The sequence below is a fragment of the Daphnia pulicaria genome, chromosome 4 (genome assembly GCF_021234035.1).
Source record: "Daphnia pulicaria isolate SC F1-1A chromosome 4, SC_F0-13Bv2, whole genome shotgun sequence".
In the NCBI taxonomy this organism is placed as follows: domain Eukaryota; kingdom Metazoa; phylum Arthropoda; class Branchiopoda; order Diplostraca; family Daphniidae; genus Daphnia; species Daphnia pulicaria.
In genome coordinates this window covers 21,830,819-21,898,078 of record NC_060916.1, presented here as the reverse complement: position 1 = coordinate 21,898,078, position 67,260 = coordinate 21,830,819, and the positions used below count along the sequence as shown (strand labels likewise).

At 39.3% G+C, this 67,260-nt stretch overlaps 2 protein-coding genes across 2 annotated transcripts; one reads left to right on the top strand and one right to left on the bottom strand.

The window, feature by feature from the left end:
- The first annotated feature begins 34,089 nt into the window (after nt 1-34,089).
- Nucleotides 34,090-49,690, top strand: LOC124336723 (alpha-1B adrenergic receptor-like). The gene is made up of 3 exons (XM_046790503.1): nt 34,090-35,245; nt 36,948-38,112; nt 45,597-49,690. Exons 1-3 carry the CDS (start codon nt 34,712-34,714, stop codon nt 45,986-45,988), a joined length of 2,091 nt encoding a protein of 696 aa, XP_046646459.1. The 5' UTR covers nt 34,090-34,711; the 3' UTR covers nt 45,989-49,690.
- A 481-nt stretch (nt 49,691-50,171) lies between these two features.
- On the bottom strand, nt 50,172-60,677 carry LOC124335892 (U-scoloptoxin(11)-Sm5a-like). Its single transcript, XM_046789386.1, has 5 exons — nt 60,314-60,677; nt 57,684-57,932; nt 57,417-57,587; nt 55,023-55,244; nt 50,172-51,795 (listed from the first exon to the last, which is right to left on the bottom strand). The coding sequence occupies exons 2-5, from the start codon at nt 57,816-57,818 to the stop codon at nt 51,595-51,597; spliced, it is 729 nt and encodes a 242-aa protein (XP_046645342.1). The 5' UTR covers nt 57,819-57,932; nt 60,314-60,677; the 3' UTR covers nt 50,172-51,594.
- Between the last annotated feature and the right edge of the window lie 6,583 nt (nt 60,678-67,260).

Genomic DNA, 67,260 nt, shown 5'->3' with positions numbered 1-67,260 from the left:
AAATCAACTCAATTGAATCAATAAATTCATAAATCAATTCATGAAGAAATAGTTTTAGAAAAATGGTTCATAGAAAATTTCCCAGGAATTTTGAAGTTGCTAAAATGATTATTTCTCTTGTTAAAACAAATTTTTTTATTGCAGAATGTGTAAATCGATGTCCAATACAGCAAATCATGTCAATTAAATCAATAAATTCGTAAATCAATTCATGAAGAAATAATTTTAGAAAAATGGTTCATAGAAAATTTCCCAGGAAGTTTGAATTTGCTAAAATGATTATTTCTCTTGTTAAAACAAATTTTTTTATTGCAGAATGTGTAAATCGATGTCCAATACAGCAAATCATGTCAATTAAATCAATAAATTCGTAAATCAATTCATGAAGAAATAATTTTAGAAAAATGGTTCATAGAAAATTTCCCAGGAAGTTTGAATTTGCTATAATGATTATTTCTCTTGTTAAAACCAATTTTTTTATTGCAGAATGTATAAATCGATGTCTAATGCACCAAATCAACTCAATTGAATCAATAAATTCATAAATCAATTCATGAAGAAATAGTTTTAGAAAAATGGTTCATAGAAAATTTCCCAGGAATTTTGAAGTTGCTAAAATGATTATTTCTCTTGTTAAAACAAATTTTTTTATTGCAGAATGTGTAAATCGATGTCCAATACAGCAAATCATGTCAATTAAATCAATAAATTCGTAAATAAATTCATGAAGAAATAATTTTAGAAAAATGGTTCATAGAAAATTTCCCAGGAAGTTTGAATTTGCTATAATGTATATGTATGTATGTATGTATATTAACATTTATATACCGCACTTTCTCATATAATAACAATACGTTCAAATGACGGTTTAAAAGTGAGCTGTGCTTTAGTGACGGGCAGTTAAAAAGGGGTATGACGAGGTAAAAAAGTGTGTCTTAAGGAGTTTCTTGAAATCTTGGCGACTAGAAGTTGACCGGATAGCTGGTGGAAGTTCGTTCCAGTAGTGCGGTGCATAAGAGATAAACGACCGCTTTTGGTAGGCTGGCTTTGGTGGAGCGTTCTTCTTCCCCCGAGTTCTAGTGGAGGCCACCACACGAAGACTCCTCGCCTCCGCGCGTAAACCTGCACGGCCGGGTACGTGGAGAGCAACGCATTCTTGTAGGTAGACTGGTGCAGTTCCTTGCAGACAGTCGAAGACAAGAAGTAGGACCTTAAAGAGAATCCTGTAGTGGATAGGGAGCCAGTGCAGTCGAAATCTTGACTCTTCGGTGGAAAAAACGCCTCGGTGAATTAGGCGGGCGGCTGAGTCCTGCACCGATTGAAGAGGTCTTAATTTCTCCTTTGAAAGTCCAGCCAGTAAGGAGTTGGCGTAGTCAAGATGTGATATGACAAGCGAGTGCACAAGAATCTTCGTGGCTTCCGTTGTCAGATGACTTCTTATTTTGCCGAGCCGATATAAATTAAAATTTGCGGCTCTTGATATGGCCGAAATTTGACGGTCCATCGTCAGATCAGAGCTTAGGTGAACACCGAGAACTTTCGCTGATGTAGTAGGTGTGACAAGGTTGTCACCAACACGAAATGGCAGTGGAGCTAATTTTCCAGCCAGCTCGGAGGGGGCAAAGTAAAGAACCTCACTTTTTGAGGGATTCAACTTGACCCAGTTGAATGAGAACCAGTCGATTAAGTCGCCGGCGCACTCGGACAAGATCCTAAGGGCGTCGAATTGGTCGAGACAGTCACGTGAGAAACCGAACTCGAGGTAGATGGCTGTATCGTCGGAGTACTGCTCGATGCTGATGCCGTACCGCTCAGCCACCAGCCGTAAACAGTTCACATAAATGGTATAGAGTTTAGGACCAAGGACAGATCCTTGGGGGACTCCATACTTTACTTGAACCGGGTCCGATTCAACACCATCCACGATCACCGATTGAGTCCGGTTTCTTAGATATGAAGCGATCCAGGCAAGAGGCTTTCCACCAATGCCACAGTGGGAAGAGATTCGATCCAGAAGAATTTCATGATCGATCGTGTCAAAAGCGGCGGTCAGATCGAGAAGAAGAACGACACAGCCATGTCCCTGACTAGCAGCTTGAAGTAAGTCATTCTGAAGTGCCAGTAGCGCGGTCTCGGTCGAGTGATTAGGGCGATAGGCATACTGAGTCGGTGAAAGGATCTCATGGCTGGCCAGATGAGCATCAAGCTGGTGGGCTGCTAGTCGCTCAAGAACTTTAGACAAGAACGAGAGATTAGTTACTGGTCGATAATTGGAGAAAACTTCTTTATCGAGTGCTGGCTTCTTAAGAAGAGGCGTAATGAGACCGTGCTTGAAGTTCTGAGGGAAAACGCCGGTCTGGAAAGATAGGTTGACTATGGACGTGATCGCTGGAACGAGCAGTGGGGCCACCTTCTTAAGGATACCAGTGGGAATAGGATCCAATCCGCAGGATTTTGTGGGGGAGGCAACGATCACACGATGGACTTCCTCGATACTGACGATGGAGAACTCAGTGAGCAGATCAGAGTCTGTTCGAGTGTCCAAAAAGTGGACCGAGCCAATGACACTGGTTGGATCAATCCTAGCTCTAGAACCAATAAGTTCATCCTTAATTGCGTTAACCTTGTCGCTGTAAAAGGAAGAAAAGGCGTTGGCCAAATTAGCTGAAGACTGATGAGTCGGGAGTGATCGCTCTTTAGAACGACCAAGCCATGAGTCAACAATCTTGTATAGTTTCTTCTGGTCGCCAGAGCAGTCGGCAATAGTAGAACAGAGATAGTCGGCCTTCACCTTAAATAAAAGTCTTCGATACTCAGAGCGAAGGCACTTGTATGATTCAAAATGGCCTTGAAGGTATCCACCACCACGCCAGATTCTCTCAGCTCTTCGAAGTTTGTGCCGAAACACAAGAATGTCGGAGTTTATCCACGGGGCAGGGTCACGAAGCACCGCGACACTAGTCTTCAGCGGGGCGTGCGACTCCACGACGCCACGAATCTCCTGAAACAGGTAGACAAGCGAATCCAGAGTCGCTACTTGGTCTTTATGAACGAACGCCGGAGCAGTAATTAATGGTAGTTGGGACAGGTCAGCTCGCAGAGAATCCAAGTCGATGGAATTGTAGGTACGGAAAGAAAATGACTTTCTCTCCGTCACCGGACGGCGAAGCCCGACGGAACAGATCACGAGGTGGTGGTCGCTGACGAGGCCAGCTACCTGGACGTCGGAGACGAATTTGCTTCCACTGCGAGTGAGAATGAGATCGAGTGTATGAGCCGCACTATGAGTACGACCCAAGACAAGCTGATTCCAGCCCAACTCTTCGACTAGCTGGTTAAAGGATCGAGCCTTGTTGCAGTTAGAGTCGTCAACATGAATGTTGAAATCGCCGACGATAACTGGCTCCTCGTTGTTGTCGACCGCAAACTCAAGTAGAGTACGAAACTCTGATAGAAAAGTCGAAAATGTTGGAAAACCAGGGCGCTCTGGCGGACGGTAGATGACGTAGAGTCGGATAGTTTTGGTAGATGAACTGATCTGGACGCAGAGGAGCTCAAAACTAGTCAGGGAGATGTCAAGGTGGACTGCCCTCACATTAAAAGACGCCCTGAAGACTAGACCGACACCACCACCCCTCTTCTTCTTCGCGACCAGACGAGGAACGTGTAATGACATGTAGCCAGGAGGACATGCCGATTTCAAAATGTGATCACCATGGGTGACATTGAGCCACGTCTCGGTAATCGCAAGGAAGTCGAGCCCTGAGGAGATGATTAGATCGGCTATGTCGTGTTTTCTCTTGCAAACCGAGCGGGCATTAAGTAAGCCGAGCCTGGGAACAGAGACGCGAGGAGGGATCTTCTTCTCTTTAGAGGTAGCGGGCCGAGCAAACTGGTAAGGATTCACGGAGTAGAGAGCACATCTAGCCTCGAATCTGACGACAGCAGCTCTTCCCCCCCGGTAGCTTCTTCTTGTTCGTGGAAAAGACGATCTGAGAAGGTTGTGCTGCCATAACGAGTGATGATTTTTGCAAGGGGTCCAGCTAAGAAGTTCCAGCTGCTCACCAACTGATTTGAGAGCAAGTAATAAATCGCGGTCGATAGGAGGACACATTTGGTGATTGATGTAAACAGTGTGTTCAAGTGGCTCCACTGGCGGTGGAAAAAAGAACCAGAGTGACAGATTCAGGGAGGATTTGAGAACGTAATTTCAGTTGCACTTAGATGGACAGGAATCCAATTAATTGGACCAAGAAGTGTACGAGATGAAACTGTACAGTAAACCTTGTAAAACACACACGGTAAATATAGGTTAAAAAAGCTAAATCACAAAAACAGGGAGCTACTGGATTGTGCAGCCTTCTCATGGCGCGACTAGCAGACGATTATAATGATTATTTCTCTTGTTAAAACCAATTTTTTTATTGCAGAATGTATAAATCGATGTCTAATGCACCAAATCAACTCAATTGAATCAATAAATTCATTAATCAATTCATGAAGAAATAGTTTTAGAAAAATGGTTCATAGAAAATTTCCGAGGAATTTTGAAGTTGCTAAAATGATTATTTCTCTTGTTAAAACAAATTTTTGTATTCCAGAATGTGTAAATCGATTTCCAATACAACAAATCAACTCAATTAAATCAATAAATTCGTAAATCAATTCATGCAGAAATAATTTTAGAAAAATGGTTCATAGAAAATTTCCCAGGAAGTTTGAATTTGCTATAATGATTATTTCTCTTGTTAAAACCAATTTTTTTATTGCAGAATGTATAAATCGATGTCTAATGCACCAAATCAACTCAATTGAATCAATAAATTCATAAATCAATTCATGAAGAAATAGTTTTAGAAAAATGGTTCATAGAAAATTTCCCAGGAATTTTGAAGTTGCTAAAATGATTATTTCTCTTGTTAAAACAAATTTTTTTATTGCAGAATGTGTAAATCGATGTCCAATACAGCAAATCATGTCAATTAAATCAATAAATTCGTAAATCAATTCATGAAGAAATAATTTTAGAAAAATGGTTCATAGAAAATTTCCCAGGAAGTTTGAATTTGCTATAATGATTATTTCTCTTGTTAAAACCAATTTTTTTATTGCAGAATGTATAAATCGATGTCTAATGCACCAAATCAACTCAATTGAATCAATAAATTCATAAATCAATTCATGAAGAAATAGTTTTAGAAAAATGGTTCATAGAAAATTTCCCAGGAATTTTGAAGTTGCTAAAATGATTATTTCTCTTGTTAAAACAAATTTTTTTATTGCAGAATGTGTAAATCGATGTCCAATACAGCAAATCATGTCAATTAAATCAATAAATTCGTAAATCAATTCATGCAGAAATAATTTTAGAAAAATGGTTCATAGAAAATTTCCCAGGAAGTTTGAATTTGCTATAATGATTATTTCTCTTGTTAAAACCAATTTTTTTATTGCAGAATGTATAAATCGATGTCTAATGCACCAAATCAACTCAATTGAATCAATAAATTCATAAATCAATTCATGAAGAATTAGTTTTAGAAAAATGGTTCATAGAAAATTTCCCAGGAATTTTGAAGTTGCTAAAATGATTATTTCTCTTGTTAAAACAAATTTTTTTATTGCAGAATGTGTAAATCGATGTCCAATACAGCAAATCATGTCAATTAAATCAATAAATTCGTAAATCAATTCATGAAGAAATAATTTTAGAAAAATGGTTCATAGAAAATTTCCCATGAAGTTTGAATTTGCTATAATGATTATTTCTCTTGTTAAAACCAATTTTTTTATTGCAGAATGTATAAATCGATGTCTAATGCACCAAATCAACTCAATTGAATCAATAAATTCATAAATCAATTCATGAAGAAATAGTTTTAGAAAAATGGTTCATAGAAAATTTCCCAGGAATTTTGAAGTTGCTAAAATGATTATTTCTCTTGTTAAAACAAATTTTTTTATTGCAGAATGTGTAAATCGATGTCCAATACAGCAAATCATGTCAATTAAATCAATAAATTCGTAAATCAATTCATGAAGAAATAATTTTAGAAAAATGGTTCATAGAAAATTTCCCAGGAAGTTTGAATTTGCTATAATGATTATTTCTCTTGTTAAAACCAATTTTTTTATTGCAGAATGTATAAATCGATGTCTAATGCACCAAATCAACTCAATTGAATCAATAAATTCATTAATCAATTCATGAAGAATTAGTTTTAGAAAAATGGTTCATAGAAAATTTCCCAGGAATTTTGAAGTTGCTAAAATGATTATTTCTCTTGTTAAAACAAATTTTTTTATTGCAGAATGTGTAAATCGATGTCCAATACAGCAAATCATGTCAATTAAATCAATAAATTCGTAAATCAATTCATGCAGAAATAATTTTAGAAAAATGGTTCATAGAAAATTTCCCAGGAAGTTTGAATTTGCTATAATGATTATTTCTCTTGTTAAAACCAATTTTTTTATTGCAGAATGTATAAATCGATGTCTAATGCACCAAATCAACTCAATTGAATCAATAAATTCATAAATCAATTCATGAAGAAATAGTTTTAGAAAAATGGTTCATAGAAAATTTCCCAGGAATTTTGAAGTTGCTAAAATGATTATTTCTCTTGTTAAAACAAATTTTTTTATTGCAGAATGTGTAAATCGATGTCCAATACAGCAAATCATGTCAATTAAATCAATAAATTCGTAAATCAATTCATGAAGAAATAATTTTAGAAAAATGGTTCATAGAAAATTTCCCAGGAAGTTTGAATTTGCTATAATGATTATTTCTGTTGTTAAAACCAATTTTTTTATTGCAGAATGTATAAATCGATGTCTAATGCACCAAATCAACTCAATTGAATCAATAAATTCATAAATCAATTCATGAAGAAATAGTTTTAGAAAAATGGTTCATAGAAAATTTCCCAGGAATTTTGAAGTTGCTAAAATGATTATTTCTCTTGTTAAAACAAATTTTTTTATTGCAGAATGTGTAAATCGATGTCCAATACAGCAAATCATGTCAATTAAATCAATAAATTCGTAAATCAATTCATGAAGAAACAATTTTAGAAAAATGGTTCATAGAAAATTTCCCAGGAAGTTTGAATTTGCTTTAATGATTATTTCTCTTGTTAAAACCAATTTTTTTATTGCAGAATATATAAATCGATGTCTAATGCACCAAATCAACTCAATTGAATCAATAAATTCATAAATCAATTCATGAAGAAATAGTTTTAGAAAAATGGTTCATAGAAAATTTCCCAGAATTTTGAAGTTGCTAAAATGATTATTTCTCTTGTTAAAACAAATTTTTTTATTGCAGAATGTGTAAATCGATGTCCAATACAGCAAATCATGTCAATTAAATCAATAAATTCGTAAATCAATTCATGAAGAAATAATTTTAGAAAAATGGTTCATAGAAAATTTCCCAGGAAGTTTGCTTGCTATAATGATTATTTCTCTTGTTAAAACCAATTTTTTTATTGCAGAATGTATAAATCGATGTCTAATGCACCAAATCAACTCAATTGAATCAATAAATTCATTAATCAATTCATGAAGAAATAGTTTTAGAAAAATGGTTCACAGAAAATTTCCCAGGAATTTTGAAGTTGCTATAATGATTATTTCTCTTGTTAAAACAAATTTTTTTATTGCAGAATGTGTAAATCGATGTCCAATACAGCAAATCATGTCAATTAAATCAATAAATTCGTAAATCAATTCATGAAGAAATAATTTTAGAAAAATGGTTCATAGAAAATTTCCCAGGAAGTTTGAATTTGCTTTAATGATTATTTCTCTTGTTAAAACCAATTTTTTTATTGCAGAATATATAAATCGATGTCTAATGCACCAAATCAACTCAATTGAATCAATAAATTCATAAATCAATTCATGAGAAATAGTTTTAGAAAAATGGTTCATAGAAAATTTCCCAGGAATTTTGAAGTTGCTAAAATGATTATTTCTCTTGTTAAAACAAATTTTTTTATTGCAGAATAAGTAAATCGATGTCCAATACAGCAAATCATGTCAATTAAATCAATAAATTCGTAAATCAATTCATGAAGAAATAATTTTAGAAAAATGGTTCATAGAAAATTTCCCAGGAAGTTTGAATTTGCTATAATGATTATTTCTCTTGTTAAAACCAATTTTTTTATTGCAGAATGTATAAATCGATGTCTAATGCACCAAATCAACTCAATTGAATCAATAAATTCATAAATCAATTCATGAAGAAATAGTTTTAGAAAAATGGTTCATAGAAAATTTCCCAGGAATTTTGAAGTTGCTAAAATGATTATTTCTCTTGTTAAAACAAATTTTTTTATTGCAGAATGTGTAAATCGATGTCCAATACAGCAAATCATGTCAATTAAATCAATAAATTCGTAAATCAATTCATGAAGAAATAATTTTAGAAAAATGGTTCATAGAAAATTTCCCAGGAAGTTTGAATTTGCTATAATGATTATTTCTCTTGTTAAAACCAATTTTTTTATTGCAGAATGTATAAATCGATGTCTAATGCACCAAATCAACTCAATTGAATCAATAAATTCATTAATCAATTCATGAAGAATTAGTTTTAGAAAAATGGTTCATAGAAAATTTCCCAGGAATTTTGAAGTTGCTAAAATGATTATTTCTCTTGTTAAAACAAATTTTTTTATTGCAGAATGTGTAAATCGATGTCCAATACAGCAAATCATGTCAATTAAATCAATAAATTCGTAAATCAATTCATGAAGAAATAATTTTAGAAAAATGGTTCATAGAAAATTTCCCATGAAGTTTGAATTTGCTATAATGATTATTTCTCTTGTTAAAACCAATTTTTTTATTGCAGAATGTATAAATCGATGTCTAATGCACCAAATCAACTCAATTGAATCAATAAATTCATAAATCAATTCCTGAAGAAATAGTTTTAGAAAAATGGTTCATAGAAAATTTCACAGGAATTTTGAAGTTGCTAAAATGATTATTTCTCTTGTTAAAACAAATTTTTTTATTGCAGAATGTGTAAATCGATGTCCAATACAGCAAATCATGTCAATTAAATCAATAAATTCGTAAATCAATTCATGAAGAAACAATTTTAGAAAAATGGTTCATAGAAAATTTCCCAGGAAGTTTGAATTTGCTTTAATGATTATTTCTCTTGTTAAAACCAATTTTTTTATTGCAGAATATATAAATCGATGTCTAATGCACCAAATCAACTCAATTGAATCAATAAATTCATAAATCAATTCATGAAGAAATAGTTTTAGAAAAATGGTTCATAGAAAATTTCCCAGGAATTTTGAAGTTGCTAAAATGATTATTTCTCTTGTTGAAACAAATTTTTTTATTGCAGAATGTGTAAATCGATGTCCAATACAGCAAATCATGTCAATTAAATCAATAAATTCGTAAATCAATTCATGAAGAAATAATTTTAGAAAAATGGTTCATAGAAAATTTCCCAGGAAGTTTGAATTTGCTATAATGATTATTTCTCTTGTTAAAACCAATTTTTTTATTGCAGAATGTATAAATCGATGTCTAATGCACCAAATCAACTCAATTGAATCAATAAATTCATAAATCAATTCATGAAGAAATAGTTTTAGAAAAATGGTTCATAGAAAATTTCCCAGGAATTTTGAAGTTGCTAAAATGATTATTTCTCTTGTTAAAACAAATTTTTTTATTGCAGAATGTGTAAATCGATGTCCAATACAGCAAATCATGTCAATTAAATCAATAAATTCGTAAATCAATTCATGAAGAAATAATTTTAGAAAAATGGTTCATAGAAAATTTCCTAGGAACTTTGAAGTTGCTATAATGATTTTTTCTCTTGTTAAAACCAATGTTTTTATTGCAGAATGTGTAAATCGATGTCTAATACACAAAATCAACTCAATTGAATCAATAAATTCATAAATCAATTCAAGAAAAAATAGTTTTAGAAAAATGGTTTATAGAAAATTTCCCAGGAATTTTGAACTTGCTATAATGATTATTTCTCTTGTTAAAACCAATTTTTTTATTGCAGAATGTATAAATCGATGTCTAATGCACCAAATCAACTCAATTGAATCAATAAATTCATAAATCAGTTCATGAAGAAATAGTTTTAGAAAAATGGTTCATAGAAAATTTCCCAGGAATTTTGAAGTTGCTATAATGATTATTTCTCTTGTTAAAACCAATTTTTTTATTGCAGAATGTATAAATCGATGTCCAATACAGCAAATCAACTCAATTTAATCAATAAATTCGTAAATCAATTCATGAAGAAATAATTTTAGAAAAATGGTTCATAGAAAATTTCCCAGGAAGTTTGAAGTTGCTATAATGATTTTTTCTCTTGTTAAAACCAATTTTTTTATTACAGAATTTGTAAATAGATGTCTATAATACACCAAATCAAGTCAATTGAATCAAAAAATTCATCAATCAATTCATGAAGAAATAGTTTTAGAAAAATGGTTCATAGAAAATTTCCCAGGAACTTTGAAGTTGCTTTAATGATTTTTTCTCTTGTTAAAACCAATTTTTTTATTGCAGAATGTGTAAATGGATGTCTAATACACCAAATCAAGTCAATTGAATCAATAAATTCATCAATAAATTCATGAAGAAATAGTTTTAGAAAAATGGTTCATAGAAAATTTCCCAGGAAGTTTGAATTTGCTATAATGATTTTTTCTCTTGTTAAAACCATTTTTTTATTGCAGAATGTGTAAATGGATGTCTAATACACCAAATCAAGTCAATTGAATCAATAAATTCATCAATAAATTCATGAAGAAATAGTTTTAGAAAAATGGTTCATAGAAAATTTCCCAGGAAGTTTGAATTTGCTATAATGATTTTTTCTCTTGTTAAAACCATTTTTTTATTGCAGAATGTGTAAATCGATGTCTAATACACAAAATCAACTCAATTGAATCAATAAATTCATAAATCAATTCATGAAGAAATAGTTTTAGAAAAATGGTTTATAGAAAATTTCCCAGGAATTTTGAAGTTGCTATAATGATTATTTCTCTTGTTAAAACCAATTTTTTTATTGCAGAATGTATAAATCGATGTCTAATGCATCAAATCAACTCAATTGAATCAATAAATTCATAAATCAATTCATGAAGAAATAGTTTTAGAAAAATGGTTCATAGAAAATTTCCCAGGAATTTTGAAGTTGCTATAATGATTATTTCTCTTGTTAAAACCAATTTTTTTATTGCAGAATGTATAAATCGATGTCCAATACAGCAAATCAACTCAATTAAATCAATAAATTCGTAAATCAATTCATGAAGAAATAATTTTAGAAAAATGGTTCATAGAAAATTTCCCAGGAAGTTTGAAGTTGCTTTAATGATTTTTTCTCTTGTTAAAACCAATTTTTTTATTGCAGAATGTGTAAATGGATGTCTAATACACCAAATCAAGTCAATTGAATCAATAAATTCATAAATCAATTCATGAAGAAATAGTTTTAGAAAAATGGTTTATAGAAAATTTCCCAGGAATTTTGAAGTTGCTATAATGATTATTTCTCTTGTTAAAACCAATTTTTTTATTGCAGAATGTATAAATCGATGTCTAATGCACCAAATCAACTCAATTGAATCAATAAATTCATAAATCAATTCATGAAGAAATAGTTTTAGAAAAATGGTTCATAGAAAATTTCCCAGGAATTTTGAAGTTGCTATAATGATTATTTCTCTTGTTAAAACCAATTTTTTTATTGCAGAATGTATAAATCGATGTCCAATACAGCAAATCAACTCAATTTAATCAATAAATTCGTAAATCAATTCATGAAGAAATAATTTTAGAAAAATGGTTCATAGAAAATTTCCCAGGAAGTTTGAAGTTGCTATAATGATTTTTTCTCTTGTTAAAACCAATTTTTTTATTACAGAATTTGTAAATAGATGTCTATAATACACCAAATCAAGTCAATTGAATCAAAAAATTCATCAATCAATTCATGAAGAAATAGTTTTAGAAAAATGGTTCATAGAAAATTTCCCAGGAACTTTGAAGTTGCTTTAATGATTTTTTCTCTTGTTAAAACCAATTTTTTTATTGCAGAATGTGTAAATGGATGTCTAATACACCAAATCAAGTCAATTGAATCAATAAATTCATAAATCAATTCATGAAGAAATAGTTTTAGAAAAATGGTTTATAGAAAATTTCCCAGGAATTTTGAAGTTGCTATAATGATTATTTCTCTTGTTAAAACCAATTTTTTTATTGCAGAATGTATAAATCGATGTCTAATGCACCAAATCAACTCAATTGAATCAATAAATTCATAAATCAATTCATGAAGAAATAGTTTTAGAAAAATGGTTCATAGAAAATTTCCCAGGAACTTTGAAGTTGCTTTAATGATTTTTTCTCTTGTTAAAACCAATTTTTTTATTGCAGAATGTGTAAATGGATGTCTAATACACCAAATCAAGTCAATTGAATCAATAAATTCATCAATAAATTCATGAAGAAATAGTTTTAGAAAAATGGTTCATAGAAAATTTCCCAGGAAGTTTGAATTTGCTATAATGATTTTTTCTCTTGTTAAAACCATTTTTTTATTGCAGAATGTGTAAATCGATGTCTAATACACAAAATCAACTCAATTGAATCAATAAATTCATAAATCAATTCATGAAGAAATAGTTTTAGAAAAATGGTTTATAGAAAATTTCCCAGGAATTTTGAAGTTGCTATAATGATTATTTCTCTTGTTAAAACCAATTTTTTTATTGCAGAATGTATAAATCGATGTCTAATGCACCAAATCAACTCAATTGAATCAATAAATTCATAAATCAATTCATGAAGAAATAGTTTTAGAAAAATGGTTCATAGAAAATTTCCCAGGAATTTTGAAGTTGCTATAATGATTATTTCTCTTGTTAAAACCAATTTTTTTATTGCAGAATGTATAAATCGATGTCCAATACAGCAAATCAACTCAATTTAATCAATAAATTCGTAAATCAATTCATGAAGAAATAATTTTAGAAAAATGGTTCATAGAAAATTTCCCAGGAAGTTTGAAGTTGCTATAATGATTTTTTCTCTTGTTAAAACCAATTTTTTTATTACAGAATTTGTAAATAGATGTCTATAATACACCAAATCAAGTCAATTGAATCAAAAAATTCATCAATCAATTCATGAAGAAATAGTTTTAGAAAAATGGTTCATAGAAAATTTCCCAGGAACTTTGAAGTTGCTTTAATGATTTTTTCTCTTGTTAAAACCAATTTTTTTATTGCAGAATGTGTAAATGGATGTCTAATACACCAAATCAAGTCAATTGAATCAATAAATTCATAAATCAATTCATGAAGAAATAGTTTTAGAAAAATGGTTTATAGAAAATTTCCCAGGAATTTTGAAGTTGCTATAATGATTATTTCTCTTGTTAAAACCAATTTTTTTATTGCAGAATGTATAAATCGATGTCTAATGCACCAAATCAACTCAATTGAATCAATAAATTCATAAATCAATTCATGAAGAAATAGTTTTAGAAAAATGGTTCATAGAAAATTTCCCAGGAATTTTGAAGTTGCTATAATGATTATTTCTCTTGTTAAAACCAATTTTTTTATTGCAGAATGTATAAATCGATGTCCAATACAGCAAATCAACTCAATTTAATCAATAAATTCGTAAATCAATTCATGAAGAAATAATTTTAGAAAAATGGTTCATAGAAAATTTCCCAGGAAGTTTGAAGTTGCTATAATGATTTTTTCTCTTGTTAAAACCAATTTTTTTATTACAGAATTTGTAAATAGATGTCTATAATACACCAAATCAAGTCAATTGAATCAAAAAATTCATCAATCAATTCATGAAGAAATAGTTTTAGAAAAATGGTTCATAGAAAATTTCCCAGGAACTTTGAAGTTGCTTTAATGATTTTTTCTCTTGTTAAAACCAATTTTTTTATTGCAGAATGTGTAAATGGATGTCTAATACACCAAATCAAGTCAATTGAATCAATAAATTCATAAATCAATTCATGAAGAAATAGTTTTAGAAAAATGGTTTATAGAAAATTTCCCAGGAATTTTGAAGTTGCTTTAATGATTTTTTCTCTTGTTAAAACCAATTTTTTTATTGCAGAATGTGTAAATGGATGTCCAATACACCAAATCAAGTCAATTGAATCAATAAATTCATAAATCAATTCATGAAGAAATAGTTTTAGAAAAATGGTTTATAGAAAATTTCCCAGGAATTTTGAAGTTGCTATAATGATTATTTCTCTTGTTAAAACCAATTTTTTTATTGCAGAATGTATAAATCGATGTCTAATGCACCAAATCAACTCAATTGAATCAATAAATTCATAAATCAATTCATGAAGAAATAGTTTTAGAAAAATGGTTCATAGAAAATTTCCCAGGAATTTTGAAGTTGCTATAATGATTATTTCTCTTGTTAAAACCAATTTTTTTATTGCAGAATGTATAAATCGATGTCCAATACAGCAAATCAACTCAATTTAATCAATAAATTCGTAAATCAATTCATGAAGAAATAATTTTAGAAAAATGGTTCATAGAAAATTTCCCAGGAAGTTTGAAGTTGCTATAATGATTTTTTCTCTTGTTAAAACCAATTTTTTTATTACAGAATTTGTAAATAGATGTCTATAATACACCAAATCAAGTCAATTGAATCAAAAAATTCATCAATCAATTCATGAAGAAATAGTTTTAGAAAAATGGTTCATAGAAAATTTCCCAGGAACTTTGAAGTTGCTTTAATGATTTTTTCTCTTGTTAAAACCAATTTTTTTATTGCAGAATGTGTAAATGGATGTCTAATACACCAAATCAAGTCAATTGAATCAATAAATTCATAAATCAATTCATGAAGAAATAGTTTTAGAAAAATGGTTTATAGAAAATTTCCCAGGAATTTTGAAGTTGCTATAATGATTATTTCTCTTGTTAAAACCAATTTTTTTATTGCAGAATGTATAAATCGATGTCTAATGCACCAAATCAACTCAATTGAATCAATAAATTCATAAATCAATTCATGAAGAAATAGTTTTAGAAAAATGGTTCATAGAAAATTTCCCAGGAACTTTGAAGTTGCTTTAATGATTTTTTCTCTTGTTAAAACCAATTTTTTTATTGCAGAATGTGTAAATGGATGTCTAATACACCAAATCAAGTCAATTGAATCAATAAATTCATCAATAAATTCATGAAGAAATAGTTTTAGAAAAATGGTTCATAGAAAATTTCCCAGGAAGTTTGAATTTGCTATAATGATTTTTTCTCTTGTTAAAACCATTTTTTTATTGCAGAATGTGTAAATCGATGTCTAATACACAAAATCAACTCAATTGAATCAATAAATTCATAAATCAATTCATGAAGAAATAGTTTTAGAAAAATGGTTTATAGAAAATTTCCCAGGAATTTTGAAGTTGCTATAATGATTATTTCTCTTGTTAAAACCAATTTTTTTATTGCAGAATGTATAAATCGATGTCTAATGCACCAAATCAACTCAATTGAATCAATAAATTCATAAATCAATTCATGAAGAAATAGTTTTAGAAAAATGGTTCATAGAAAATTTCCCTGGAAATTTGAAGTTGCTATAATGATTTTTTCTCTTGTTAAAACCAATTTTTTTATTGCAGAATGTTTAAATCCATGTCTAATACACAAAATCAACTCAATTGAATCAATCAATTCATCAATCAATTCATGAAGAAATAGTTTTAGAAAAATGGTTCATAGAAAATTTCCCAGGAACTTTGAATTATCTATAATGATTATTTCTCTTGTTAAAACCAATTTTTTCATTACAGGATGTGTAAATCGATGTCTAATACATCATGTCAATTTAATTGAATCAATAAATTTATAAATCAATTCATGAAGAAATAGTTTTAGAAAAATGGTTCATAGAAAATTTCCTAGGAAATTTGAAGTTGCTAAAATAATTTTTTCTCTTGTTAAAACCAATTTTTTTATTGCAGAATGTGTAAATCGATGTCTAATACACAAAATCAACTCAATTGAATCAATAAATTCAAAAATCAATTCATGAAGAAATAGTTTTAGAAAAATGGTTCATAGAAAATTTTCCAGGAACTTTGAATTATCTATAATGATTATTTCTCTTGTTAAAACCAATTTTTTCATTACAGGATGTGTAAATCGATGTCTAATACATCATGTCAAGTCAATTGAATCAATAAATTCATAATACAAATGATGAAGGAATAGTTTTAGAAAAGAGGGTTCATGGAAACTCTTCCAGGAACTGAGAAAACCCTACTTTAATGAGGTTGAAGATGCTATATTGATTGTTTCACGAATACAAAACATTTCTTTCTTACAGGATATATTAACCGATGTCTTATACACCATTTCAACTCAATTGAATCAATGAAATCATAATACAAATGATGAAGGAATAGTTTTAGAAAAATGTGTTCATGGAATTCTTCCAGGAACTGAGAAAACCCTACTTCAATGAGTTTGAAGATGCTATATTGATTGTTTCACGAATACAAAACATTTTTTTCTTACAGTATAGTTTAATCGATGTCTAATACACCATTTCAAGTCCATTGAATCAATGAATTCATAATACAAATGATGAAGGAATAGTTTTAGAAAAAAATAATCATGGAAACTCTTCCAGGAACTGTGAAATACTACTTCAATGAGTTTGAAGATGCTATATTGATTATTTCACGAATACAAAACATTTCTTTCTTACAGGATATGTTATTCGATGTCTAAAACACCATTTCAAAGTCATTGAATCAATGAATTCATAATACAAATGATGAATTAATAGTTATAGAAAAAAGTGTTTATAGAATTCTTCCAGGAACTGAGAAAACCCTACTTCAATGGGTTTGAAGATGCTATATTGATTGTTTCACGAATACACATCATTTCTTTCTTACAGGATATGTTAACCGATGTCTAATACACCATTTCAAGTCCATTGAATCAATGAATTCATAATACAAATGATGAAGAAATAGTTTTAGAAAAAAGTGTTCATGGAAACTTTTCCAGGAACTGAGAAAACCCTACTTCAATGAGCTTAAAGATGCTATATTGATTGTTTCACGAATACAAAACATTTCTTTCTTACAGGATATGTTAACCGATGTCTAATACACCATTTTAAGTCAATTGAATCAATGAATTCATAATACAAATGATGAAGAAATAGTTTTAGAAACAAGTGTTCATGGAAACTCTTCCAGGAACTGTGAAACATTACTTCATTGAGTTTGAAGATGCTATATTGATGGTTTCACGAATACAAAACATTTCTTTCTTACAGGATATTTTAATCGATGTCTAAAACACCATTTCAAGTCCATTGAATCAATGAATTCATAATACAAATGATGAAGGAATAGTTTAAGAAAAGGGGTTTATGGAAACTCTTCCAGGAACTGAGAACACCCTACTTTAATGAGTTTGAAGATGCTATATTGATTGTTTCACGAATACAAAACATTTCTTTCTTACAGGATATGTTAATCGATGTCTAACAAAATTTCAAGTCGATTGAAACAATGAATTCATAATACAAATGATGAAGGAATAGTTTTAGAAAAGAAGGTTCATGGAAACTCTTCCAGGAACTGTGAAACCCTACTTCAATGATTTTTAAGTAACGCGGATTTCGACCGTGGCACACTGTGAAAATCTTGAAATTGTAATACAAAAATAGCAATGAAAATTGATGAAAGTAGATTTTCCAATATGAATAACTTTTGAAATCCTATTGGGTAATTAAATATTTACCTATCTAAGTATTATGGACCATCCCTTGAGGGTATTAACGTTGAATTTTCGTTTGGGTAACGCGGATTTCGGCCTTGGCACACTCCAAAATATTGAAATCCTAACACTAAAATGTCATAAAAAAATGATGAAAGTAGATTTTCAAACATGAATAACTTTTTAAATCCTGTTGGGTAATTAAATAGTTCCCATCTACGTATTATGGACACTCCATTGAAGGTTTTAACGTTGAATTTTCGTTTAAGTAACGCGGATTTCGACCATGGCACTCCGTGAAAATCTTGAAATTGTAAAACGAAAATATCAACAAAAAATGATGAAATTAAATTTTCAAACATGAATAACCTTTGAAATCCTATTGGGTAATTGAATATTTGCTTATCTACGTATTATGAACATTCGTCTGAGGGTTTTAACGTTGAATTTTTGTTTGGGTAACGCGGTTTTCTACCTTGGCACACTCCGAAAGTATTGAAATCGTAACACGAAAATGTCAACAAAAAATGATGAATGCAGATTTTCAAACATGAATAACTTTTGAAATCTTATTGGGTAATTGAGTATTTGCCTATCAACGTATTATGGATACTCCCCTGAGGGTTTTAACGTTGAATTTTCGTTTGGGTAACGCGGATTACGACCGTGGCACACTGTGAAAATCTTGAAATTTTAATACGAAAATATCAACAAAAAATGATGAAAGTAGATTTTCAAACATGAATAACTTTTGAAATCCTATTGGGTAATAAAATATTTTCCTATCTACGTATTCTGAACCATCCCCTGAGGGTTTTAACGTTGAAATTTTTGATTGGGTAACGCGGATTTCGACCGTGGCACACTGTGAAAATCTTGAAATCGTAACACGAAAATGTTAACAAAAAATGATGAAAAAAGATTTTCAAACATGAATAACTTTTGAAATCCTATTGGATAATTGAAAATTTGCCCCTCTATGTATTATGGAAACTCCCTTGAAGGTTTTAACGTTTAAATATTTGAAATTCTAAATATTACGTCCCAAACATCTAGCTCGAAATATTTCCAAATCGTGGTGGAGACCTTTCCTATCTCATATAATGATATTTTTCGTTTTTAATAAGCGTAGAATATTCAATTTTACAATAATTATACCAGAAAACTCATTATATGTGATAGGTTGCTATGGCTTTGAAGAAAAACCAAAAATACGTCCCAAACATCTAGCTCGAAATATTTTCAAATCGTGGTGGAGACCTTTCCTATCACATATAATGGTATTTTTCGTGTTGAATCAGTTTAACGCTAAACTGATCATTTCCTGAATGACCGTCAGCAGGAGCCACGCATCCGGCATTCCGGAACTGCTGTGAATGGCCGCTAGATCCGTACCAAAGTCCATCAGCTTCAAGCAAATTGGCAACTTCCTATAATTTTTTTTTCACATTACATCTTATTGTTGTTTCCTAAATCGTCGTCGGGGTGGGTCGCAAGAATGTTAGGTAGTAATACTTATATGTTGTTATTATAACCGTAAAAAAGTTAGTTGCAGTTAAAGTTAAAGTGTAACTCTTATATTCTCGCCAACATTTCTTCGATTGTTTTAAAACCATTGTGCTTTCCATTGATCGACGCGACCGCCTTAAACACAGTTAGCGGGAATTCTGTTGTGCGTCAATATGGGACGAGGACATCAGTGGCCATGCGAACGTGAATAGAATGACAAAGGGGTCTCTGTGCACACACGAAAATAAATGTATAAAAAGTCAAGTTTGTGTTGTTACTCACTTTAATGTTGCCGGCAACGGGAGGATTTACGAGCGCAGTTGTCGTTGGCAACGAAATTAGTAACAGGGAAAGCGAGAAAGAGTATTAACAATTCTTATTTGTACGTCTGACGTCAAAACACGATCAAGTTCAAGTGGCAGATACTAACGCATTTGTAGAATATATAACTTTTGAAACGGGTTAAGAAGCCCATTTTTTTATTTAGCCTACCATTAGACTGATGACTATACAGGCCAGTTTTCCTCCGGAAAACGAAACTAAGGCTCTTTGTTTGCATCCGGTTTATATACGTAGTATATATAGGCCTACAGCATAGGGTCGTTCATCAGGAACATCACCCAAGCGAACACAACAACAATAAAATCATTTTTCTTTTCCTTTTAATTCATCTTGCAAGAAAAAAGAAAAGAAATAATCGTCTTAGGATACAATACTATATTATAACCTATAAGAACCGGAAATAGTCTTATACCCCTATAGGTCCTATGTATTTATATTTACCACAGCCCATAAACTTATTTTTACACTCAAACGAATATATATATAGCCTACGCTATAACTATATATATATATAGTTGGTGGTGCTTGGATTACATTCCACATCTTATGGGAGAGGATTCATATCTTCAGATAGAGTGCACAGACCGCCGAGATGTCTAAGAGTCTTGGTTGTTCAGCCGAAAAGTATATAGGCAGCGTTCTATTGTCACAAGTCCAAAAATGTGTATAAGAATGTGAATTACAGCCAGACGCAAAAACAATAAACACGCAAAACACAATGTGTATAAACCGCAGCACCGCACCATCTTATGTTGCGTTCGGAATTACAGGGAAAGATACGAAAAATATCAGAAAAAAGGGGCATTGCAGACAGAAGAGATCCCCCACGGGGTCCTCAATTATGCATGTATAAAACATTACGCAGCTGTGCGGTTGCGTAAACTAAGTAAGTACCTAACTTATTTATATTGCTGAGTGGGAAGAAAGGGAAATGTTTAGTTCCAATTTTATTGTGTCGCTGATGCGCTGTCACAATAATATTTAATGGTGTCCATATCTGTTTTCTGTTATTGTCTAGTGAATTTCGTCAGCCCGACGCCCACCCCACCACTCTCCTATATATATATACTTTCTATTATAGCCGCCCAAGAAAGAATATAATAAATAACTCGCGATGCTGCCGCTCAACTTTAAATAATGCCGCGATGCATCCAAGTAGGCTATATTAGCTATTGTTTTAAAAGCTGTCGGCGGACGGGCGGAAAGTAATTAGAAGGCAATGTGCGCGGTAATTCGCTGAACTGATGTTGACAAAGAGCTCAAGTCTTCTCCCATTTGATTTCCTTAGACATTTCAGCTCGATTTTCCCAGTGCAAATCGAATGAAATCAAATGCGTTTAGCCCGCGGCGAGCAGCGAAAGACGCATTATAAACGCATAATTGCATATTATCCTAAGTGCATTTACTGGTGCTTAAACTCATGGATGTAGTTTACCAGCAGTCTGGATGAAGAGATGTAACAGAGGATATAACAGGGGCAGACATAGGAGTGCAACAGCATGCAGACGTCTGGCATTTCTGAGTGTGTAACTGTACATGTCGTATGTAGTTGTGCTGCTCCATATATAGACTGGCAGTCGCTTGCAGTGCGTGTTTTAGTGAATAACAGCGAGAGTTGTGCTCTATATCGACGCGAATAAAACAAAACCCCGGCGCTGCTGGTTTATAATAGGGTATAGACACCAGCAGTTGACTTGCTGGGTTCAATTCCTCTCCCTTCTCTCTCTCTCCTGATGCTGTCGGCTGCTGCAGAATAATTTTGGTTCACACAAACGCCGATTTTTGATAAACGCCTTGAGGGACAGAAAAAGAGCAGCGCCGGAATTTCAGCCTCGCCCGTTCAAGTAGATCAAAGCGCACAGCGATTCTTGAGCACAGCATCCAACTCGACTGTAAAGAGCTGCACGAAAGTATATTGGAATTCACGGCAACGCAGCAGGAAAGCGGCTCCGTCAATTCACGATATTACGCGCAACTGAAGTTGCAATTTAAACAGTTTCCATCTCTCTCTCTCTCTCTCTCTAGCTTTATAGCTATATACGTATGTATAGTGCAGAGCCTTTGATCTCATTACAGTAACGGCGCTCTGCAACAGCAAAAAGCGTCAAAAAGAAAAGAAAAACGCAATAGGCCTAGCGTATATAGCTCTTATTCTTTCGCATCGCACTGGCTATATGTATACATATAGACTCTGCTGTCTATAGATATTCCACGAATGTGACCAGGAAGCGAAATCGAGTAATTGTTTTGTTTTCTTTCTTTTTTTCGTCTTCACTGACACAAAGTTTCATTCATCATAAAGCTCAGCAGGAGAGATCCTATTACAGATATATGTAGGCTATACAGGCACGCTATAATTGCTCCATACTTATAATATATGAGTCCACGGCGCAGAAACACTCGCTCGATGCCCACGGAATTTTTATTCCAAAAAAGTGGATAAATATAGTTCATCGAAGAAGTAGGCCTACTTGCGTATACTTTATTGTTTCAATGAATGCTATATGATCTTTGCGTAATTCAAGAGAAAGGAGCTCCCCAAAGACGAAAAGATATTGCAGTAGCGACGGAGAGATCCAGCACAGCAGCAAATGATGATGAAGAAAGCATATTAATTCACTTTTTTATATATATATTACAGTCCCCATCTTTCTTTATAGCGGCACAGTGCAATAGCAGAAGCCAATACAATCACTGGTCCACAGAATATCAAATCATATCTTGGGGAGTAAAAAATAGTATGATGCCATAATGTCCATTTTCGTCCCTCGGTGCTGGATTCGTGATTTTTTTTCCCTCCAAGCCTCGTGCCGGGGATCATTTGAGGACGTCATTTGCTACGCCATGAAACAGCAAAACTGCTTATTGGTCTGCTCTTTTCGCCCTGCCGCGACCCTCAGACGTTGCTGACTAAATCAAAGTATTTAGAGATAACAATGTCGCGTCGGTGACGTTTTTGTTTTCATGCAAGGCTTCACGAAGATTCCCCTTAATTGGTAAAGCTCATTCGGATTACAGACGGAATTCAACAAGGATACTAGGCCTACATACTACTGCCTATGTGCGCATGTAATTACTAAAGGCTCAGCAATTATCTGGAAAAATAAATATAAGCAAAGAACAAGGAAAGAGATTAACAAAGAGAAAGTGAGCGGCAGAGGGGAAAATGCAATCAATGTTTTTTTTTTCGGGTTAAGTAAATTTGATATTATTACAGATGGTTGGGTGAATTTTCGGTGAGTTGCTAATTTGCTATGACAGCCGACCCACTCAGTCAATTCGGAATAAAATAGGCCTACACCAAGGCCTACACGGTGTGTTGAAAGATATAACCTGTGGATTTACAATTAGTCGGATCGTTTTAATTTTTAGGGCTATTATTCTATTGGTATATATATACCGCAAAAAGAAAGCCAAAATAAAAGGCTTCTGAAGACGACTTTAGAGTCTACACCCAATGACCCTTCTCTCATGATCAAAACTCGTTGCTTGATCTGCTCATACATTTTCCGCTTGCCAAATATTTAGCTTTTTTCACAAAGCTATACCTTTCATTAGGAGGACTTTGCTTCGTATATGCATATTTCAACTGACTCCCCCTCTCAAGCAACACAAAATATGGAATATTATTCATTCACGCGAAAAAAAAAGCATTTCCATCTGGGCTGGATCGATAATTGGTCGCTGGTGTAAAGATTAGATGAGGTTGTTGGTTATTTATAAAAAAATTTAGTACAGGCTTTGTAAATATATAGGCCTACGCCGGCAACATGTTGATATTTGAGGCTATATAGTTGCGTAACAGTTGATGGCGACGACCTCGTTATTCTCGAAAACCGTAAAAGGGCATCAGCATTTGCTTTTTGACTAATTATTAATCAAACGAAAAGCAGAAGAAGAAAGGGAATAAGGAAAAGAGCGCATGAAAACGCCGGACGTAATACGCTATAGAACATAGGGATCGTCGACGAGCAGAGATCTCAATTAAGACACTGATGCGCTCAAAGTAAATACATTATGCACGGAACATGCTGCACACGCAGCAATTCCGCGATATTAGTATTGGCGTTTATTTTTTCCCCCTTCCCAGCACAGCATAGTATATCAAGGTTCTCCTCGCATCTGTCTCTTTGTTCATTGATTGTATTTTGTATGGAGCATTCGCATATTAGTTAATGCTGGGCTGTTGCTGGCATCAATATTCATAAACGACGAGTCTGAAAGAAGAAGAAGAAGAAGAAGAAGAAGAAGAAGAAGAAGAAGAAGAAGAAGAAGAAGAAGAAGAAGAGTATATAAGTTGTACGTACACAGCAAAAAGAGATGGGGGGGGGGAGGAATACATACATACAACAAATAAGAACCCGCCTTCATGGGGTCGTTCGGTCTGATGCTAATAATAATGCACGATTGCCATCACGTTCTGGTAAATTTTCGGGAAATCAAGGGAAATTAACGAGCAATGGATATGACCCGGCCGTTCGGCCTCATTCGTGACGTCAACACAGAATTATTGCTACATATAAGTAGGAGAATGGAACGATAATGAGCTATAGGCCTACAGAATCGAAAAGTTGCCAAGCAACGATATGAATCTACTATAACAACGAAACGGGTAAAAATTTATCCTATATAGCTCGTCATATGGTAGAGCCAATCATACATGATTCTATTGCCTTAATTGTCCTCATTTTGCCAGGAATTATTCATGCTAGATTTATTTTTTTATTTTATTTTTTTTTGTTGTGAAGAGTTATTTTTTCTCAAAAAGAAGAAAAAAAAGTTCTCTTTTGAAATAGTTCCCTCATTTTAACGCCGTAAGGGTGGGTTGTATCTAATAATAACGAAATTGAGATAGTCGTCTATATTTCCTTAATCATCCGCAATGAAACGGGATATTTTCAATAAAAAGGTCTGAAAATCTATCCCTCTTGACACCTTATTAGCTGCACCAGGATAAAGCAGCATATTTGATATTTCACATCGTTATTCTTTTTCGTTTTATATTCTATAAGGAAAGAGAGATAGTTGGGACGAGACTAGTTGAACGACTTTATCTAGTGCCTCGGAAAATTGCCTCTTGCCACATATTGAATCCCCTGGAAATCTTATTTGATTGATACAATCGCGATTATACTATTTGCGTTGCATTTATTCTTTCCTCAGACTCCAACACAAGGGCAATAGCTGTGGGAAAATCTACAGAAGTCGGAAGAATCTCAGGATCCAATCTTGCATTCGAACAGGACAAATTTGCATACGATAAAGAAAAAAAGAATATTACAAACTGATGTCTGCTGGAGACAATAATCATCTTGAATTTGAAACACATTTAAGTAGACTATCCATAATATAATATACATTCTTGTTCATTTTCCGCATCTGATTCAATAAACTAATTATTAAATTTAAATATTTGGAAATCAATTACTGATTTAAATGACCATTCGATTTTTTTTGGGGAGGGTTGTTATACCATAGACTCGACAAAAATTTTTTTGTTATTAAACTTTTTTTGTTTGTTTGGAAAAAAGTGTTTTATTTTTCAAAGCCAAAGTGCAAAAAGGCACCAAACAGATACTGCTGTGCATATTGGTTCTGTGTGAATCCTGGCGCCAATAATATTCGAATAAAGGAAGTAGTAAGTTGCTATTTCCACTCGGGTATAGTATTAAATACATACATATACTGCTGCTCTGTTGGTGTTGGCAAAACGGAGCAAACAGCAACAAATTGAGTATATAGACTCAGCGACATGCATATAAACTAGATTGAATCCTTTTTTAGGATCACGCTGTGCCTTCAGATGTGTCTAGCTTTTATTTATTTAATATCGGGTGTGTTGAATGTAGATTGCTCAAAGGCTGCTTACGTAAATATATATAAACACAGCAGCAGGAGGAGAGAGCCTTGACAGAGCCCAGCCAGTCTGTATTTCCTTTTGATTCAGACCTCGACGCGCGGCGCCGCAATCCAACGAATAAACTTGCGCACCCCAAAAACGCAGCAAGTGATGCGGTGGTAGATATACCACTATATAGACGATAGTACAATGCGATTTTAATGGGCCAGTCTGGCTGACTCTCTTATTGCCCTCCAGTCTGGATGCCGACGTACTGCTGTAACAATATATAAAAGAGTCGGCTTCCCCAGTGGGGAGAGATGACAAAGCACCTCGGCACGCGTGCTGCACTATACATACGCAGCGCTCCATTATTCAATATCCCATATAAGAAAACACACGTAGGAGTCTAAAGTCGGACGATAAACTTGTGCGATCCTCTACGTGTATCCCTTATCTCTGGGCAATATACACCAACATATACTGTTAATATTGTATGCTGCTGGCTCTGATGGTGCTGATGTATAAGCTGATGAACCGCAAGGTTAAATTTTTAACAGCTTTGAACCCTATAAATATAACTGAGCACATTGCCGCTGTAGATCACTATATATGATCTTGTTCAAGGCTGATGTGGCGGCCACACAATTTTTTAATGATACAACAGCATTTATTACATAACATGCGATGACATGGTAAATGATAAATGTGAAATTCCCATCAAATTGCCAGCATGCAGTTACCCGGTCGTCGCTGGTAAAAGGAGGGATCGATAATTCAATAAGCGAATAACGCCTTACTATTTTGAGATTTCCCGAAACCCAACAATTTATCGTTAGTTCGTTGCGTATAAACTGGCTCCAACATTCAGTTGATTTTGCAATGATTCATTCGCCACTGATGACTTATGGCTAAATGAATTACCTCATCATTGAATTAGCCTTCATCATTAAGACGAATTAGTAGTTTTCTCGTTTGGGGGCTCGCAAAGTGTTTGTATATTCACTTAGTTGATGAAATAATGAAATTACTCTTATACCAAATAAGGATAGATCAAGTACAGGGCATTGTCTCACATGTGTGGATCTCTTATAGTGCTGGGCTGTGTATACACATACAAATCCATTATCGTTTCTTTTTGTCCTAAAGAAGTTTCTCTTGTCCCCTCGCCTCTTTCTTCTTTTTCTTCTTCTTCTTCTTCTTCTTCTTCTTCTTCTTCTTCTTCTTCTTCTTCTTCTTCTTCCACTTTATTTTTCGTCATTCCGTCCCTTTTTTTTTGCCTCTCTCAGTTTCAACATTCATCCTTAAGGCCTCTTAAGTCCCACGCGGTCGGTTTATTCGTCAAGACCATCCGCAGCAGCAGCCGAGCCTCCATCCATCCGGATGAGGGAACACAATCTACACGCAGGGCACTCATCCCGTCTCTTCGATCTCCATTATGTGCTGTATAGACCACGTCATTTGGAAGAAGAAGAAGAAAGAAAGAAAGAAAGAAAAAACAATAAAAATCAAGGATTCGACAAAAGGATGATTTTTGAAATTGGAGTCGGCGGCCAAAAGACTTTGAGCTATAGGAGACACACAAGAAAAGATGAAACAATTGCTGAGAATGGGCCAGCGACGACTGCGAAATAATCTTTCGATTGAATCTTATTATTATTAGATAGTTCCTTGATGCTGTCTAGGAGAATAAGGCGGAATAAGGAGCCAGCTGATTCCATTTCTTCGACTCTATTATAAAACGACAAAAGACCTGTTTCAGAACTCGTTTAGGCTGGGATGCTGGTCGTTACCGGTATATATAGGGTTACATACATGTACGGTTGCTCGACTTTTATGTTCTGCTGGCCCTATATTATTGTATTTTAGGTTGGCCAAATTGTCTACAATTGTTGACTGGCCCTAGGTCTGTGACATTCTAAATCATATGTATTAGCTTATTAGAGATGGGCGGATAGCAGTGCTGGGCGGGAAACAAGAAAATGAAAATCTATATAGCCTACCGACAAAGGAAAATTGGGCCAATAACAGACGATATATATATAGTTTCCTAATACAGTCGTCCCATCTCAAATAATGTTTGCAGTACATGTATAGAATTTTCGCATAGAAATGGTATCGATTCTATTATTTGTGATTATTTGTCTTATAGCTATATAGTTGCTAGTTATATCTGTAAAGGATGGCAACAGCGTCTTGAATTTCCGTGGTGCATTTTCGTCTCTCCGACATCCATCGTACTGGATTCGATTCCCCGTTTCGTTGTGTTTTCAACATCAGACAATGACTGCTGCTGCCTATGTAGTGCAGTGGGGAGCGAAAGATATATAATAGGAACGAATGTAGCTACAACACACTACAAAGTGCTATCAGGTCGTCGTGGCAGCACTTTCGATGGTATTATGGGAATGATACAGCAGCGAGCGGAGCCAGAATAGAGACGAGCATAGTTGAAGTTTACTAAGGAATCGGCCAAAACTTTGAGCATTGAATTTGTATGTATAGGTAAAATAATATACGTATTAAATGCCCGTCCGGAGACTGCTGTTGGACCCCGAGTGACCATGTCATCCACTACACGTGCAGAGTGCAGGGGATGCAAAGATATATGTAGGAAAAGCACGTATAAATGCGTGTCACGCTCCAAGTGAATAATGCTGCCGGTATGTATAGTATATATACATAGTATATCTATAGTCAAGTTCGTCAAACTCTTGACTCAAACACGACGGAATGTCATTCTTGTCGACTAACTAGACGCGGAGACAGTACATCTCATCAGTCGAAGGACACAGCATGACGTTATATAGACGGAACTGGGCACGTTTCACATAATCGAAGACGTGCCGTCCATTCGGTATCTTAGGCGACATGTCGTATATACGTTCGCATAGAGGGAGAAAGAGATCCGGCCGGATCCGAGGCGGCCAGCAGGAGCAGCGACGACGTTATATATGAGATGATGATCCCGCTCGGCTGCGCTCAGCACGACGTCTATATATAGGGACTATATCTACCATTTCGTTTTCAATCTATCACATATTGCTGGATCATCAGCAGCTGCCGGCCCGGAAGCTTGGGTCTATCCATGCAGTGTCCATTTGAAGATTCAATAAGACGCGCAGCTCATGAAACTATATATACAGCAAACTTTTCCATTTCACCCGGAATTGACGCGAATCAAGCGCATCGTCAATTTGTTCCTTCTACTGTGTATATAGTTCTTTTTATAAGATTGACACAAGAAGGAATATTCCTGGCGAGTATGTGTTATATTATACTCATTATTATTTGGGTTTTGCCTTTGATGCCCTTGACGGAGTTATTGGACGATGCGCAATCAGTTGAGGAGTCAACGGAGACGCGGACTCTCGGACTCACGGACCCATATTTGTTCATCACGTACCCTCATGCAACAATCAAATGATTCATTCATTTATTATTATGATTCGACATTTATTTATTTATTTCGTTCCCTTTGACGGACCTAATATCAGCATATATGCACTATTATGCAGCCCCCGCCGGTGCTGCTGCTCTCCTATTATATGATGCAGGACATATTTGATTAATTTCTTTTTGTCGTTCTCAAAATCTCTTCTCCTTTGCAAAGTCCCACTTACTTAACATATTTCTCAAAATCGAACGAGGAAAAAAAAGTCTTCGGTATTTCAGTCCGTTTCTTTTCCAACTTAATTGCGCGTTTGTCGAGCACCAAAGGCATTCACCATGTGAGCCTTGGAACGTAAGCTTTTTTACTTCCCTCTTTCTTCATAGAAAAAGATAAGATCGGGAACTAATTAGGGTACCTACAGGCACAACGCCGATGAAAAGATGATTTTCTTTTATTCATCAGAGTGGGAAAATCGATATAGTTAGCCTATAGGCCTACTATATATTTCTACAGCACGCAGGGTATTTAATGTTGACACGCATGATCTCTTTGATCGTTTATTAGATTCAAATACGCATCAGAGTATATACGCGTTTCTTCAAGGAAAAGATTTGCGTTTCATATATGCGATGATTACGTAGGCAGCTATATAGTCAATGTGCTCGTATTGGTGCGCGTCATACAGAAGCAAACAACATCCAGCAGCTGCAGCCGTAAGTAATTCTCACCTTCTTATACGCTCCAGGCATTCAAAGGATTCTTTTTGGGTTTGTTTACAGTGCAGGTTACAGATGACGTGGAGTATGGGTCTCTATAGGCTAATATATAGCGTAGACATCATCACCAGTCTGTCAGAAGATTAGGCTATAGATGGTGATATCGATATACAGGATTGGGAGACTCTTATATAGTTGTCCGTCTACATGAATGACAGCCACCGACCTGCCGCTGAGAAAAAACGGTCGATTTTTTAGGGCCGTTCCATCGTCATATAGTCCTAGACAGCTGCCACTTAGCTATTCACGGCCCAAACGTGTTTTTTTTTCCTTTTTCCCCTTGTTATTCTCTATAAACTTCAACAAACTCTAAGCTTAATAATGGACATAATTAAAAATGAAAAAGCTGAAAAAAGGACCGGGTGATGTCTAGTGCTTTTCCCGGTTCCACTTCTATCGTGACGTTAATGCAATACGAAACGTAAAAAGAAAATTCTGAGATATCTAATTTGTGCTCCGTCAAGTGAATCAATTTTTCTTGCCAAAAATAAGAAAAAAAAAATGGCACACGCTCTCACAATAGATACCGTATAATAGGTATCATAGCAATATTCAAATCTATCAAAGGTATAGGCCTACATGTGTTATCCAATTTAGATGCTAATGGCTTATTATAGAAGTGCGGATAATATATTATCCGCACTCTATAGAGTGGGTATATAAGTATTATGAGCATCACAGCATCCGCATTTTTTAAAATTATTTCCGGGCTTGGTTGCCATTGCTATATAATATGCTGCAGGTCTCATCAGTATAGACACGTGGGTAAATAACGTTTCAACGGCTTTAGTGTCAGAGCTGTTTTGGCGTCCCACATAGAATGACGTGAAGCCGTTGACGACCGCAAATCCCAAATAAACTGCCGCCGGGTGGTTGGTTGTCCCATGTCCCCATTGTTGATTAATTACGGCATATTACATTACGTCACGACGGCCACGACTTATTGTGTCTGGGATATTGTAACCTTCACGGACATGCAGCAGTCAACTGCCGTATAGCACATACAACATTTCGTCTCTTATTTAGTCCTTATTTTGTTGCGCGACCCGCTGTCTCGGTGTCCCGGTGATTGTTTGTCTTCCGTTCGTCTCCCCGGCCGTTGGCGCCTCTTGTTACATTTTTCCAGAAAATTCTCCTCGACAATGTAATAATATAATGAGCAACTTTGTTCACGAAGGAATAAAGAGAATCGATTCAAGAGCTTCTTTTTATTTTGTGCTTGAAGCTCATCAGTCCATGGGCTTCTGGATATTGTTGCCCGTTGTTGCCAAACGCAATCAATTACAAACCAAATGTTAATCAACGCCATTTGTTGTGACAGTTGAAAAGATTCGGACACAACGATATAACAAGCGGAGACTCAAAAGAAAATGATAAAAAAAAAAAACCCAAAAACTAACAAAATAGAAAGAGAAAACATAAGCCCCCCGAGCATGCCGGGTACATAATACAGTGCAAGTGCCGCCGTAGCTGCGTGAAGAGGCTATTGCATAACAGAAGAATAACACACAGCTAGGCTATATTGTGGAGGTTAACTGATTTTTTTTCGAGCGCGACATGTCTGCTGCTTCCCCAAAGCCTTTATAAACCTCGCGCTTTTCTCGTCCCTCTTGATGTCATCTGCCTCCGCAATAAAAAGGAAGAAAAAAAGAGGAGAACAATATATACGTCCTAGCAAGTATTACCGGGGTTGGTCGCTCCAAGAGTTATGGCGAATCGATGCGTCGTAGAAGATTTTCGGACGAAATGAAGAAATCTCGACCAACTGGCCTGAAGGGGAGCGAATAACCGCGACTGGATGCCGCACTAGATTTAACAACAACATATCCCCCTCTCCCTCTCCCCCTTCTATATAGCTCCTATAAAGCGACTGAGACTAAATCAGAATTAAATGTATCCAACGGCCGGCGGGACAGCGGAACTCGCTTGCATTTGTCACTGATGTAGCCTGCAAACGCCTGCATCCAAGCGTGTATGTATACATATAGACTCCGCCCTGCGTAACAGTTTGCCTTCTGGTTTTGACTCTTTGGACTCACGGTGCAATCACCCGTCGTAGTTTGTAAAATAAGAAAAAGGAAGGGGGTTCGTTCACGCGTGAAAATAAAATTATATTCTTCGGAAAAAATAAGATTTTAATTTTTTCTTTTTTTTTTTTATTAATTTTTCTTGCTGGCTTCTTCAAATATATCGCACGGGGTCTGTAAGTTGCTATAAATATTTCCCTACACAGTGCTGAGGCGATAAAGCTCTAGGATGAGGATTAGGTCGTCATAATAACACGCACGCATGAATTTAATCACACACCGCCCGTGCACGGTGGGATTCTATATAGTGGACAATATATAAATAGTTTTATTCGATGAATATTCATCTTGTAGGATTTACTGGTGTCAGTGCGGGGTATAGAGGATACACCGGATAAAGGATATATATCGCTGTATAATTTCGTTCGGGTGATGCTGGTGATTTACCGATTTCAGCGGCTCCCACGCAAATGGCCACGGACTTTAGACATGCAATCAATACTTAATGCGTGCCGGTACACAATTATTTTTATTCAGCAGCTCTACTATTTTTACATTTGGTGATTCCGACTTTTATAGTGTACACTGTACATACTTCTGCTGGCTTCCAACTGGCTTCATAGAAATCCTACAAAGGGTGCTTTTAAAAGTTGTTTTGACTATATTTTACCTCGTCGTGGAAGTTGCTAAATGAAAAGAGAAGGCTGAGACATGCTTTTATGTCCATGAACTATAGATGTAGAGTTCTAGACTATTGTATCGAAAATTATTGATTTTTCAAAGTGTAGTTCCTTTATTACTATTTCTTTTTAAAATCAGTACAACGCTGCTGAAGTCGGAATTTCTGTTTTTCATTCAGATATAGACTAGCTTCTATGTACACTTTGAAGCCAGACTAAAAGACCGGCGAGCATTTGCATGCTGTTGTGGTCTGGCCTCGTCTGCTATTTCTTGCAGGTCAGCAGCCACACAGTATTTAATGCCAACACGGGCAATGGGAATGGCCAGACGATGCAGGATTGAACTTTTTTGTGATGGGAATCTATCGCACGAAAGACGGCTCAAACACGGTATATGCTGTCTATAGAGTGGCTAAATATTTGATTTGGCGTGTATCACACACAACAAATAAAACGTGAGCGAATATATAGCGAAATCCGAAAAGGGGAAAAAAAAAGAAGAAGAAGCCTCGGAAATTCGACAATAACTGATGCTGATGCCGATGTCTGTCCAATTGTGCCAGCAGCAGGATTTCCACTTGTTTTTGGAAGCCGATCATGTTGCGCCCAGCATATCATGCAACTTATCTATAATGCAATCCAACTGGAAACGTCGATTGATGTTTGCCGGATACACACTGTACTGCTTCCATTCGTCGCGAGGACATATCAAAAAGCGCCGTCTCGATTGGCATTGCCATGGCAACGCTGATGGTCGTCTACACGCTCAAGTGTGTTGCGACATTAAGATAACCTATAAAGTCGTGGGAGGATGATCTTAATCGCGTACACGATATTATTACGACTCCGGGGGCGGAGAAAGGAGTTTGCATGTAACGACTATGGCGCATGCAACTGGCTAACATTTTATTATAGGGGAGTAATAGTTGGACTCAAAAGTGGCATCGCTCCCGCGGGGTTTCGCCACCACCATTATCAACCGCACGCAAATTGTTACCGAGTTTGAGCGATGCCGACGGAAGCATTCGAAATCGCCAAGTTTAATGCCAACAGTCTGAGTGTTTCCTCCTGATTGGATGGCGCCAAACTTGAATTAGAGCGCGCGTTATATTCGTTTTCCCGCCGCTGCTGCTGTGTGTATATGTATAGGTATAATATACAGCGCTGGGCTGCCCTGTATATACAGAAATTCATAAAAATGGCATCTCGACCTTGCACAGTTGCACCGCCCATTGTACAGACTATAACTCAGACATAAATAATGGCACAGCAGCAAGACAGCAAGAGAGAGAGGGCAGTTTCGAATAGATCGGATAGTTGTGCTTTGGGTCAGCTCCAGCACATCCGCAGCAGGACTGTTCGATTGTCTATGCTTGCTGCTGCACTCTTTTATTTTGCACGAGTGGAGCTTTATTGTAGATGAGTGCAAAGTATATGCCGTGGTCTGTCTGGGGGTTTAATACACTGGGCATTGTGTCTCTCTACATCATGTTGTATATTGCTGGAAGGAGAGGTGGAAGGGGGGGATGTGTGCTGAATGTGCGTGGCACAGAGTGTCGGGTCCTTCCGCGCGCCGCCCCCCCCCCCCCTCCCTGGATAAACGGGAAAGCGGCGCGCATCCGGGCCGACTCGCCTTCGTCCTTGGGTTTTGCACCACTGTCAGTCCGTTGCGCCACCTCGTCGTCCGCGGTCTCGCTCAGCTCCGCAACGACGATTCTCGTCTCGTCTCGTTCCCTTTCCGATTGTTATTTCATCTCTCGTGTGCATGCTGCGCGGAAGAGCGTCAAGATTTCATTTCCCCGTTTGTTGATTTTCGCATGTGTGGCGATGAGTGCGGCGGTGGCGGCGAATAAGCGAAAGAGTTGGTGACCGTTCCACAAACAACAACAACAGCAGTGTCAGTTATTATATCGTCTGCGCACGTCGCTTAGAGATTCGGTGCTCCGTCTTGCATGGTTTCGTTTTGCCTTTTGGCTTCTTCGGCTTTCAACAACAATAATAACCGAGAACATGGAGCATTTGTCGGATTTCCCACTGGTCGTGCCCAACATTTGCTATCGCGCTACCGATTGCAGATTGCAAAACTAATGGATTCCGTTTGCTTTGAGTTATTTCGTGTCCAGCTTCATTTGCACTGCAGCAGGAGCACTGGCACGGCCTTCAACCAGCGGACTTTGTTGACTCCATCCGCACTGAATCAACACTAATATATACCAGGAGCAGCGGAGAGTGTGTCTGCGTGTACATGAAAGTGATCGGACGAGTCGTCTTTGTGGACAACCGGATCGCGTATGAGCCAGAGGAAGAATGCATCCGCTCGTCATGTCCGTCGTGGATTTGATGGCCAGAAATCTGAGCAATGCAATAGGAGGAGGTGGTGGTGCTGGCGAAGGAGAGAGTGTCTTGTATTTGAATTCGATCAACGTCCCGGAAGACGCCCGAATAATTGGCTCGGTGGATGACAGCAGCAGCATGAGTGGCGTTGGCAATACTACTACTATTACTGCAGCATCTGCCACAGAGCAGCAGGACGGCTTGGCCCGGCTTGGCTCCGGACTGGCCGTCCTATTGATGAATGGCGAATCGACGTCGATGAGTGCCGCCATATCCCCAACAGACGCCTCAGCGTCGCTGGCCGCCAGCATGAACTGGATGTCGCTGGTCGTGGCCGTGGCCTTGTCCGTCATCGTCCTCCTCACCATCGGCGGCAATTTGCTGATCTTGGCCGCCGTTCTCTTCAACTCCAATCTGCGAGGTCCCACCCACATTCTGATCGCCAATCTCGCCGTGGCCGACCTGCTCCTGGGATTCCTCGTTCTACCCTTTTCGGCGACTTTAGAGGTATCATAGACATAGGATAACAACCAAGACGTGAGCTTATTTCGCTCGCTCTCTCGTCCTCCCTTTTTATTTAAGTCTGATGGTGTGTTTTTTTTTCCCTCTCTGCCTCGACTCTCGATGGAATTCGAGATCAATTTCAAAAGTGATCCCTTTCGCTCCCCGCGCGCTGCTGTGAAAGCAATATGTCGGTATTTTGGTTGCTGCTGCAACTGGATGCATCGTGTCTTATTATATAGTGTATAGGCAGCCTCCTATAGCATTGGAATCTAGTACAAGTCTTGGGAATTTTGTAAATCAATACTCGAAAAAGAATGGAAGAAAGGCTGGTTGGCATAAATGCCTAGGGGCACAGACGCACTGCATATATGCATATGTGCAGCAAGCAATGGGCTGGCATTAGGAAAAGCTGGTCTGATTTATGGGTCGTGAGTATATGCTTCATCTTCCACCTAAGCAGCTCAGCACGTTCAGCATATGTACGTATATTATTTCTGCAGCAGCAGCACAGCCGCTAAGAGTTGTCTTCTTATTTTCGGAGTTATGTATACTTATATAATATCATATATATATCTCGTCTTTCCTCGTTCGCCGAAGACATTCAACAAACGAGCGCCATACTCCTCTCTCACCCAAAGTCGTGGGTGCCAACCCAACAAGCAGGATATGCTCGTCGAGTCGTCTAAATGGCAACTTGAATGGAGCAGGGAGGTGATGTTTGTTTTTTTTTCCTTTTCCTTCTTTTTAAAATAGCACTCGACACATTCTCAGGAATGCACACAGCCGCCATCAAATAAGAACGCCCCCCCCCCCTCCCCCCCAAAACATCGGCGAATGAACGGGCCCCGCCAGGAAGATGAATCTTGATGGGATCGAGCAGCGGAAGTCCATACACCAAACAAGCGCCTTTGCTGTGCTGAAAGGCTCTTATATAATACTATATGGGAAGATGCTGTATAGATATATCTGGGAGTGAGGACGCTTAGCAAACAGCAGCAGAGCACTTTTTTTTTCCCCTTTCCGTGCGCGTATATAGTCTATATATTGATGTGACGGGACGCTAAAATAGAAACGGAAAAAGAGCTGGAAAAAAATAAATAAACTGGCGAGACAAAAGAGACATAACCGAGTGAGAGACGAGACGCATTTATATTCTTTTTCTGGGTTCCTGCTGCTGCTGTGGTGGTGCGGCTGTTGTTGACTCTCTTGACTTTCTCTCTCTCTCTCTTGACTGGGGGAGGTCCGGCTCACAGTAAAGAGATTATAGCGCCCGAGAGAGAAATGTTGAAACAAAAAGGAAACGGCGAGCAACCAACCAAAGTCTTAAGAGTCTTAACTCCAACCCAACTCGACCACACAGAACCGCAACACGACAGCCTTCCGTTTTTTCCGCGACTATATTGAAATGACGTCACTGAACGGAAAGACACACCTCCGCCATGGCGGTATAATGGCAGTTTCCCCTTCATTAATCAAACCGTGTCGCACCAGGAGCATCAAAGGTGGGAAAAAAAAGTGTGTAGGACGCTAGTCTCGCTCATTTATTAATGTCGTTGGCCTGCTGCTGTGGCTGTTAGTGTGTCTTTCAGGAACGATTAGAGAGGAGAGGAGAGAGTAGTCGTTATTTGCATGACGTCAATCCATCATCATCTCGCATATGTCGATTAAATATTATAGATGTGCGTCTGACTTTTTTGATTTGCAGGTGACGGGCAACTGGTATTTCGGCCCCATCTTTTGCGACGTCTGGGCGGCGGTGGACGTCCTCTGCTGCACGGCGTCCATCATGTCGCTCTGCGTCATTTCCGTCGACCGCTACATCGGCGTGACCCGGCCGCTGAATTACTATTCCATCGTGACGGCCAAGCGCTCCACCGTCCTCTGCCTGATCGTTTGGATCTCCTCTTTGTCCATCAGCATCGGCCCGCTCTTGGGCTGGAAAGAGCGCAGTGCTGATTCCTCGTCGACGGGAGCCGGTAATGAGACGTCAACCGCGTCACCAGCGGCTACCAGCAGCTTACCGACGGCCGGAATTCTGCTGCTGGACTCGGCCGAACTGCAGGCCTGCAATGTCAACAAGGAGAAAGCCTACGTCCTCTTCTCCACCATCGGCTCCTTCTATTTGCCTACGCTCATCATTTTGGCCATCTATTGGCGCATCTACCGGACGGCCGTCAAGCAGACCAAATTCCTGGAGAGCGGGACCAAGACGGACAAATCCACTTCGTCGCTCAGTGGCAGTGAAGTTTTAACTTTGCGGGTTCACGTGGGACGTGCCAATCCCATGAAAACGGTGGCGACGACGACTCTCGGCCACCATCACCACCACCACCGCCCGTCGCCCAACAATCATCTTCATGTGGGCAAAGGCCGTTCGGTCCCTCGCCCGTCTGCCTTCGACTCGTCGGCAAACATCAGTGATCGATCTTCCACTTCTTCGCGCAGCAAAAATAACAAAAATTGCCGCTCATCACCGCAGACGTCACTGCAGCAGCAGCAGCAGCAGCAGCAGCTGGACACTTCGCCGCCGCCGCTGAACAGCGAGCTGGCCAAGGACCTCAACGAACTGGCCACTGCCAGCCCAGTAATCAAAAAGAAAAGCCTGGTGCACCACTTCCAGAGGAAGAATTCATCATCGAGGCGGCCTTCCAGCACGACGACGACCAACTCGGTCACGACGACAGCGTCGTCGGGACCCACGTTGACAGTGACGACGACGGCCACCGCGTTTTCCGGTGGCGGCAGCAGCACCGGCTTGTCGGCCAAGATGTTCAAATTCCGGCGCCAGAAGAAAGCCGCCAAAACGCTGGGAATTGTTGTCGGAGCTTTTCTACTCTGCTGGTTCCCCTTCTTCGTCATTTTACCCGTTGGTGAGTAGATTATTAGACCATCATATAATATAGCTTATTATAAGTGTTGGACTGACACTACTTCATGCGGATAATGCAGGGATTCTTTCTGCATTTGAAATCTAAGCAGAAAACCAAGGGTCTTATTTTCCTGACACACAGTCTGAGCAATATAGATTTAAATAAAATTTAAATCTTGAATGAAAAATTAGGCCTCTGCTGCTGAGCTTCTCATCCGAGTTGATTTGTTTGATTGAGAAGACGCGTTGAGATCGACGTAGGCCGCCCGTTGATTGCGTGAAGGGGCCCCCGGTTGGGGAGGCGTTCTATTGTGACGTGCGTATGACTGGGGGCGTTTTAAAAGCCCCTAAGTTGGGAAGATCAGAGTCAAGTATTTTTTTGTCCTCTTTTTCTTTTTTCTTTTCTGTGGGCTTGATGAAGGCGAGCCGACTATAAAGAGCGCATCCTTACGGAATAAAAGGAACGGAGAAGAAACTTGATAGGAGGACCACGATAGTAATGACATATACTGTGGCCGGGGAAATTGAGATGATGGCAGCAGCACGGGGGGGGGGGGGGCGGTATATAGACAACTAACTGCTGGACTATATATATATCTGTCAGGAACACTGGAACATATAAAACAAAAAGAAAGAAAAAAAAAAGGACCGGGAACTTGTGTAGTATTTCTTGAGAGTAGGAGAATGAAAAGAGCAAACCTCCAAATTTATTCGACCGCCCACTTTTGTTGTGTTATTACGGTACCAAAAATAGCCGCAACAGCGGCAGCCAGCAGGCTAATAGATGTTTAACCAGCCGTGTGTGGCAGCATATATGACTGGCTGGAGTGCTCGGCAATCGTCGTCTCATATTTTTAGTATTTCTGTAAACAATTCGGTAGAATATGGCACTATAACATACATGACAACCAACGTGGGCCACTATTAACCATATAGAGAATAAGCATATTACTATTACTACATATTACTACCACCATGTACATGTAAAGAGAATAATGTAGATGTAAGGATATATCCTAGCAGTTCCGAGTAGATACTTGTACGATACACAAAAGGACCCAAATTTATACGTTCGCTGAGATAAGCGGATGTGTAATAGACGCGGACTGTACAAGATATGTTAATAGCCACAGCAAGGAGACCATTTGAAAAAGGGGGAAATGCAATAAGAGATGTGTGTGTATACATAGTCAGGACCGTATCTTGGCGAATGCAGTAAAAATAAGTATTTCAAAGAGGCCGTCAATGCTGCACTCTCAACATCGTTAGAATCCCCAAATAACGTTTCGGAGAAACTATACCATCAGCAAGGTTTCAGTCGAATCTCGGCGCTCTCCGTCTCACAACAGCATATGATTACGTTACGATGCATTAGTAATATGCAGCTTCAATTTAGAGAGTCTTTATTATCTAACCTAATCGGCTTTTTAAAAGATGCATTTCATTATTTGAATAGAGCGGGCTATTATTTCCCCCCCCCCCGTTTACTTCGCGTCACATATGTTCTAAAAACTTGGCCCTGCTTGACACCGTTTATATACGTGTTGTATTTGCATATACGAAGAAACTGTATATGTATACAACGTACTGTACAATTAAGTTCTCTTGAAAAAGTAAAAGTTTTGTCAAGACAACCTCATCATTTGCTGCGCAAGTGTGTTGCTGCTTCGCATTCACGCACTGTGAACGATAATAGTGCTGCGCTGCTGCATCAAACGAGGCATGAGAGTCTCTGCCGGGCGCCGTGCTGACGTCAATGCGGTTGTTGTTCCTGCTCTTTCTGAACTTTAATTTCACTTCAATAATATAGCCAATTTTCTTACAGCAAAATAATATCATGCGCTTTCACCCGATTGAAAAATAAGTGGGCAAAGGAAAAAGAATATAGCTATAATGCCGAATCGAGGAAGATTTGAGTAAGTTCTTATAATGTATAGTGATTGTTTTTTTCATTTTTTTGGACAACTAGAACGTACCTCAGTCGGTATCAATTCCATGCAATAAATCATAAGTATACTTATGACAGCTTTTACATATATCTATGTAGGACAAAGTTATTCATAAACTATTGCAAGACGTGATACCCTCAGACATGTGAACTGGTTATTCCTCTGGTTATAACCCGTTATATCAGTGAGGGTCTTTCTTTTGTTGCAATATCTCAATTTCATATCGCCATCCTCCTCCCCTGTTGCCGCTGTCTATCGCTAAAGTGCACAGCAACTGCACGCGTTGTCAAAACCTAAACGTGCCGATACACGACTCCGGACTATATATATTTATCTGGAGGATGAAAAACGGGCTCTGTCTACGACATTTTTCTACTAAGGGACTGCACATGTCGAGTTATAACAAGTTCTTTATTTTTCGGAAATTGAGTCAACTATCTATCTCCGTTCCAAATATCCAACATGACGTTTTTTTAGGAAAAAAAAGGAACAATTTATTTTGTTTTCTTCAACTTATATGCGCAAGCCTATGCGCTTTATGCAAAGGGCTTTCCTTTAATTTTATATGTATGGGTTTTTCTTTCATACTGGTGTTGCATAAACAATACACGGGTAATGTTTTAGGAATTTGTCTTTATTTTTGGGAGGAGATATAAAGTCCTATGTATGCATGTCTCCCAACAGCCAGCAAATGGCCGACGTTGACTTCATCGATCAAATACTTATTCAAGCGCGGAGTTTACAATTTAGAATAATGGGAAGTTGTAACATGCTATAAAATAAGCACATCACACCAGAGAGCCTTTGCTTCTTCCTCCCTCGCCCCAGGACTGGCGGTTGATGGTTACTGACGTGATAATTTCTCAAGTCAAGTCGCCTCCAGCACGGAAAAACCGTTGGTGCATGTTCCCAACGATGAGCAAGACGATGAGACACATTTTCATTGAAGATAATCCGTTTTTTTTTGGGGAGGGGGGAGGGAATTGCCACCATGCAGCTCTCGGTTGCTAAATACACACTAAATAAATTCGCGTCGAACGACCGTCAGCCATCCGCTTGCGATGGCGTGAAAACGGGCCATCGCAAAACACTTTTATAGGTCATTTACAGGCCGCTCCTCAACCCTTGTATAATAACGTGTTACGTGTTTTTTGTTTTTTTTCTTCCTTTTCTTTCTTATCTCCTTTCTTCTGAGAGGAGGAAGAATATTCAGTTTTCGTTGTTTACGGTTGTTTACAGGCTCTGTGTACATATAGCGAGAGTACATCAAGGCAGACAGGCAGGACTTGATGGGGGGAATAATTACAGTGCTGCATTTGGCAATGATGATTCAGTTTGTTGAGCTTCGGCATCATCTATCCGCTCCATTGGCTTTGAAAGTATAATAGGAGCACTATAAAACTGTTGCAATGCTCGGTCGATAATGCCCGAGGTTGCGACGAGGGCAATGTGGCTTGTTAACGAGATTTGTCCACATCGTCTACACATCACGACGGATATATAGGCCTAGTCTCTGCCGCCGCGCTCCTGGCGGTGGCCAATAAAAATTTAAGGTGAGCAAACAGCCAGGCCGCACCGCGCCCGCTGGTTTGTTTGCATATAAAATTCGACTTTGAAAAACCAGCCAACTGAGATTTGACCCAGCAACGCTGCTGGCAATAAGTTGCCTTTTCCAAATAGACTTTCCTTGTTGGCTCCTCTCTACAACGTTTGCGCTAGCTGCTGCTGCTGTATCTACTGCGTGATGCCGTCGCCTATATAGAAATGGATGGCATATGGCAAACACAGCCAATAACAAAGTCTATATTGTCTATATGGAGTTCGGTAAAACAGCAGTAGCGCGCAGCATGGACAGCATATATACAAAGGCACTCCATCAAGTGCACATTCCTTAATTGAGGTTGAATTGTTGAATAATATATATAGCTATATAATACTGTGTGCTGCTGGCCCTGCCGGACAGAAGTAGATAGTTGATGAGACCGCGCAAGCGAATTTGTTTGGAGTACGTACGCGTACTAATAGTATAGCTCTCGCCCTTCTCCGCTCTCTATCTTGCTATACAAAATATACCGGAATATTTTAGTGCCAAACCACTTTGGGTATCCGCAAATGGCTGCAGCAGCGTGAGCATCCAGCTGCAGTTAACGTGACTATATGGGAAAAGAGGAGAGGAATCGATAGGTGAATGAAGTCAGATTTGATGTAATGTAGGGGTGATGCATAGCCGGGGCTTCAGCGGGATAACGATAGTATAAACTAGACACATCGCAGCTTTATATAGGATATATAGCGCGAATGCCAAAGTAGATGCAGCGGCTCGATTGATTTCTCAGTGCCACAGCATTCGAAAATGAACTCCTTTCTCGTGCACATCAGTGACGTTCAGTGATGGTATTTTTTTTTATCTCGCTATTATATACTCTCCCGTTCTGGCGTAGTATCTATAGTATGTCGGCTCACTACCGATTCATCCATCAGGGGAACTGAGCCGTAAAAATGTACAGACTGCGCATAATTTCCTTTTGATTGCTGTATATCATCGACGGCAGCCAGAGCAGAGAGCAGATGAGCGCGCGCCGGTATACTGTTGTGGTGGTTGTTGCATGCGCAACGATTTTGTGACGAGGAAAATTATACACGGAATATAAAGGCTGCTGTATAAAAGGTTTCTTATATATAGTATATACACCGAAAGACTTATTTTCTCTCTCTTATCTGCAGCAGCGTTGGCAGTGATTCTCTGTAATATATGACGGGGGATAGTCCCGCGTTCGTAATCTCCGCTTGATGGGCTTGGCTTTCGTTCCTCGACTCCTCGTCCTGGCGCAGTTGTGTGATTATATAACTATAAGCGCGGGAATAAAAGGGAATGCCTCGAGACTGACGAGAAAGATGGAATGGTTACAGACTTGCACAACATGTGGGGGAGGGGTGGGGGACTATATATATACTGCATAGTAACGTACGTATAATCGCGGAGTCTGCATCTCGTTCATATAATATCGAATGACCCACATTTACGCAGTCCGCACATCCAATCAACATCTCCAAATTCCCATTGCACCGATATCATCCAAGCTATTATAAAATTATCTGGAATTGTAGTTACACGTCCTAATATACACATTTAATTGTGCCCCCATGAAATGTCTTAATTATTAATTTCAAGAAATTTCATTACTTAATCAAATCATTATTAATAATAATTTAATTAAATCATTTCTCTCAGAATAATGCTTATATAGCCTTGCACATTATTCGAGTAGATAGGGATAAACGTCTGCCTCCCAGCGATTGAAATTACGTATTGTTTCAAGTGCACAATACGGCGTCTTCGATCTGCACTAAACAGCTACTCGCCAACAATTCCCAGTATATCCCATGCAGCAATGATGATGGACGCACGTCATGGAATCTGATAGGCTATATATATATAGCCATCACTATTATGCAATTTGATATGGGATTCAATAGTAGAATAAGAGACTCTCGTCTGTATATATGTTGACTATATATATAGTAGGCCTATGCCCTTTCAGTCTTGCCGTTATCCTTTTCTATGGATTCCATATTAATCACCCCCAGGGAGGAGGGACACAAGTCCCGATTGCTCACGCTCAGACGGCATCAATAGATGTATAGAGCGGGATTTATATCCAGCAACTATATTTTCAATTATACACAATATATATTCCGGAATATAAACGTTACCGGTATATATTATATATCTCGCCTCGAGTCTGTTGTATACGCCCGAATGAACAGCGAGCAGAACTGACTATTATTATACTTGGGAAAGAAAGAAGTGGGGGGTTGATGATCGGATCTGTTGATCATGTGCTGCTGACCTTCTCTCTCTCCTATCTATACGTGATGCGATCTCGTCTCAGATCAACCCGGGCTCAACTGATTAATGAAATGCGTATCAATGATTCCTATATACTGATGTGGAGGAGAAAGAGGGATCTATATATATAGTCCTATATTATACGCCTCTAATATATTACAAGCCAACGGAGAATACGAACGTTGAAAACGTCACCGGAAACCCTTTTGGCAGCAGCGCACACTGCTGCGTTCTCTTTTGTGCTGGGAGACTGGACTGATTGATTAGACGCGTCCTTTTTTTTAATCAAAGCGATTCAGTTTCTTTCTTTCTCTCTCTCTCTTTCTCTACGAGTCGGACGCAATGGGAATTGAGACACACACTCAGAATTTAAAAAGAAAAAGAAAAGAACTTGCGACTGCTGCAGCCATATACTGATGTGCGTCCCATTTTTATATATAGATGCCGCAACCGGATGATTTAGACGATCCCGCACGTTGATCAATTACGACGTATATAGTACGCGCAGAAAAGCGAGTTAACCGCGCTGGAGAGATGTATGTATAGGTTACGTAAAAAAAAAAAAAAAAATAGGTTGGGGTGGGGTGGGGGGGGGGGGGCTGGGAAGACAGTCACGTCGTCTAGACGGACGACGTGGTCGTCGAAATAAGATTAACGGCCGCGTCTTAATTTATCGTGACTTGGCCCCGCCGCCGCTCTTTGCTGGAGCCGAAATTCATTGCTCAAAAATGTCTTTCGTTCTTTTTTTTTTTTTTTCCCCCTTTTTTCTTTGTTGGCGTTCAGCAAAATCTTAGCCTAAACAGAACTCATGGGTTCCTGCACGCAAATTGAAATTGGAATTACGAATAGAGAGCGGAGGCAAACATACAGACCAGCAATCTCGGCCAAAAAATCCGAGTCTGCTTGAGGAGAGACGAGCGTTGAATAGTCAAATGACTTGCCAAGTGGAATGGAGTCCAAATGAGAAAATTCCAGTCCTCATCATAAAATCCATCAGCAATGAACTGTACGATGAGTGGGTAATTTTTTTGGGGGTGGGGTGGGGCTATAGAGCGACTCTCCTCTCAGCTGCATAGAAAATCAGCTTTATTTTTTTTCAAGAATCTCCGCCTCATTAGCGTGTAACTCAAACTCAAACACTTGGGATGGGGAGGGGTGAATTTTCTCGGGCCCATGTCAACAGAAATATAATGATGTTCTCATCATTTCTCTGTTGTGATAGACAAAGACGCCAGCCAGCAATGAATATTAATGATGAAGTGCTTTTGTCCCGAGGTGATGTAGTACGAGTCGATCATTGTGCTGTTGCGGACCTCGCCTATAGTAGATACATAGTATAGACCATTATGATGTGAATCCGGTTTCTATACTTTATGATATGTAGCTATAAAAAGACAGAGCTTTGCGGTGTCTTATGGGCATTTCATGTTAATAGCGCTACTCACTTTTAGCGAGCAATTAAATGTCATCATTACCATTCTCACTTATTTGCATATATAAAAGCGTCAAACTCAAACGGGCGAAGCAATAAAATCAGTAATCTATACCTATATTTACGATGATTCACGCTGCCATTATTTCCGCTCTGTTAGAGTTATAGAATCATAGTTTTGAACTCTTTAAAAATAAAAAAATGATTGATTTTGTTGTTTTCTTTTGTTTTTTTCTTTTTTCCTTGTTGTGCAGAGGCTTTGTGCTCAACGTGCAACATCCCGTCGCCGCTGTTTTCCTGCTGCTTCTGGCTGGGCTACTGCAACAGCTGCCTCAACCCGTTCATCTACGCCAGCACGAGTCGCGAATTCAAGCGGGCCTTCTCCAAGATCCTGTGCGGTCGCCGGGGCCGGTCGTCGTCGTCGCAGGCGAGCGCCGGGGCAGCCGCCGGAAGACATTTCAACCAACCGCACATCGCGCCACCGTCTCATTTCCGCCAGGCCAGCCGGAACCCGTCGGTGGAGAACGTCTCGACGCCAGCCGTCGCCACCGCCGCCAACCTGATGGCTGGCAGGACGAAAGCCCAGGTGTCCTCGGCAGCAGCAGGAGCCGTCGATCAATGCGCTAGCAGTCTACCTGATCATTAGCAGCGCTGCTGCTCTAGTAGTGCCCGTGTGACCCAATTATAAACAAGGCCCTTCATCATCAGACTAATGAGGAGAACAATGACGTTGAACTGTTCATTCAGACATATAGGAGAGAAACAAAGTGCCGAATGAAAAGGAAGGCGAGCAGCAGCAGCAGCACATCTAAAAGAAACAATCGACAAACACACAGGACGACCCCGCCGGTCGCCAGTCGCCCTTTGTGAGCTGCGTGAATTGCGCAAGTCGTTATAGAAGAACTCTATATGCTGCTGCTGTGTATATTGCCAAATTCATCGGCTCGTGGCTCTTTGGTCGTTGGCCGTGTGACGAACACATCCACATGTAGTCATCTCGGCTCATTGACTTCCAACGCCCGGCAAAGTTCTTTTGTGTCGCCGACGAATTGATGCGACTTGTTCACATGTTGATGAAAGTCGGATTTGTATTGTCAGCAGCACCAGCAGTTGAGAGGGTGTTGTTCAGGTTCTCTTCTCTTTGATGTTGGTTGCTGCTGCTGCCAACAAAAGGTGAGATTATACGGTTAAATACTTCAACACGATGCGAATCTCGTATCTAAATAGACGCGCGCGCCCGGAGCCCGGAGTCCGGCGCCCGCGTTAATCTTCACGCTAGCGCGGCTTAAATGAGATTTGCCACGGTCGACAACAATCGCGGAGCTGCGGCGCCGAGCAGCGAGCACAGTCGGCGGAAAGAGAAAGGAAAAGACGAACCCGGTCTGATGATTAACATGGACGAGAGACTATAGGCCGCATTATTTCATAGTAAATGAATCGTCGCCCGCGATGAATGATGGGGCTGGCGCGAGTTGCCGCCTGACATTATACATTGTGGCTGCCAGCAGCTGCCAGCAGGACACCACCTCGGCGATCACGAAACCAACATGAGGAATGATAAATCACGCGTCATGAAGAGATCAATTTAATTTACAAACAAGCCTGCACACATATAATTTAGAATCCAGCTTAACACCATCATTCTATTTTCGGTTTTGATTAGACGTTGGCTGACGTCTGCATCATGTAGGCCTACATACAGACGTCAAACCAAAGTATATTATAGTATATGATGATTGCTATGACGGCCGGAGATTGCATAGGAGCAGAAGGTCAATATAATCGACGAAACGTCTTCTTTCGTCCAAAGGTGATTGATGTCGATGAAGAGACATGGCGAATAAAAATGTGCCGGCAGAGGCGAATATACATCATCTAGAACACGGACGGGCGTTTCCGGCGTGACGTCGTACATATACGAGACTATATAGCACATATTTGTATGCCAAAAGTAATATACGATGAGAATGTTGACGCGCAAAAATGCCGGAGAATTGACATGGCAAATACTTAACAACGACAAATGAAGACCGAATCGACGATTCACCCTCTCCCTCCCTTCCTTCCTTCCTTTCTTATTTAATGTTATTGCATTTTCTTTTATATTTAAAATCCGGTATATATATATATATATAAATATTTCCCTCCTGTTCTTTGCTGTTTGCTTTCGTTTTCCTTTCTGTTGCTGCCGCTGGCGTAGCATCATCATCGATCCCGCGGGTTCTGTTTGCCTAGATTTTATGGCCAAGTTTTCCACCCTTTTCGATCGACCGTTGGACATCTTGTGACGAGTCGTTGGACTTTACTTTTTCCTCCGTCGGCTTGACAGCTTTAGTGATCCGCTGACTTACTCCTTTATACGAATAGCTAGAACTTTTTTTCCCCCTTTTTATTTAACCATCCAGCGCGATTGCAATCGGAATCCAAGGAATGGAGGAGGGGGGAGCGTCATCTGGGACCTGCTATGCCTTGCTATGCCTCCTTCTTTTTTTTCGACACGGAAGAAAGCGGAAAAAAAGAGGAGAATAAAATTTAAAAAAAAATAAAAGCAAAGTTTTTTTGTGTCTGATTGCCCTGTCCTTCTTTTATTTTCTTCTTCTTTTTTCCCCCCAATTCGATTTACGCGGATGAAGAGCGTGTCTATAGCGACGGCACGTGTATCCGCCGCGTGTTTGACGCCGATGGCTGACGTGTGGAAGGGAAAAGCATTTGCCGATCACACGTGACTGTGCCGAGATGAACTGAAATTGACTATATACGTAGATTATTATTCAGAAGGCTCAATGCATATATAGGGTGTAGATCGATTGAGTTCTATTATACGTCTTACTCGATCTGCTCACTATGAATTATCGCATTAGGATTATCATTGAATTGATAATAAGACTCTTATCATATATACACACCTATATTGTCAGTATATTGTACCCGGAGAGCTCCGCAGCAGCACTTGTGTGCTGGCACGGATTTCTCCTCGGCCCAAGAGTGGGAGTGATGCGTAAGGCGTCCGTACATTATTCAGTCGCGTCTGCACTTTCCCAGCACAGAGCAGGTCCGCAGCACCGAATCTAAATGCATCCATAGTTAATCCGCATCGGCTTACTTACCCTGATGTGCTGTCGCACACTGCTGTATGTAATATACAGTATACGTCCGTCGTATATATACTGTATGAACATATACCGATGCCTGTATATTAAGTATTCGAAAGGGGACCATCAGCCGTCGTTAAGCGCAGAGCATCACCTCCTCTTCCGTTATTCATTTCTTCGACTTTGTTTTTCTTTTGCCTTGAGGAGTAGTCAACGGCAAGCCATGTCAACGTCTCGGTACATATGCTATCTACCCAGAAGAACGACTTGTTAAACTCTTCGGCCGTGTATTATAGAGCTCATACATACACCTTTCGACTTGCCACGGGGTTTTGTTGACTTGTAACCGGCCACGCCTCCCACGTTTAACGTTCCAATGTTTAAGCCCCGCTTGCAACTTTTGTTTTATTAAAACAAAGGAGAGAGAGAGAGATAGAGAGAGAGAGAGAGGAAATAAAGTTCTAAGATGATCATCAAGGCTCTGCTCTAATGTTATATATATACTCGTCTCTCTCCCGCTATGACGACAGCAGCAGCAGTAGGCGGCATTATTTAATCAGTGTCTGCTGCTGACGATGGCGCTGGAAATACAAAAAAGGATAGGCAAACTTTGTTTTTTGTGTCTATACATCACGGATGGGGGAGGTGAGTGAAGGCAATCTGTTTGCCAGCGCCAGCATGATGAAGTGACAACCGATCGATTTCCAGCACCATGCATCTTGGCCACCATAGCACAAGGTGGTGGCTGCTGCACAGCGCTTTTGTGTGTGCTGTATACATGTGTTGTGTATATATTACTACTTTGTGGTCGCCCAGAAAGAGTGATGTTGTTATAAGAGTGGCCGGTTTATGTGTGTGTTCAACATCATGTTTCTGCTCACGTGTAACGCAACACGACGTTCAAAAACTTCGTCAGTGCGGACAAAACAAAACAAAAATAAAAAAAAAAACGCGCATTTGTTTTTAGTTTCTTTGGATGGTTTTTGGACTTCTGCTATATCCTCGTCTGTAGTATATGCCCCCCCCCCCCCCCTTATTCCCTATTTTGAAAAAATGCTTCATCTTTTGAACGGTGATCTGATTCCCTATAGAAACTTGTAAATATCCTGACGTCGCGTATAATTGTACATGCAATGAATAATAACCATAATACAACCTATTTTGTCTGATGTGTGTGTATATGTCTAAAATGTGAGACGCCAAAGTGATGAGACAATCACAACATGTTACTGCTCTGAAGAAATATACAAAGTCTACCGCGCGTACATTCTTCGACGTCCTTATATTAATTGTTCCTTGTCGTTTCTTTCTTCTCGGAATCGAAATTGCTTTCTCGTAATTATTCTAGTGCATATAGACATCAGGTTTGTGTGCCCGAGTCGTATAACATATGATGGCCTAATCTCATCAATGTGAGTCTCAAAAAAAAAAACAAAAAAAATAATAATAATAGCTAACAATTCGTTTGTGATGTATAAAGCTATCGATTTTGTCGAGTTTCCGTCTTTTGGGAGAGAGTGAACGAGGGATCGGCACAGCTATTAGATATTAACTTTTGTTTTAGCGAGAAAGCAACTCTTAGACGACATCAATCGGCGTACAACGAGCTCTGCTGAACAGCACGGCACAGCACGACGATCATCACATATGCAGCAGCGGCATGTAGGCTATATGTATATAATAGACATAATTACACATAAAAGGTAGTATAATATATAGCTATAGAGAACCCATCTCTCTCTCTCGATCGTATATTGTTATTACACACAGCCAATGAGAGGTTTGATATAGCAGGTTATAAGGTTTGGACGAGAGATGTGAGAAAGAAATCACAAACAGAATGATTAATTCATAAATACTATAGAGTCGATTATCTCTTTGTGCTATATAGTGAATGCTCTCTCTTTCTGAAATGTTTTAGCTTCTTTTACATAGTTTCTTGTAATTTTTTTAAATTTTTCATTGAAATTCCTAACGTGTTTTTCCCGTTTGTTCTGAATAAACCGCCTTGCGCGTCTTTTTTCTTTTTAAACAATATAATAAATATGCTGTTATGTGTAGTAAGTATTATACCTGATGATTTGACAATAAGAAAAAGGAATATAAGGAGTGGGCCGGAGTGCTGGATGGGGATGATGCTGAAGGGATGAAACACCAAAACCAACAAACAAAGAACAAGAATTGGTAAATAGTTTGTAGCTAACCGACCGAACAATGTATACAGATGTAGTTTTACACAGCAGTATAGCTAGCCAGGTGTGCAAAGTATGTAATAATAATAGAGAGAATATAATATAATGAGTTATTTTATGTCAAATCTACGACTTAAAGGACATCACCGGGACTGCTGCTCAAATACACGCTGCTGGCGCGATGGTGCCGGTGGCGGAAGTGCTGGTGGGGGAATAAAAGAGAGAAGGATTGTTGCGGGTGGGCGCTGCTGGCGACAAGCGGAGCTGCTGCGAGGAATGCGATTCAAGAATATTAGATGATAATGATTTTTTGCCGTGATACATTTATATTTATATATAATAGAGAGAGAGAGAGTTGAATAGAGAAAAGAGAAAAAGGTTTGACAAATTTTGGCCAATAAAACATATCCGGTTGAATAGTTTTCTTCTTTTTTTTTTTTTTGGTTTGTTTCTTCTTTGAATTAGTTTACAGAATAACGGGAACACACCATCTACCAGTCAGTGTGGGCAGCAGCACTGGGAAACATAATAACGGAAGAGACACGTAACGGGGAGATAGAGAAAAGGAATCGGGATCTCGGAGGATCGCCCCCTTTTTTTTGTTTTCGGCTTTGTAATATTTATTGTACATGAGAGATGTGGGAAAATCGTGTGTGTGTTTTTTTTTTTTTTTTTTTTTTTTTTAGTTCTTCTTCTTTGAATTTTAAAACCTTATAGAGTTGAGAGAGCGCTTTAATTCATTCTTCCTTAACAGCGGTGATTCAAAAGTATAAAACGAACGAACCGATCAACAAAAACCGAACCAAACAAATGGGAAAACAACGAAGAAAAGGAAAGAAGAGATTTCTTTTTTGTTTCTTATTTTGTTACATAATAATATAATAATTAATTAATTGTTGTTGTTGTTGTTGTTGTTGTTGTTGACTCTTTATTACTTGTGCTCTTATCCGTCCGTCTCCTACGGCCATCTAGTGGCAGTAGATCATGTGAAGAGCTCCGTTTCCGTATCGGACCGTTTCCGTTTTGCGACCGCCGTTGTTGTTGACGAGGCCGGCGCTAGAGGACGGACAGGTTCCGTCGTGGGCGCAGCGGCACTTTGGGTTCACCAGGAATGTCGTCGCAGTCTCCGTGATGACTTTGCACGCCTCGCTCCCGCCGCAGGTCTTCAGCTGCAACGACAACAACAAGAAATCAACAACAAATAAAAACAAACAAACAAAATATACACAATGGGGAAAATCAACAACGTCACAACACAATGGCAAAGCTCGTCCGCGCTGACTCAACGACCTTTATATATCACGTCATCTTCTCTTCAGAGCCCATAGCACGCACATCAATTAATCAGGGCTCGGACATGGATCATTATATAAAAGATAGGTTCGCAGAAGAAGAGGATAAACAGTGATGAATGATTCGTGGAAAAGTTCATCAAAATGCGCTCCGACGCTCATCCCCCGGCCTTTGTTGACACAATCGGAGCAATCGAAACACGAAATGAAAAAGAAATATCAGAGCAAAGATCAAGAGCTATAGATAGCGCGTGTGCTTTTAATACAGAGCAGCATATAGCTCGTTCTTTTGGGCGCATCATCAGTCCGTTCCGCTCTTCACTTCCACTCGTTGGCCCTTTTCTTCATTCTCTCCCCCAGCATTTCAATAAGATTTTCTGTAGGTTGGATAGCTGGGGCTTGCTGCTGGCCACCGTGTTTGAGTTTCGACTAAAACAGCATAGCGGGTGGGCACTATAGCGCTGCTGCTGCTGCTGTCCTTTTCCCCCTTTGGCGAAATGAGCAGGATATTCCAGACGAAGATGCCCAAGGATGGTTGTTGGCTATAAACACACATAGGGGTCGAATGCAGAATGTGCAATATCCGCTGCAGTTAATACGACTACACCGTTCTCAGCATATATAAGACGGTCTCTCTCATCTCTCTTTTATATTTGCCCCCTGATTCCGTATACAGGATCCGGTGCGTCATCACAACTGGCGAAAAATACGGGGCCCATAAGTCTAGACGAATAAATAACGGTCCGGAAGCGAAGTAGAAAAAAAGTGAGATAAAAAAGATAACAAACAGGTGCCTGGTAATAGCACAAAGCTCCACGTCCAGCAGACAATCTCTATGTTCAGATATCAATTGAATCAAAGCCAACGAACGTGCGGGCAAATGCAATCAAAGTCAACTGAGTTAACGCCCAAAAGTATGTCCATTCAGCGGCAAGATAAATCGGCCTCGTTCGAAATAAAACACAAAGCCTATGATTCACATAGCATATACTACATTCATCACAACGACGACAACCCATTTATAAGTTTGTTTGATCCCCTATGACATTTGAATATGGCAACGTCACCCACACGCTCAATAAATTGATAGGGTAGAGTTGAACAGCATCGGCTGCCTATTGTAGTCTAAGATCTAGAGACTATAGAAGGAGAAGACTCTTTTGTTTTCTCTTGTCCAATCTCGGTCGACCAGCGCGCCAGCACGAGGATCGCAAATCCCCCCCGCCCTATGCTGTGAGCCTTCATGTGATCCCGTCGTCGACCGGGGAGAGAGACAATGAAATCAAAAGATGGAAAAAGAGCAACACAACAGACAAAAATTGTCCCACACATAATGACGTCAAGTATTTTATGCCCCTTGAGAACATATAGCATGAAACCATGTCTATGTGTGCTATAAAGTACTTTCTAGTAACAAATCCACCAAGTCAGCTATGACGTATAAGAGGACTGGTCCCGTGCATATGCGAGGGAGGGGATTGAATGAAAATTACGGCGCCATAGACCATCCCCCCCCCCCTACCCTAAGGAGGTCGAGTTCAAACGACACATTCATCTCCGCCTCAATAAACTGGAATAAGGAAATCAAAAAATTTGAATCAAAATTTTTTTTTCTTTTTTTATCAATGATTCAAAACTACTTTTCAGCGGGGAGATGACACGCACTTGATCGTGTTGTAGGCTACCCATACAACGGACTCGACGTTAATCATGTCGATGCTGGTCACCGTGAGTGGGTGCTGGACGTCGTTGTTGAAATATATGAGCCCCATTTTTCAATCATATCAAAGCAGCTGCTGCTATTTCTTCGGTTGCGGGGGTAATATAGATGGTGCACACTAAATTACACTTGAAGAACTAATAATGCCAAAATAATACATAATATTTCAGCGGGCCTTTATTATTAGATTGTGTGGCGATGAAACATTCCTCCCGTGGGAAGTAGCAGCAGCAGCAGCACAGCACTTATATAAATCAACATGTGCCCACAGTGCTGCTGGGAAACCGAAAGAGCGGTCACCTTCTCGCCCATCCGAGATTTATTCTTTATTACTCTTACCCTCTTGGCCGTAATAAAAATCAAAATGACGTCGTCCATGCCAGCAGGTGATATTAATACCCACGTTACCTTTTCAAGCGTTTGTTGAAACAGAATGCTCATTTTTGAAAAAAAATAATAATGGGTCGGGTCCTATTACCAGGGCGATGCCTTTAACTCGGCGTGAAGAAATAAAACTACGCTAAAGTCATTCATGCACATCAACACAATGAGATCTATATATATTCTCTGATGGATAATAATAAGAAATCGGTTGCCGAGCTCCGATAAAAGCGAAAGGTGTCATGAGACTCTTCAACCATTTATTTCCTAGCTGATCAATTCTCATTCTTTAAAACACTTGCTATTCTGCTCTCACAAAAAAGAGGCCCCCTTTCTCTTTTTGAATTTTGTATAGAATATTCTATACGGTACTATATAACAGCAGAGTTTTTGTTTATCCCTATTTCATTGTCGGAGCACGCCGCCGGCAGCAGCAGCAAATAGATGCGAAATTAATTGAATGGAGAGAGTCTCTTCGTCTCTAGACTATGATTAATGAGAACCTTTTCATCGCGCTAGGCGACACTCATCAAGGAAACCATACACGGTTTTGAGCCAAAGAGTAATAGAGGCGTTTGTTATCAAGTAGAAAAGTAGAAAAAAGAACCCATTCCATGTCGCCGAGGGGGGGTTTCGGCAAAAAGAGTGCTAGAAGGAGAGAAAAAAAGCACTCAACGTGTACATCTATGTACCATGTAAAAGCAAAAGTGAATGAGGCGCAGCAGAGTTATAAAAGCATCTCAACCGCCACCCGTGAGCCGCGCCCTTCATACCGTCCCCGCATTCATATATACATAATGCAACGTGTATATTATATACATGTACATGTATACGGAGCCGGGTGATGATGAATGGCTTGTGGGTATTTTTCTTTCTTTCTTTTATTATTCGTCGTCACCCGGTGCGCGCGTCAAGAGGGTTTTTCTTATTGCGTCAAACATTAAAAATAATGATAATAACTAGGTTATATTAAATGTACGTAATAATAGTTTGATTTAATTACCGCGTTGCAGACGTAGGTGGTCGACATGGATTCGGTGTCGTCGTCGACGTCGTCAAACTGGCTGTCGACGAGGTCGTAGTTGGCGCTCTGGCCGGGGCAGATGCAGTGATTGACGTCGTTGAGCGACAGCATCCTGCCCGTCGACTTGGACATGAGGCTCACCGTCGTGTAGGCCGTCATTCCTCGCTGGCAGGTGCGCAGTGTGGGCGCTTTACGGCAATACTGTCCTCATTGATTTCCCCCACCAAAAAACCAAGTTGTCGTCGTCGACGTCGTTATCGCAGCAAAGAAAAGAAAATAAGAAAACGTGAAATATGGAAAAATAAAAACGAACAAGAAATCAGTCAAGCGGAATATCTTAAGGGCATCGCCGAATCGGAGCAATTTTCGACGATAATAGCTTTCAGCTAAAGCGTTTTTATTTTATTTTCTATTTTTCCCCCGGCTAAATAAGGTTACAACTTGTCTGATTAAAGTCTATACTGTATACCTCGCTCTATATATCTACCGCGTGCAGAGTCGTCAAGGTATAGAGATGATACAAGCAACGGCTCTTTCTGTGTGTAGATATACAATAGCTACTTTGAGAGAGATAACATATCCTCCAAAAAAGTTGAAGAGCGCTTAGATTCTTATATATGGGTCTATATCCGTTCTCGACTTTCTTAAAAGCTTCTAACCGAGATTTGAAACTTTTGGCCCAGCATGTTTACTTGTTTGCCTATGAGAGACATTAGACTTTTCTTTTCTTTTTTGTCGAACTGTTTCACGGCTGACCCATTTGCCCCCCCCCCCCCAGGGCCCTACGCTTCTGTCGTCGTGAAATATCAACGATAGCCTACTGTACTTAATCTCTTGTGGTTCTCAATAGCAACCAAACTCGCCCACGCTCTTCTATAGCGTTGCACCACAGTTTCACTTACAGTTGTTTTGTTTTCCCTTGTTGTCTTTTCCCCGAAATAACAATGGGCGAAACCAAAAACAAACCCCAAAAAAAACCTCGACTCCTTCTGTGCTGTCTATTGAATACACAAGATCGCTATACATGCTGCGGTTTGATTATGAACCTATATGCGGCAAGCGGTTGTCTAAAAGCGCTTGACGTATTCAAAGACTTGTTTCAACATTCACTGCGCGTTTCAATTGTTTATAGGTCCAAGAAACCCCCCGCCTACCCCGCCAACCCCAACGGGCCTCCTATATACGTAGCGACAGTGTGTTACATAATGAACGAATTTGCGGGAAAAAAATTCCGCGATTGTGACTCGACGCGTGCATATACAACACAGGCAGTCGCGTGCGAAAGAGATAATAAGCTGGACTGCATGGAGAGAGCTATATAGCTGCTGGGCCAGAGCTGGGCGTAGGTATTATAGCGTCGCCTGCTGAGAACGGCTGCTGCTGGGATTTGCGGGACCAGCACGCGTGTGATTCATTTGCGCCTACAGCGCCGGCGGCACATTAGCCCAGTGCACACACACTCAAAGCATCTGCATGGAGATCGAGCAGCTACATATAGCGCTTAGACGTCTGCTGACTTGTATATTATACGGGAGCTTAGGCACGGCTGCACTGCTGCGTCGCTTTCGTGTTTGCGTGTCAGCCTGGACGATTGTATTGGTATAATTGGAGCCGTACGATATTATTCCCGAGATTATAGCCCCCAAAATTAAATTTAAAAAACCGTCGTGAATCTCCCCCCCCCCGGGCAGGTATATACACATACACACACATGAAGATGGCACAAGATCTGGGTCTTAATTAATCTATATATACAAACACACAAGCCCAGCAAATAAACGCATATTGCGCTATTCCATCAGTTCTCCTCCCGCAGCGCGGTTCATTATTAATCTATAGCGATTGGATGTCGGCTCCGCTGCATCAAATGTATAGCCGTTTGCGGTGGGTGCTGCGTGTATAGATCTGAAATGTCATCGGGTTTGTGGCACACGTGTCTATTGTTGCACGTCAACGTCATCAATCATCATCGACTGGAAGGGGTCTATATAGACATGTGAAAAGCATTGGGTTGATGAGTTGCGCTGTGGTGGCAACAAAAGAATTCGAGTTTAGTAACATGTGTGTTGCTTCACATCAAGTGGCTGTCGCCGCGGGGATCTGATTCGTATTTTGTATTTTGTATTATTATTTTTCTCCAAGATCTTTTGATGTGTTTCACGGAGATGACGCCATCCCCCTGCCCCCTCTTCCTCACTTGCCAAACGCCCAAAACGACGGCGAGATGAAAGAGGAAAAACACTCGCGCTCGTCGCCTCATTGTCGGAGATTTGCTATTTGCCATCTGGCTGATGGCGATATTCTATCTATCATATCCTATATAGTAAGGGACTATATACTATCTGACGGGATATGGAGCGTGTGTGTCTATACCTTGTACTGGTCTGATCCTTGAGTGATTGAATGTCCGTCCTCGTTGTCCCAGACCAACGGGCATCGGGTGGGACCTGAGCAGGAGCACAATGGTTGCGTGTTGATTCCCCGGGCGTTGGCCTGCAGATAGGCGCATATCGTGTTGCCAGCGCAGACGGGCAGCTTGGTCTCCTGTTCAGCGTTTCATCGCCATTTTCCAAATTAAATCGAAAATAATTAAAATAGAAAATTGTCGTTTCTTCTATTCACGAAAAAATTGACTCCTACCTCTGGCAATGGCTGGAAAATGTCGTTGATTTCATTGCCGTCCACGTTGTTGCCCGTCATTCTGCCCATGGCCAGCGACGACATGATGAGGCCCGTCACGATGAACCAGGCGGCTCGTACCAAGATTAAATACATGGTGCTCGTTTCTTATTTCTTCTCTTTAGATTAGGGTTATTTGTCTTTCGAGTTTGGTTGGAAGATCACCGCTTCAGCTGCTTTGAAAAACTGGACAACAGCAACGCAGAGTTTCTATACTTCCAGCCCGGAAAGAAAAAATCAAAAGCGCAAAAGCCAATAATAACAGCTTTGCATTAATGGCGTGGAATAATATTTAACAAGGCATTATATGGTATGTCATACTCCAAATAACAAAGTATATACTAGACGTCGTTAGAGGCAGACAGACATATGGAAGCATCTATTTTGAGGACGAGACTATTACAAGATTTATTTCCCATCCGAAATCGCAGTGAAACAGCAGCGGGCCAGCCTCATATCTCCGAGGAATTATACACGCGCCATGGCATATATCTACGTATACTATTATTATCGTCTGTGTATAAGATGGAAATTTAAGTATATTTATAATATAATGACAAGGTCTAACTCGATTGGTCGCCGGTATATATTTTTGATTATTATTTCTATTTATTTCTTTTAGCTTTTTCTAACTTTTTTAGTAGAGAGAGATAACAACATGGGGGAGACATGCAGATCTCTCTAGACATGTTTTTTCTTTTCTTTTGTCGTTGTTCCCCAAAAACTCTTTGCGACTCCGCCTATATATTACAATCACCGACTTTTTGCTTTGAACGAGCAACTATATACCAAATAGGAAATAAGGGGCATGACTATAATGAGATTCGAGTTGCCACGGCGATCAATTTACTTTTCGTTTTCAGCCGAGAACGACGAACGACGCGGCCGGCCTCTATATTACATACTGCGCTGTGTGTGCCCATCATCGTAGATGTCGGCCGAGCGCCGTTGATTTGATCAAACTGGAAGATGCCAAAGACAAATGGAAGGAGCGCAATGGATCCTTCCAGAGTTCCAGATGGCCGCCTACATAAATATTATGGCCGTCTGATTATAATATCGGCAATGATGAGCTTCACGGGATAACGCGCACATCCAGCACAGAATGCGGGCATCTTGCGTGATGTGCTCCGCCATCTGGTTGGATATGGATGCGTGCAAGCGTTGTTGATGATGATCCAGCTATTATTTTCCTATCAATCGCACATATATGATATGATAACCTTTCTCCTGTGATGTGCTGTGTGTTATTTACAATCGAATTCCATCCCAGCTGCGGGGCTCCACATTTTCCATCAGCCACCATCATCTTTGTGTGTAGGTTATAGGCCTTGAGGTATGTCACGACGAAGGAATAGAGCTTCAGCTCGGCGCTATCTAACCAGTTTGATTCAATTGTGATTTCATCAAAGTTAAAAAATAAATAAATAAATAAAGTCTTTCTAAAAAAGGATGCTGGCAATATGCTGTCATCTCCGCAGATGAGAGACGCCCACACACACGAGTATATACCTATCTCCTGCTGGGAAAGAAAAAAAAAAAAGGAAAAAAAGTTGACTGGCTAGAAAAGCGAATCGTCTGTGTCAAATCAAGATCAACCAGATCTATTCTTCTCTTTTGATAGAAAAGGAAGAAAAATGTGTCGACTTTTTGAATGAAGTCGCTCTTTTTTTTTTCTCTCTGTGCGCGCCCTGCAGCGCTCGGGTTATTGGCATCTCAGCCAGCGTATTATAGATCTAGTATATATATAGGCCTCTATATATTTCTATCTAGTATTGCGCCCCGTTTATTTGAAACGTTTGATTACAGCCGGGCGGAAGAAAAGGAAACTCCTGCCGGAGGGGGGGGGGGGGGCGCAAAAAATATACTAAAGAGGTAAGTATATATAGACGTCGTCGTCTCCCTTAAGAAAAAGCTTGTAGAGAAGAAGCGCTGCACCTATTTCATCCTGTATCCGATTGATCTCCTTTTCATTGTCACTCAGAGCTCAAGGCTGCTATAGCTATAAAAGGGCACGGAGAGGGAGTGGCTGCTGGGTGCTTCAAAGAAAAACGAGATAGTCTTCACTTTGCTCCTTGGCACGACAATCTATCTACTACTACAATACACAGCACAGGCACGAGAGAGAAAAAAAGCTGAAAAAAAGGTCGCTGCAACTGAAAATTCCTTCAAAGAGTATATCAAAAAGTCGCGAGAGTCTCACTGCTATTATATATCAAGACAGCGTCTTAACGCACTTAGACGCGGATAATTTGATCGAACAACAAAGTCTATCGGAGGTATCAAAATCACCCACCCTTTTTTATAGTATACGCAGATATAAATAGTTTCCTCCGCCCAGGAGTGATTGAATTTTCGTTGCGAGAGCAATGCAAGTTGATGTTAACTTGATGCTATATAAATTAGGAGCAACAGTATAGTGTACTCTAATGAAACATTGATTAACAGGTCCGTAATCTAATAATAGATAGAGTGCATGTTGAAATGACGATTTTGAGAAAAAAAGGTGCCGATACTTATATAGACGTAATCGAAATGATGCAACGTGTTTTGTGGATATAATAATCATATCTAGATTGGTGCCGGATTACCTGGCTGCTGCTGCTGGCGCTCGGGTGGATTTCCTGTTGACAGATATGGGCAGATGGTGCTCCAACAGCTGTGCTGTGATGCGGACACTAGTAGCAAATTCCTCCTGTTCAAATGGTGGCTACTATACAGTCAAGAGAAAGTCTAACCAACAATTGGAGGAGGTGAAATAGATAAACTGGCGGAGACAAGTGATAAGACAAGTCTGTGATATCGGAGTGATGTGGTGCTGATGATGGGGGAGGGTGGCGATGGCACACGTTCAGCACCGGTCGAGATGAAGTGGGAAACAAGAGTTGCTTTGCGTCCAGCGGCCGACCGGGTTTTTATAGACCAGCCAGCCGCTGGAGACAGGAGAGAGAGGCTGGCAGCAGCAGCGGCTCGGCGGCCTGTGCGCGTGGGAGGGCGATATCTAGAGGAGAGCGCCGCGGAGAGAGGAGAGACTCGGGCTCGGGCGGCATCCCAAGCCTTTGGCTCTTCTTCCTGTCAGCCAAAAGACGTGGCAAAAAGGGGGCGCGACTTTCGTTCGTCGCCCTCCTGTCGCCGTCGTCATCGGTCCGGCCCTGCAGCCCTGCTGCTCGTGCTGCCTTATAGACATCCCCACTCCCACTACATACACCCAGCCCAGCACTCGCTGTATGACGTATGTAGATATACGCTAATATCTATCCATCTGCCATACTAACCTTAAGTGACGATAAAAAAGTAAAATGTTAAATCATATAAATTCGTGAACGCTGCACTGAACTTTTCTCCTCTGTGATGCGCGGCAGCTCATGTGAATATTTGATTATTCACTGGTCCAACCATTAAAAAAGTGGACGCATTATACAAAGAGACCAACACCCGGCCAACAGGCGGTTATAACCTTTAGTTCGGGCTGTAAAAGCTTACGTAAAGACTATATACATACATAATTTACATATGTTGAAGACCTACAAATCCACACGCAGGACGCGATAGGGGGCTGTGACAGTCGCCGAGCTCTGACAGGTCTCTCTGCTCGATTTTTGTTTGTCTTTCTATTTTTGGGTGTTTCCTTTGATTCCACGCCGTGGTGCATACGATGTCCGTCTTCAATGTGCACTTGAACATTTTCTCCATGTTAACCCCCTCCTTTTTCCTCCCTTACATTATTCATGAAGTGTGCTCTGAATATGTCCCCGGAGACAGCTTCAATCACATAATACAGTGGCCCATTATAATATCGGAGACTATAGACGCAGCAGCAGAGCTTGTGCTCCTGGGATGGATACATCAATCGCCAGAACTGCTATATACAAGATTCTAGGCGAGTAGTACATTGGCTCCGCATATACGCGGAAAAATAAGCGGCTGCCGGGCGTCCGCTTTCAATTGAAAAATATTTCTAGACTGGATCTACATATCCTTATAGCCTATATTCGTCGACATTATACGAATTCCAAAATTCCATCATTCGGCCTTATTAAAGGAAACCAACTGTTGAGAAATGTGACGTCAAGGGCAAATTGGTTTTTGTGTTTCGTCCTTCGTTTCTTTCTCGTGTACGTGCTCTTTCACCTCCTACACCTCAAACGCATTTGAATAAAACATGTTTTTCATCCTCCACAACATTCGGCGGGTTATTTTTCTACATATAGCCTACTATATATTTCGCTTTTGGGTTGTTTGCTTGTTTTCCCCGGGTGCCTGTTGGGCATTATTACCATTTATTTCCGATTTCTTTCCGTCTCTTATATATCGTTTGTGAAATAACGAGCGACACACAGTCGCCGGGGGATTAATAAACGGGGCAGAGTATATCCACATAGTATCCCATATCCAGCGCAGCTACACTTTTCTTTTTTTTTTTTTATTTGGTTTTCTTCTTCGTTTGTGCTCCCTCCCTCCCTCTTCCCTCCCCCCCCCCCCCCCCCAATCAAAGTCATCGTTATCGCCTCGTTCCAGCCTGCTGCTGCCCACACGGATATTATTGGGCGCAGCCTACATATATAGCCTACTAAACTGGACACCACCGGCCTTTGTGACAGACTGAGCGAGGGTTATTGGCTTTTCTTTTAGCAATCAAAAAGCATCAAGGTAAAAACAGAAAATATTGGCTAAATAAGGGAGACAGTTAGGGAGATATATTCATCCGGCGTACGGTGTACGTCCTTTTGTATAGCTACAAAAGAATATACATCGATGCACTGATTGAACGTGTATATACACACAATTGTCTGATACGATCGCGCACGGTACACTCAACACGGCATACAAAAAACACACACACAGCACAAGTCCCATCACTAACAAGGGCGTGCATTCACCATATCGTCCATGGCGACAGACGATACACTTTAATGATTACGCACTTTTGGTCGTCCAATTATTTATTGCAAATATCAAACCTCCGTTCTTTGATTTTCCGCAGAAGTGGAGCAACAGCAAAGTTGAACCGGAACTGACTATGCACAAAGCGGTATATTATATAGCTAGATATATTTTTATAATATTGAATTGGGATCATCTGTAAACATAATAAATATCCATATTGAATCTTTTCGTATGTGCGCACGAAAAGAATATTCCAACATTTCGCAGGCTATATCCTATAGTCGTCGTTTCCTCTGCTTCCGTGTTCACAGCTAACGCAATAACAGTGTTTCGGGGTAATATATAAGAAAAGGACCTGAATGTATGTACGACCCAACCGGAGAAAGTATAGATAAATAGAGCTGGACAAAATTGGGGACGGCCCATCACTTTCGTGTGTCAATAGAAAGAGCCTGCTGCCGCTGGCCTATGTATGTATGTCGTGAATTGTATGACGGGAAAAACGCGGATGAAATGTGTTGGGTGCAGCAGTTGCTCGGATCAAAGAAAAAGAAAAAAAAAAACCGGAAACTTGTTTGCTGCTGTGACTGGGACCTATCGAGATCGAGTCAGATGAAACAGACGGGCAATATATACTATATTCACACTTTTGACGGAATAAATATAAGCGGTAATAGAAGTCTGCAACCACCAAAGTCACTATGAACGTCTTATTACTCTTATTTTTCAAAAAAAAAAGAAACTGGCCCACTTTCACTCTATAGATGAAGACACTTTTGGGCGATAAATTCGCTCTAACCTTCTAATAAATCAGGACATTCACTGCCGCCTAAGGTTCTAGGTCTATATCTCAACTTGTATTATATACAGCAATACATAACTTGTCCTTACATATTAACCGCGCAACTTATAACGAGCGCGCGACGGTGAAGATAATATCTAATACAGTCTATCATAGTAAAACTAGTCCTGGCGTTGGTCCATTCAAGTTTGAATTCTCACGGTATTGTAACCATAAGCGCTGTTGAGGGCTTACACGCGGAAAATGCTGCGCCAAGTTGGTCCGACGTACATAGCCGCGCGTATATAGATTATAATACGTTTAAATTAATAGAGTTCAAATTATACAGCCCGGCCCTCTTAGAATCTAGTCCAACCTAATGTGGTGGGCTGATGTAATGTGGCTTTTAATAAGCAATTAAATACAACATAGGGACGAAAACTTAAGTCTAATATAATATTAATGATTCTTCCTTCTTGAACTTTGGAGAAAAAGAAAAAAAAACAAAAAACAAAACAACCGTCAGTTGGTTTGTATGCAAAAGCTGCTGGCTTGTATAACAAAGGTAACCACAGCAGCGGGTCTATATGGCAGCACTCTTCCCGGGCAGAGAGAGCGCAGCATCAGCTTTGGATATTGATGCATCACTTGGCCCTGCAACGTAAATAATTGCATAGATACAAAGAAAAGTATCATCTCGTTTTCCTTTGAATCGGATCAGCAGTCCGCCTATTATAGCTCTTTCTCTCTCTCTGCATCATCCACACTTTTCTTCTTACCCAGCGCGACCTAGTGCGCAGGACGCCGACAATATTATATTCCACATCGAAAAAAATATGTGCATACACGACACACACACACACATATTATATCTCTCCCGTACTGGGCATGCTATATTTATATGTATGCAACGAATCAACAAGCACATTTACATGCTCGGAAGCCTTTATGTCAATACGAAAAAGAGTAAAGAATAAGACGGGCAGTGCGTCTGTGTGCTGATGTTTGGTGGGCGAAAAAGAGATATAGGAGAGATGCTGGTGGGATCAGTTCGGGACTTAATAATATACACACGTCAGAGAAAGTTAGTATAGATTAATGTTAAATATCTAAATACTTCATTTCTTATACAACGGAAATATTTTTGGATTTGGTTTCGATTTTTTCATTCTCATGCAGCGAATAATAATCATTTATTTGAGATTATTTGGCAGGAATTTCGTATAGTGCACCGCGCGTATAATAGAAATTATTTTCCCTTGGACATTATTTCGTGATAGATAGACCGGCGTCGCATACTCGTTAATGCACTTTCGGACTTTGGCTGGCCATGCTCGTTGATGATATAATGGAGAATTGGCGAAAAACTTGTCGCCAACTTGCCTTCCCCCTCTCTTGCTGGCCAGGCCACAGAGGCCCTTGCTGCTGCTGGCCTATTGACATGTTTCTATAAATACGCTTACATGTGGTAGATATATATACTATACAAAAGCCAAGGAATGAGCGATTGAATCCAATTGAACGAGAGAATGAATGGGGTGATGTGGCTCTCTCGGAGGGATCGTCTTCCTTTTCAATCGACTTTCTCCGACTCTACTCCCACGCATTTCACGCAATGAACGACGGATGAAAGCTGCTGGCGACCCTCTCATTCACAATAATACCCCGTCGATTAGAGCTGATATCGACAGAAAAGCTATCGCGGCTAGACATATTACGTCGTCGGTCAGAACCCACTCGAAAACGACGAGCGTGTACAGCCAACCGTGGCTATACAGAAACCGACAACACAGCGAACAACAGTGAATCCGTTTGTGTTTCGTTTGCAGCTTGCACTATATACGTTTTGATACAGCTACGGCGGTCGGTGTTATATACACGCCATCTATATATGCAGTGCGTCCCCTTTCAGATATATGTATACACAGAACTCGTCATTTCTCCGTTTATCGCGGGTTCAAGGGGTTCTTAATCAGAAATCCAGCCCAGCAGCGCACATTCTTATATCCCGCGTCTGTTTATTTTATATCTAGTCAATATCTATATCCTCTTGACTCAGCAGCGAGTCGCCACTTTCTCATCCAGGAGTTGCACTATAGTAATAAGTTGTTGGACGATGGATTTAGGTTACACACCCGCCGACATAATCTTATATACGTGACATCAAATCGGCCTCAGTGCCATATAGCCTTTGGATGGATGCGTTGAAAAGTGGTAGCCGCATCGCTATTATAGATGCTATACGTAACATCCTCGTTGAGACTTGTGTGTGCTATCATCGGATACAATGTGTGTACATACTTTATACATCTGAGACGGATGGAATAAGGATGTACAAGCTTTCATCGCCCAAAACCCCGGAAATATTTTGCCTCTACACTTTAAAGGCTGTAGCTCGTCGCACAGCTCTATAAAACCAATTTCATTATACATTTCGCCTGTTGAGAATGATGATGCTGTTGCTGTGTGTTACAACAGGAAGCGATAGATATACGGCCAGCGTCAAATAACTAATCATTCGTTGCCATTGTTGGAAAAGCGAAGCCAATTTCCCTAACAGATCAAATCGCTGCTGGCGGATTAATAACCCCCCTGCGGGCTTAAGAATTTCAGATTGAGTACCGCGGTACTATACTTCCCGCTACTAGGACAAGACGACGTCACATGAGGAATCTCATTTTACTATTTAAAAACGTTGGCCCTTTTATTTTTTGAGGCCAGATTTTCGTGCTTTTCAAATGTCAAAATGTTATTGTCTCCCCCCAAAACGTTGATTACATAATAGATTCTCGTCTGCTGAGCCAGCAGAGTCGTTCCGTTTTGGGTCTTTTTTTTTAATTTAATCTGATGCTGGGCTCCTTTTGTTCAGCACTTAATTAACCACGGACATCAGAGCGACTGAATTTCCTATTAGAGATTCTATCGTAGCCGAAACTGTCCTAAAACCCAACCAGACGATATAAGGAAGAACGTCGGAAATAGTTGCTTTGTTTTTCAACGTTTTTTTAAAATAAGCTTTTTATTTATAGAAAACTGATGTGACGTTGAAGGGGAGATGACGATGAGCGTGTAACATACATTTAAGATGAGAACACATTGGGGTTGAGTATTGAAATAAGTCACGGAAGGTGGTTTGGATTTGGGTGCATTACACGCTCGCACTTCATTGCGCTAATACTGCTGGGCCCTTTAGGAGGTTAATCGTGCGAATTGACCGACTCAACATCGGGTTTTCTGAGATCCGAGAGACCAACTAGTCGCGAGACACCGGGAGATTTTATGGGTTACGAACTTAATGATATTAATGATAGGTACATAGTACTTAATTGAATCAAGGCGCCTGAAATCAGTTGGCGAGTTTGGAAGTGAGACATTATATTGATTAACTGTATACACTTCATCCGTGCGTTTGCGTTATATGTTGTTTTATACTTGTATTGAGTCTCAAACGGAATTATCAGCATACCAACAAAGTTTGAAATTTTTAAAAAGGAAAACAAAATATCTCTATTTTAGAAAGCAGGTTAGTTCTAAAGAGAAACTCGATCGCACGCAACGAAAGATCGGGATTCACAAAGGAATTTTTAATTTGTTTTCCGACTAATTCGTTATACAATAACAGTCGACATGGTAGATCGTTGAGTACTTTTAGGACCATTCGATCACTCGACACACAATAGTTTCGACAAGAAACTATATTTACAGCTTTAGAAATGGCACATCATTTACTTAGGTCGATTAAGCGACCTCCTGACGAGTGATTCACGTCCGTTATTTTGTTGTTCGATAACGAATCATTGTAGTCTAGCAGCCGAGTTGAACAACGTTTCCCAACAGTGCGGTTTTTTTTTGGGGAAAAAAAGTCCATTC

What these genes read in the sequence shown, in the direction of transcription:
- LOC124336723 (XM_046790503.1), top strand. Translation starts at nt 34,712, where the DNA reads ATGCATCCGCTCGTCATGTCCGTCGTGGATTTGATGGCCAGAAATCTG. An exon ending in CCTTTTCGGCGACTTTAGAG is followed by an intron (nt 35,246 to 36,947) that starts GTATCATAGACA and finishes TTTGATTTGCAG; the next exon opens with GTGACGGGCAACTGGTATTT. An exon ending in CTTCGTCATTTTACCCGTTG is followed by an intron (nt 38,113 to 45,596) that starts GTGAGTAGATTA and finishes CTTGTTGTGCAG; the next exon opens with AGGCTTTGTGCTCAACGTGC.
- LOC124335892 (XM_046789386.1), bottom strand. Translation starts at nt 57,818, where the DNA reads ATGTATTTAATCTTGGTACGAGCCGCCTGGTTCATCGTGACGGGCCTC. An exon ending in TTTTCCAGCCATTGCCAGAG is followed by an intron (nt 57,588 to 57,683) that starts GTAGGAGTCAAT and finishes AACGCTGAACAG; the next exon opens with GAGACCAAGCTGCCCGTCTG. An exon ending in CCACCTACGTCTGCAACGCG is followed by an intron (nt 51,796 to 55,022) that starts GTAATTAAATCA and finishes TTGTCGTTGCAG; the next exon opens with CTGAAGACCTGCGGCGGGAG.